At 49.8% G+C, this 65622-nt stretch overlaps 1 protein-coding gene across 2 annotated transcripts; it reads left to right on the forward strand.

The window, feature by feature from the left end:
* The first annotated feature begins 24176 nt into the window (after positions 1–24176).
* Positions 24177–58686, forward strand: LOC144094905 (uncharacterized). Of its 2 annotated transcripts, none has more exons than XM_077628773.1 (4): positions 24177–24559; positions 38684–38900; positions 56993–57051; positions 57644–58686. In XM_077628773.1, exons 2-4 carry the CDS (start codon positions 38714–38716, stop codon positions 58307–58309), a joined length of 912 nt encoding a protein of 303 aa, XP_077484899.1. In that variant the 5' UTR covers positions 24177–24559; positions 38684–38713; the 3' UTR covers positions 58310–58686. The 2 variants fall into 2 exon arrangements, with proteins under 2 accessions (XP_077484899.1, XP_077484898.1); XM_077628772.1 differs by having other exon boundaries at positions 38707–38900; positions 57644–58685.
* The last annotated feature ends 6936 nt before the right edge of the window (positions 58687–65622 follow it).

Below are 65622 nucleotides of genomic sequence, written 5' to 3' on the forward strand. Positions count from 1 at the left end.
ACAAAAGATTATAGGTAGCACACCAGTCTTCTCCATTCAGCTTTACCTAATGCACGCCAGACATGTTCCTACATCACAGAGGCGCTGCTTCCCTCTGTGATAGCAGAGCTCATTGTCATTCGTGACGGCTTGTCCACTTTAAAGGACCTGCTCTGTATTCCACCAACGAAGTGTCTTCTCCCATATACCGACTCAACACAAGCAGTAGGGGCTCTACGGCGCGTAGCCTGTCCCCAAGGCATTGTTGCCGAGGTGTGCACCATCGTAAAATCGTATATATCCATGCCTTGTTTCGTTTCGTTTCATTACCTTCAAGACCCCTTTCGGTGTATTACATAAGGGGTGGGTTACATATAATGGGTGAGATTACAATTTTTGAATGTGAGGAAGAACACTCGTCGCGAACGTCGATGGGCAGGTGATGACAGTAATGACGTGGGGAAGGCCGTTCCAGGTGATAGTTGTTCGGGGAAAAATGAGCCAGCCAACATAGCGGTTCTAGTGAGAGGTCGAGCAACATAAAATGGATGCATAGTGCGGTGGGATATACGTGCTGGTGGTGCTAGGTACAAGGGATGGTTAAGCGAACTGTGAAATATCTTATGGAACAGGCAAAGGCTAGCTACATGACGACGAGTGCTTAGGTTCAAAAGTTCCAGCTGAAGTTTTAATGTTGTTACGCTGGTATTAAAAGAGTAGTCGGAGTGAATGAATCTTGCAGCACTATTTTGCAAAGCTTCAAGGGCGTTAAATAGATAAGTTTGATTCGGATGCCAGATAGGAGATGCATATTCTAGCCTAGACGGGATGAGCGACTTTGTGTGGGCCCGACGCAATACGCACCATATTCGCGAAGCGGTCAGTGCGTACCATTCACTGCAAGTGCCATACCCGCTTCAAAGGAAGCGGGTACGGCACTTAGGGAAATTATCATCAGGAGGCGTCTTATATACCGCCTAAAAAGAAATTTCTGCGCCGCTCCACTCGTGCCTTAATTCCGCTGTCTGTATACAACCTTCCCGGTGATTTAACTCGCCATGAGGAGGTGGTGTTGAGGAGAATCCGTGTGGATACTGCACTGACGCCTGTGGTCAGGGCCTCCTGGACATCACAGAACCCGCTTCGGAACTGCCCCTTCTGTCCCACTTCTGCTACAGAGGCGACGTTGCCTCACTTTATGCTAACTTGCCCCGGACTTCGGGAGGCACGCAAGCGACATCTCGGCATTGAAGGTTACCACCCCAGCCGACCACCGGACACTCGATTCTGGACCCATATGGGCCCTAATACCGGGCCTTGTCGGCATTTATAGCGGACACCGGCCTGCACATGCACCTGTAACCCCCTTATGCCGGGGGGAATATATTGTTGTGACTGTTGTGAAGCTCACACAGCCCCTCTATTGTCTAGTGCAAACAAGAAGCATTGGACTCCATGAAACGAGGTTCAGACCCTAGTCCAAACGGGCTACCGATGAAGTTTTACTTCGAAATTTGGCAAAGTGTAGATTCATTGTTTAAGGAAGTCTTAAAATCTCGTTTTGAACAGCATCTTTTTCCGGAATTTTTCAGAAGTGGCCGAATTGTCTTGATCCCCCTAAAGATATCTCATCGACTGACCCTGCATGTTCAAATGATAAAATATTGGCAGAATTATTAGTAAGACGTTTGGGGTCACTTTTACCCTCTCTCGTCTCCGGTTGTCAGGTTTGCTCCGAACCTGCTAGAGAAACTCGCAATCTACCTTCGGTTAGTCAAGATTAAATAGAGTACAGCATTCGATGGCATGCCTAGTGGTTGCTCGTCTCTCTCACCAGGAAAAGGCGTTTGACTTCCTGGAGCACATATACAAATATGGCTGTCTGGAAGTGTTCAGGTTCCCGTTTTCTTCTGTCTGCATTGTAAAAGAAATGTATCGAATAATTCATAGCCCATTGTCTCTAGATGACCGAAAAAGTGCCCCTTTTATTAATGTTTCTCGCGGCAGCCGTAGAAGGTGTCCCCTTCTATCTGCTCTATTATTGTTAGTCTTAAAACGTTTCCTCTTGGCTGTCCATCCCCATCCTCGTATTAGAGTTTATCGGTTTATGTGGGTTTAACGTCCCAAAGCGACTGAGGCCATGAGAGACGCCGCAGTGGAGGGCTCCGGAAATTTAGACCAACTTGGGTTCTTTAAACTGCATTTACAATGAAGTGAAGTAGCAGTCACTGACCATAGTCGAAAAAAGAAAGACGTTTCGAAACCCGTACGGGTTTCTTGTTCACAGTGAGCAGGACAAGAGCGGTGGCGAATTTATATCCGGAGAATGTGACGTAAAGATCGGGCGTAGATGCCTGGCATGGGGCCAGCGTTCTTGTTTAATGTTGCTTGTGATGTTTGGATGAATAGCGATTCCAGCAGAAGGCGCGTCGTCAGGTTTCTTTCCTTAGATAAGATGGAGGCATTGCCCCAGTCAATCTGGTGGCCAGTGTCGTGTGCATGACCCGCCAGCGCATTTGTGGCATGCTTTTTGTTTTTCACATCACGTTGGTGGTCCTTTATGCGTCTTGAGAACTTCCCTGTCTCACCGATGTAGGCATGATTGCAGTGCAGGCATGGTATTTTGTAGACGACTCCTGGAAACTGCTCATTTGGTAGTCGGTCTTTCACATTCATTAGCTGATTCCGCAGCTTGCTGACAGGCATGTGGGCCACGCGTAGGTCGTATTTTGAGAACACACCAGACAACGCTTCGCTGATACCAGGCATGTATGGAATGCCTGCTCGTGTTCGATACGTCCTACAATCAGTGGTAGCTGGATGTGCAGCTCGTTCTTGTATCTTTGATATGAAGCGGCTCGGATAACCGTTGGCTGACAGTTCTTCGTGCACTCTTTTTAACTCCTTTTCATGATCTTCTCGGCTTTTGCAGGCTCGTGTCGCACGTTTGGTCAGTGATGTGACGACGGAGGCTTTGTGCGCAACTGGATGATTTGAATGAAAATTTAAGTACTGGGCTGTGTGCGTAGGCTTTCTGTACACAGACAACGAAAGGCGATTGTCCCTCCGCTCGACCAGGACATCCAAGAAGGGAAGGCGGTTTTCTTGCTCAAACTCGGCCGTGAACTTCAAGCTTGGTACGACACTGTTTAGTTCATGTAGAAACCGCGACGCGTCCTCTTTCTTTAATATACAAAAACAGTCGTCGACATACCGGTAGAAGACCTTGGGTGCTGGAGTGAAAGCATTCAATACCTTGTCCTCTAGTGCTTCCATGACGAGGTTTGCTGTGGTGACCGATATGAAAGCGCCCATCGCAGTGTCTTGGGGCTGTCTGTAGAACTTTGAATTAAAGGAAAAATACGTATTGCTTAGGCAGAACCGTAGCAGTGTGCTCAGCTCTGGAACGTCGAAGGGCGTACGACTTGCCAGATTGCGGTCCTTCTCCAACGCTTCCTCGCACGTGGAAACGGCTAGGTCAACCGGGACACTGGTGAAGAGTGCCGTGACGTCGAAGGAGACTATTACGTCCTCTGCGTCCAATTCCAAGTCATGCAGTTTCTGAACAAAATTTGAAGAGTTCCCGATGTACGTCCTAGTCTTTCCGGATAAAGGGCTGAACACTTCGTGGAGGTACCCCGAAAGTCGATACAGTGGCGACCTTGTGAAGTCCACTATCGGGCGTAGGGGGACTCCAGGCTTGTGGATCTTCGGTAGACCGTATATAGCAGGAGCCGAACCATTTGTGCATAGGAGGCGGTAGTAAAGTTTCTTGTTATACGGGGGCACGAGCTTAGATAGGCCCGCCAGCAGTTCTTGCAATTTTGTTTGCAATCTGGCCGTAGGATCGCGTGGTACAGACAAGTAGGTGCCGTCGTTCAGTAAACCAATTATCTTGTCATTGTATTCACTGCGGTTGAGCAGGACGGTAGCATTCCCTTTGTCTGCCGGTAAGATGGCAATCTCCGGGTTCCTTCTGAGGTCGCGTATGGCTCGTTTCTCAGCCACAGAGAAGAGGGGCTTATGCCGCCACTTCGAGAGAACGCCAATGGCGCGAGTGCGGGCTTCATCTCGGACGTTCATAGATAGCAGGCTTACCGCACGCTCAACCGCACAGATTACCTTTTTCTTTTCTGGTGGGCGATCTGTATTAAAGCTCAAACCGCGGCAGAGGACAGAGGTTTCTGCTGCGCTTGGCTTGTAGGAGGAGAGGTTCACCACAACCTGTCTTTTGTTCTCTTTCCTTGGAATCCGAAGAGCATCAATCTTCTTCTCATGCGATGCCTTGCAATGCCGTTCTCTTACTGCTGCCGTGTAGTTGGCGTGCAGTTGTACGTCCGGAAAGCGCTCTTGGACAATGTATTCGAGCTGTCTCCGCGCGAAAAACGAGTCGGTCTCGAGGCGCTTTATCATCTGCCGGCATTCCTGAACACGTGCAAGTACCAGTTTTCTTTCGGCGTGTTGAATGATCTGGTGGCCCCAGACGGAGTGGACGGGAGTTTTGAGACGGAGAGACTTGGGTACCAGGTTCTCCCACCTGCATGTCAGGTTGAAGTCTAGATGGGTCTTGAAGGCTGCGACTCTTGAAGTTAGTGAAACAAAGCGACGAATCTTGGTGACCACGTCTTGTCCGTAAATGCTCCGAAAGTTCATGTAGTCAAGAGTTCGACGGAAATCCGTCTGGTCAGGCATGGTGATGCAATGAAGTGAAGTAGCAGTCAATGACCATAGTCGAAAAAACAAAGACGTTTCGAAACCCGTACGGGTTTCTTGTTCACAGTGAGCAGGACAAGAGCGGTGGCGAATTTATATCCGGAGAATGTGACGTAAAGATCGGGCGTAGATGCCTGGCATGGGGTCAGCGTTCTTTTTTAATGTTGCTTGTGATGTTTGGATGAATAGCGATTCCAGCAGAAGGCGCGTCGTCAGGTTTCTTTCTTTAGATAAGATGGAGGCATTGCCCCAGTCAATCTGGTGGCCAGTGTCGTGTGCATGACCCGCCAGCGCATTTGTGGCATGCTTTTTGTTTTTCACATCACGTTGGTGGTCCTTTATGCGTCTTGAGAACTTCCCTGTCTCACCGATGTAGGCATGATTGCAGTTCAGGCATGGTATTTTGTAGACGACTCCTGGAGACTGCTCATTTGGTAGTCGGTCTTTCACATTCATTAGCTGATTCCGCAGCTTGCTGACAGGCATGTGGGCCACGCGTAGGTCGTATTTTGAGAACATACGAGACAACGCTTCGCTGATACCAGGCATGTATGGAATGCCTGCTCGTGTTCGATACGTCCTACAATCAGTGGTAGCTGGATGTGCAGCTCGTTCTTGTATCTTTGATATGAAGCGGCTCGGATAACCGTTGGCTGACAGTTCTTCGTGCACTCTTTTTAACTCCTTTTCTTGATCTTCTCGGCTTTTGCAGACACGTGTCGCACGTTTGGTCAGTGATGTGACGACGGAGGCTTTGTGCGCAACTGGATGATTTGAATGAAAATTTAAGTAGTGGGCTGTGTGCGTAGGCTTTCTGTACACAGAGAACGAAAGGCGATTGTCCCTCCGCTCGACCAGGACATCCAAGAAGGGAAGGCGGTTTTCTTGCTCAAACTCGGCCGTGAACTTCAAGCTTGGTTCGACACTGTTTAGTTCATGTAGAAACCGCGACGCGTCCTCTTTCCTTAATATGCAAAAACAGTCGTCGACATACCGGTAGAAGACCTTGGGTGCTGGAGTTAAAGCATTCAATACCTTGTCCTCTAGTGCTTCCATGACGAGGTTTGCTGTGGTGACCGATATGGAAGCGCCCATCGCAGTGCCTTGGGTCTGTCTGTAGAACTTTTAATTAAAGGAAAAATACGTATTGCTTAGGCAGAACCGTAGCAGTGTGCTCAGCTCTGGAACGTCGAAGGGCGTACGACTTGCCAGATTGCGGTCCTTTTCCAACGCTTCCTCGCACGTGGAAACGGCTAGGTGAACCGGGACACTGGTGAAGAGTGCCGTGACGTCGAAGGAGACCATTACGTCCTCTGCGTCCAATTGCAAGTCATGCAGTTTCTGAACAAAATTTGAAGAGTTCCCGATGTACGTCCTAGTCTTTCCGGATAAAGGGCTGAACACTTCGTGGAGGTACCCCGAAAGTCGATACAGTGGCGACCTTGTGAAGTCCACTATCGGGCGTAGGGGGACTCCAGGCTTGTGGATCTTCGGTAGACCGTATATAGCAGGAGCCGAACCATTTGTACATAGGAGGCGGTAGTAAAGTTTCTTGTTATCCGGGGGCACGAGCTTAAATAGGCCCGCCAGCAGTTCTTGCAATTTTGTTTGCAATCTGGCCGTAGGATCGCGTGGTACAGACAAGTAGGTGCCGTCGTTCAGTAAACCGATCATCTTGTCATTGTATTCACTGCGGTTGAGCAGGACGGTAGCATTCCCTTTGTCTGCCGGTAAGATGGCAATCTCCGGGTTCCTTCTGAGGCCGCGTATGGCTCGTTTCTCAGCCACAGAGAAGAGGGGCTTATGCCGCCACTTCGAGAGAACGCCAATGGCGCGAGTGCGGGCTTCATCTCGGACGTTCATAGGTAGCAGGCTTACCGCACGCTCAACCGCACAGATTACCATTTTCTTTTCTGGTGGGCGATCTGTTTTAAAGCTCAAACCGCGGCAGAGGACAGAGGTTTCTGCTGCGCTTGGCTTGTAGGAGGAGAGGTTCACCACAACCTGTCTTTTGTTCTCTTTCCTTGGAATCCGAAGAGCATCAATCTTCTTCTCATGCGATGCCTTGCAATGCCGTTCTCTTACTGCTGCCGTGTAGTTCGCGTGCAGTTGTACGTCCGGAAAGCGCTCTTGGACAATGTATTCGAGCTGTCTCCGCGCGAAAAACGAGTCGGTCTCGAGGCGCTTTATCTTCTGCCGGCATTCCTGAACACGTGCAAGTACCAGTTTTTTTTTCGGCGTGTTGAATGATCTGGTGGCCCCAGACGGAGTGGACGGGAGTTTTGAGACGGAGAGACTTGGGTACCATGTTCTCCCACCTGCATGTCAGGTTGAAGTCCAGATGGGTCTTGAAGGCTGCGACTCTTGAAGTTAGTGAAACAAAGCGACGAATCTTGGTGACCACGTCTTGTCCGTAAATGCTCCGAAAGTTCATGTAGTTCTGATTGTAGGACGTATCGAACACGAGCAGGCATTCCATACATGCCTGGTATCAGCGAAGCGTTGTCTCATGTGTTCTCAAAATACGACCTACGCGTGGCCCACAAGCCTGTCAGCAAGCTGCGGAATCAGCTAATGAATGTGAAAGACCGACTACCAAATGAGCAGTTTCCAGGAGTCGTCTACAAAATACCATGCCTGAACTGCAATCATGCCTACATCAGTGAGACAGGGAAGTTCTCAAGACGCATAAAGGACCACCAACGTGATGTGAAAAACAAAAAGCATGCCACAAATGCGCTGGCGGGTCATGCACACGGCACTGGCCACCAGATTGACTGGGGCAATGCCTCCATCTTATCTAAGGAAAGAAACCTGACGACGCGCCTTCTGCTGGAATCGCTATTCATCCAAACATCACAAGCAACATTAAACAAGAACGCTGGCCCCATGCCAGGCATCTACGCCCGATCTTTACGTCACATTCTCCGGATATAAATTCGCCACCGCTCTTGTCCTGCTCACTGTGAACAAGAAACCCGTACGGGTTTCGAAACGCCTTTCTTTTTTCGACTATGGTCAGTGACTGCTACTTCACTTCATTGCATCACCATGCCTGACCAGACGGATTTCCGTCGAACTCTTGACTACATGAACTTTCGGAGCATTTACGGACAAGACGTGGTCACCAAGATTCGTCGCTTTGTTTCACTAACTTCAAGAGTCGCAGCCTTCAAGACCCATCTAGACTTCAACCTGACATGCAGGTGGGAGAACCTGGTACCCAAGTCTCTCCGTCTCAAAACTCCCGTCCACTCCGTCTGGGGCCACCAGATCATTCAACACGCCGAAAGAAAAAAAAAACTGGTACTTGCACGTGTTCAGGAATGCCGGCAGAAATAAAGCGCCTCGAGAGCGACTCGTTTTTCGCGCGGAGACAGCTCGAATACATTGTCCAAGAGCGCTTTCCGGACGTACAACTGCACGCCAACTACACGGCAGCAGTAAGAGAACGGCATTGCAAGGCATCGCATGAGAAGAAGATTGATGCTCTTCGGATTCCAAGGAAAGAGAACAAAAGACAGGTTGTGGTGAACCTCTCCTCCTACAAGCCAAGCGCAGCAGAAACCTCTGTCCTCTGCCGCGGTTTGAGCTTTAATACAGATCACCCACCAGAAAAGAAAAAGGTAATCTGTGCGGTTGAGCGTGCGGTAAGCCTGCTACCTATGAACGTCCGAGATGAAGCCCGCACTCGCGCCATTGGCGTTCTCTCGAAGTGGCGGCATAAGCCCCTCTTCTCTGTGGCTGAGAAACGAGCCATACGCGACCTCAGAAGGAACCCGGAGATTGCCATCTTACCGGCAGACAAAGGGAATGCTACCGTCCTGCTCAACCGCAGTGAATACAATGACAAGATGATCGGTTTACTGAACGACGGCGCCTACTTGTCTGTACCACGCGATCCTACGGCCAGATTGCAAACAAAATTGCAAGAACTGCTGGCGGGCCTATTTAAGCTCGTGCCACCGGATAACAAGAAACTTTACTACCGCCTCCTATGCACAAATGGTTCGGCTCCTGCTATATACGGTCTACCGAAGATCCACAAGCCTGGAGTCCCCCTACGCCCGATAGTGGACTTCACAAGGTCGCCACTGTATCGACTTTCGGGGTACCTCCACGAAGTGTTCAGCCCTTTATCCGGAAAAACTAGGACGTACATCGGGAACTCTTCAAATTTTGTTCAGAAACTGCATGACTTGGAATTGGACGCAGAGGACGTAATGGTCTCCTTCGACGTCACGGCACTCTTCACCAGTGTCCCGGTTGACCTAGCCGTTTCCACGTGCGAGGAAGCGTTGGAGAAGGACCGCAATCTGGCAAGTCGTACGCCCTTCGACGTTCCAGAGCTGAGCACACTGCTACGGTTCTGCCTAAGCAATACGTATTTTTCCTTTAATTCAAAGTTCTACAGACAGACCCAAGGCACTGCGATGGGCGCTTCCATATCGGTCACCACAGCAAACCTCGTCATGGAAGCACTAGAGGACAAGGTATTAAATGCTTTCACTCCAGCACCCAAGGTCTTCTACCGGTATGTCGACGACTGTTTTTGCATATTAAGGAAAGAGGGCGCGTCGCGGTTTCTACATGAACTAAACATTGTCGAACCAAGCTTGAAGTTCACGGCCGAGTTTGAGCAAGAAAACCGCCTTCCCTTCTTGGATGTCCTGGTCGAGCGGAGGGACAATCGCCTTTCGTTCTGTGTACAGAAAGCCTACGCACACAGCCCACTACTTAAATTTTCATTCAAATCATCCAGTTGCGCACAAAGCCTCCGTCGTCACATCACTGATCAAACGTGCGACACGTGTCTGCAAAGCCGAGAAGATCAAGAAAAGGAGTTAAAAAGAGTGCACGAAGAACTGTCAGCCAACGGTTATCCGAGCCGCTTCATATCAAAGATACAAGAACGAGCTGCACATCCAGCTACCACTGATTGTAGGACGTATCGAACACGAGCAGGCATTCCATACATGCCTGGTATCAGCGAAGCGTTGTCTCGTGTGTTCTCAAAATACGACCTACGCGTGGCCCACATGCCTGTCAGCAAGCTGCGGAATCAGCTAATGAATGTGAAAGACCGACTACCAAATGAGCAGTTTCCAGGAGTCGTCTACAAAATACCATGCCTGAACTGCAATCATGCCTACATCGGTGAGACAGGGAAGTTCTCAAGACGCATAAAGGACCACCAACGTGATGTGAAAAACAAAAAGCATGCCACAAATGCGCTGGCGGGTCATGCACACGACACTGGCCACCAGATTGACTGGGGCAATGCCTCCATATTATCTAAGGAAAGAAACCTGACGACGCGCCTTCTGCTGGAATCGCTATTCATCCAAACATCACAAGCAACATTAAACAAGAACGCTGGCCCCATGCCAGGCATCTACGCCCGATCTTTACGTCACATTCTCCGGATATAAATTCGCCACCGCTCTTGTCCTGCTCACTGTGAACAAGAATCCCGTACGGGTTTCGAAACGTCTTTCTTTTTTTTTCGACTATGGTCAGTGACTGCTACTTCACTTCATTGCATCACCATGGCTGACCACACGGATTTTTGTCGAACTCTTGACTACATAAACTGCATTTCCTGAGTACGCCTCATTGTCTGGGGCTGCTCTTAACTACAAGAGCAACTAGCTTATCATAGGGTCACCCCAAGCGCGCCTCTGCACTGATCCCTTTACAGTGGTGTGAACGGCTGCGCATTCTAGGCGTAATCTGACTTCTGCAGTGTGGGACGGCATATGGTCTTCGGTCATGGACGCTGTTAGGACCACGCGAGCGCAGAGTGCAGGTGTTTGATCTGCCTATGCTGGAGCACTGCCATCTGGTACAAACTGTGATGCTAGGTGCTATCTGATATCTTTGCCACATCACTAAGCATCCCTACCCCCTCCCATTTGCGTGATAAGGACAACTCAATCTGTCATCCACCGGATTTTCTGGTGCGGGGTACTGAACTTGTGGCACGAGCTGTTCCTGGGCAGCCGTGTGAGCTACGTGGCTTTGCTTTCCTGGATTTGTCTATAGCCTCCACTGTGTTGGCCCCGGGGGGCCCAATGCGAATCTTGCTAGCGGGAACGTCTCCAGCGCGAACCCTGGCAAAATATTTCTTAGGCACCTCTTTGCGCATTTTTGAAAGCACGGCCCCCAGTATGAGTGGTCATCCGATCATTACATTACAAAACTCTGGTTGTGTTTTTACAGGCATGGTTTATCCGTTTGTCTTGACGTAAACAAGTCTTCAGAGCGTGTTGTAGACGTGATGAGTTCACCGCTCTTACCCGCGTTGTGCCGGCAAACCGCCGTTTACCAATGCGACGCGTTCAATGTTCGCACAATGTCGACGCCGCTCACGCGACACCTCCGTGACTGTCTGGCGTCTCGTTTGGGCGGTTCTGCCCAATCGGGACCGACTAGAACGGCGGTGGGGCGTTGTGTGTTCACTCGTGTCCGAACTGCCCTCTCCCGGAATCCAACCTCCACGCAACTGCTAAATGCTTTGTTGCGCGTGTCTTCTGGCGCGCTGTTATACGACGGCGGCAACGTTCCGCCCCCCCCCCCCCCCCTCAAAATCCCTGCCGAAAGCTGTTCAATGAAGTCTCCCCGGACAGAGAAGTTACGCACCAAAATAAAGCAGACAGCAGTTGTCGGTTATCGGAAGGAACAACAGCGCTGCTGATTGACACCACGGGACAAGCTCACTCAGTCACAAGAGTTGTTAAACAAAATTATTGCAGATGCAGCGTACACCCCGCGCATACTGCACAACTGAAGTTTATTGATATGAAACAATGCGAATATCAAAGAAGTGAAGACAAATTGTCATACAACCAAACATAACGCATGTTTTGCTATACGTGGTATCAAGGAACATGACTTCCCTATCATGTAGGCAGATATAAGGCTTGCTGACGCACTATCATGGTTTTTTCGTCAAGTGGTCTCTTGCCAGACATGAAACGCCTATGCTCATCAGATGCACCCACTGCCAATAACACTGTAGAGCAGATCTATATCATCTTATATGGACTTGCGCGGCCATTTTTCTCGCGAGGGAGACACAAAATTCAGCACATACCACATGACACAACACAGGTGCCTTCCATCACCATGTCATACGAGTTCCCAGTGTGCTAGTTCTGACTGGAACGTAGTATGTGAGAACGTCTGTGTCGAACCCCGTTCCCAGCTGCCTGCACTTTGCTGGTAAACGTTCAAACTTTGACTGCAGAGGTACACAGCGGGTTCGCAGGCACTGCGGCTGCACAAGCCACTTAGGGCTCAGCGTACAACGCCGCTCGGTGATCGCTGTGGCGGCCATAGCGATCCTGGTAATGGCTGTGCACTTCCTTGCCGGGTTTGGGGAAAGAAAATGATTGGTAAGCAGGAAATAAAGGTCGCCGTAACATCTCACTTCTTGGTGGACACCTCAACCGAACCGGGAGGGAAGGGAGGAAGGTGGCAGTGAAAGAATAAAATTCAGAGGGCACTTAAGGCTGCATACATGCTGTGAAGGCGAAAGCATTGATGTGTCATCGTTAGCGTTCGACCTCGATGCAGGTTGCGCAGTGAGAAATTAAACGAAGACGCGCCTCCGATCGCTGATTCCACAAACGCTGAATCCACAGTGGTCCGAGTGAAACACTCTGACACTCGGTTCGAATGCCTGTAGCGAGCGATCCTCCAACTTGACTGAAAGCCGTATGATATACGAAACGAGAAACCGCATTACACCACCCGCAACGGTACGTTTGCTCATAGTTTTTGTGCGAATGTAGTCGGGAATACTGGCACCACATTGGGGTAAAACTGCGGGGGCTATATATGATGAATCAAATTATATAACTGTCTGAAATTGCGCCACTCGGCTGGCTGTGTGCGTGCTGCGGCTGCTTGATGACGTCGCCCTATTTTTTCTTGCCATCACTGGGATTTTCTGTACCATCTGCGAGTACACACACTAACACACTAATAAACTAACACAAAAAGACACTAGCACATGCCGCCGGCTTTTTTCGTAATGGGGCTAGTAAGGCTTTCACCTTAAAAGAGAGAAAAAGGTGCCGTATAGTGGAGGGCTCTGGAATAATTTCGACCGCCTGGGGATCTTTAACGTGACTACTTCATAATCTGGAATAATTTCGACCGCCTGGGGATCTTTAACGTGACTACTTCGTCACCTGGAATAATTTCGACCGCCTGGGAAAATTTAACGTGACTACTTCGTAAGAGAGTGAATATAAAGAAGCACAACACACTCCGGAAAGCCTGCTCGATGCAAACGTCCTTGTAAGAAAAAAGCTTGCGAATATATCTTAATGCTGCCGAAATTATTATATATTCACGGTGAACAAATCAGGCTATCTGCGCATACCCTGACGCGTACCCTGATGTTCCTTGCGATGGCGATTTTAACGACGATAGAAACATGCTTACCTTGAGGAAACGAGGGAGGGAATAAAGTGAATGGATGAATGAAAAGCGAGAGAAAATTATGTTCACTGAAGGCAGCATTGTGTGTACACTGGAAATTTTCAACGGCGTCACGGGCGCAGAAAAAAAGTAAACAAGTGCCAATCAGTCCTCAAGGCGAAAGAAAGGTGGAACGGCATGAAAAGAGGTGAAATGGCACTAGCCTGCAATTTGACCCGCCATTACGACGACAGAAGAACTCTGCAATTCCCGTTGGCAGCGGCAGTAATAAATGTAGGCAACGGGCGCTTAGCTTTTACTTTTGCGGCATTCAGTGTTTTGAGCGTTGAAAGGGGTTATTTTTCACTCAAACGGACATCTCCTGCACAATGAACGAGAAGAAAAGCCTGACACTGAATGGTCGCGCATGCTCATGCGACGTGTACCCTTAATCACCGTAACCAACGCCGCCGCCTTAATAGCACCGTTGAGCGACCCGTCGGTGAGTCACCCGGTCACATTATAGGAAGCCCTCGAGCGCTTGAATCACGGCTTCAAGAAAAGACCGAAGGGAGTAAACGGCAGTAAGTGCCTTCTTGTCGATTTCACGCAAATATCAGTGTGCATTTTTCAGAGGCCAACACCAATGCCATTACCAACAAATGACATTTACAGCATATGCTATTTTTGTGGTGCTACTCAAGCCAGCAGCACCGTATTCTCTACGCCATTCACCTGGCGCCTTTATGGGCGCCTCGTGTAAGCAAGAGCATTAAGTAACAATCATTGGATTTTAATGCAAAAATGCCTTAAACGTCTACATTCTCTCTTTGCCATGTGTGTCACATTTGTCCGCGCGTCTGCTGACACCACTACGAAACTCCCGAAAACAAAATGCACCCAAATTGACTTTAGGTCCCACTGCGGTTCGAACCTAAGTCTATTGTGTGAACATGTGGAAATGTGTGTCAAATCATCATCAAATCATTGCCAAATTGATCAGTGAACCCCCTCCCAGCCCCTCCTCCAAAGCTGTTGCAGACGACCGGTAGAGCTTTTTATGGCGCAGCTTGGCTAGCGGGAAGACAAAGTCATTGCTGTAAACGGGTTAATTGTCTAGGAAGTGACCGTACGGCTAGCTAGGACAGGGTGAGGAGAGCTTACTGCTATCGTTGCAACGCACCTCTGCTTGTGTAGAAGCGTATCCACTTGAGAAACTCACTTGCCTGCAGTGAGCGCACGTGAGCGAAGGATTCATGGCGGAAAAGTAGGACGCAGAAACCAGACACGGAACTAACAGCACTGAAAGCAAAAATTTGCGTTGCATAAAAAAAGGAAAAAAGAAGTTTGCCGCATCAATTACGGAGAAAGTGGCTTGCGCGGTAAATTCGGCTCATCGGCTCACATCAAATATATCACCGTGAGGTCTTTCTGCAGAACATCAAAGGCAAGAAGTGCATCGCGAGGAAATTGGATGCACCGTTAGCCTCTTGCGAGGATTTTAACCTGAACGCCAAGCAAACGCTGTGCTGAAGTTCATCGATGAACTTTTCGGCGTCACAATAGGGGGCAGTCCATTCCAATCCGGCTGCGAGAAGCGGCAGCTGCATTGACTACATCTCCGAACGACACATAGATGTGGGTAGCACGAGCACGTGCCTTTCTTATATATGACTCGAGGATCTATCGGATTAACGGTGAGCAGCGACTCAAGACCGGGACGCACAGAGGAAGGTCCCATCAGCTAGCAGGAAATCACCTAAAGCTTTAAGTTAGACAGACGCTACCTCCACCTCAATAAAGTCTCACCAAAGCACAAGAGGTTAGATGGAGCCAACTCCAAACCAATACTCTCCCAAACCCGGTAGAATGCACCACATTAAGCCAGACGAACTCAAACCCGATTGCTCAAAATGTGGACAGAGAGCCACGGTGGAACACATCTTTTGGGACTGCCCCGCAGACCGACCGCCCGAAGAGCTCCAGAAGCTTGTAGGCTCGCAAAAATGGGAGGCCTTGCTTGCCAGCTCCGACCCGGAGGTACAAGTCCGGCTCACAGCTCGAGCCCAAGACGTGGTCTTCAGCACCGACTGAGGGCTATCTGGTGGGGTCGACAGAACCCATCACTCCCAGCACCGGTATGGCAGACAGACAGACAGACAGACAGACAGACAGACAGACAGACAGACAGACAGACAGACAGACAGACAGACAGACAGACAGACAGACAGACAGACAGACAGACAGACAGACAGACAGACAGACTGACTGACTGACTGACTGACTGACTGACTGACTGACTGACTGACTGACTGACTGACAGACAGACAGACAGACAGACAGACAGACAGACAGACAGACAGACAGACAGACAGACAGACAGACAGACAGACAGACAGACTGACTGACTGACTGACTGACTGACTGACTGACTGACTGACTGACTGACTGACTGACTGACTGACTGACTGACTGACTGACTATGCCTTTGCTCGCTGTCCTCGGCGACGACACGAAATACAAGCGCAGCGAATATAGTTCATACACCCCACCCCACTACCTCCTCTTGAGAATCTGCTCTATCCAGATTTCGCCTGAGCGATCAGCAACGGATTGGTCGCGCGGGCCCGCGGGAAAGTAGAAGCTGTGGGAGTCCTGGACTGAAAACCCCGCCCACGAAGCCAGGTCTTACGGTCATCAGTCCTAAACATAAATGTTTCTTTTTTTTACGACCACATTCACCCCTTAAAGGTGTGGTTGCAGAAGCTCGGTGTGCACGCATGACAGCAAAACGCGGCGCACACCTAAAGGTAAAACGTTACCTAAAGGTAAAACTTTTGAAGGCGTTAAGAACCACATCATATATGACGGAGAAAAATCAGAAAGACAGTTGTACTTTCGGCTGTAAAATAATTTGCTTAAATTGATGGAAATACCCAGGCTTTAAAACTATGTTCTGATTTGCAGTGCCAAATTGCACTTTTGTTAGATCTGAAGGGACTAGGCCAAGTGGCGGATAAAAAAATTGGAGAGGACTGCAGTCTGCTGCATTGAAGAAATGCGAAAGCATTGGAGTTTGAAGTCAACAATTTTTTTTGCAATTCATCTTTGTCATGGGACAGTTATCACGGGACCCTTAGATGACGTAAGCAACTATTTTTGCAAGTCATCGTTGTAGAACATCAGTACACATCCCTAACACACTTTGCCATCGCACAAACCACAACAGGTTCACTTCGTGCCCCTCTAACACGCTTGAAACAACGACCCTTCGTGGCGCATGCTGCATATACTTCCATGCAATAAAGAAGACTCTTCGTGATGCATGCATTGCGTGTCCACAGAGGGTACACAGAGGGTCTCGGTTCGAACCACAGTGCTGGCGAATTTCTTCTTCTGAATAGTCATTTTCATTTAGACACGCTCCGATGACAGGTCCTGTACGTGCCACTCATGGGACAAGAAACGCTTTCGCAGAAATAAATGAAAACGCCTCAGAAATGGAGAGTTTAGCGAACACAAACTCTTGGCTGCACTATGGTGCAGCTGTGTAAACACCTCAAACCTGTTGCACTGTTGCGATCAACGATTTCGCTTTCTGCACGGAAGCGTGAAGCACGGTGATGAGTTCCGCCACGCAAGGCGCGCTCATTTCTTTGGGATTTTCCCTCATTAGGATACACGAGGAAGCAAAATAAGGCCTGATAAGGCTAAGCTACTTGTGCAATGGAGAACTCCTGGTCTCTTAGGGGCGTCCCGCCTGCCGCAGTTAGGACCCGGGTCATTAGTGCACCCTTTTCTCACGAGGGGCCGCAAGTGACCTAGAGGATACATTTTTTTTCTCCAAATTATTAGTACAGCTGTATCGGGACCTTCCCCGGAATAAACAGCACCACCATTGTCATCGCCGTAGACTGTCGTAACTGGAAACTTTCGCGCCCAGCTACTGACGCATGAGAACGTTGTCCAGGCGTGCCGTTTATAATTGCAGAGTTCCTCAAAATTAGCTGTAGAGAAAAGGTTTTGAAAGGGCCCTTTATATATTGTGGGAATGACGTGCAGTGGACACTTCGTGATTCCGCGGATTCCACTGAGAAATCATGGCTGCGCATTGGTGCTGTTGTTTGTGCACAGATTATGTTTTTTAATGACTGTTTACCTCGTTACAGCGGTGGATGTAGGATCGCATCACCCCTTTTCCCTCCAAGCTAATGCTGAGAAACTCCGTAAGGCGATTGTGTGCCCTGCATGTCACGCCGCCCAGCAGGTTCACATCCCGTGTTTTTTTTTCGGGTGTAATTGAATTGCCATCTGTCATTGTCGACAATTTGCTCATAAACTGGTGGGCAGGTTGTTATGACGTCAGTAGGCCCGGACGGGGCCTATGTGGCGCACCTGTCACCTAAGGGGGCCACCTAAGGAACCCACCAAGGTTGCTTCAAGGTCAAGAAGGCTTCAGATTAATATCGGTGGAATCGCCGATTGCGGGCTTAAGTGAACGCACTAGAAAGAAATACAGGTGTCGCCATAGGCGGCCGATTTCGCAAGTAAAATGCATGCGTCGACACCGATTTTCCGGTGCGGATCCCAGAGGCTACACTACACAGTCAATAACTTGAAAACGCTGGCAACGCGTCCTTTTCGGTAAGGATGTCACCAGCTTGAATTGATTGGTAGGAAGATTTTTAAATAAAATTTTGTCGCCGATAAATGCATACAGATTTTGCTGCCGGGAGCAGCCCAGGAAGAGCCAGTGAATCAGTTTTTACTGAGACCAGTAACTGAATGTAGTTATCCTCAGCGACCCTTTAACACATGAGCAGATCTCCGATGGCGTTTGGTAGTGCTACCAAAAAACAAATAAGTTACTGATTTTGGTTCCTGACTTGGTGATACTTGTGCTCGATTTTCCTTAGAATCGAAGACCGCTATTTCTGACGCTTCTTAACACGAGAGAGAGGGGGGGAAGGAAAATCAGCCTGAATTTCGTTTTAGTGCGTTCACTTAAGCCCGCACTCGGCGATTCCGTCGATCTTAATCTGAAGCCTTCTCGGCCTTGAAGCAACCTTGGTGAGCCCCTTAGGTGGTCCCCATAGGTGACAGGTACGCCACATAGGCCCCGTCCGGGCCTACTGACGTCATCACAACCTGCCCACCAGTTTGTGAGCAAACTGTCCACAATGACAGATGGCAGTTCAGTTAAAGATTGGTCACGAGAAATTACGCCGCAAGAACAACCTGAGTCTCACAAGCCCCACCGACGGCCGCACCTGCCATCGCTGGGAAGTGGCGGATCGCTTAACCGTTGCACCACTGCGCCAGGAGTGGAGTGGGGACTCCCGGAGATCCACGAATGTAAAGTATAGAATGATGCATGTAAAGTATAGAATGGCTGCGAATAAGGCAGTACTTCATGAGTCTCTATAGAAAACTCTTAGCGTTGTCGCTTCTCAGAGACTGCTAATGCATCTTGGCCGCCTAGGAGAGACGGCAGCTGGGCGATCCCTTCTCTAGCGGCTTTGCAAGAGATATGAGTCGAAGGCTTACTTGGCACTCAACACTCAACACTTTAATGTCCGAACGCAAAGGAAACGGTTGAAACCTCCCTGGTATTTTCCGACCCTCGACTGTAAGGTCACAATTCCCCATGTGAGCGCAAAGCGCAGCTCTCCTTTGGCAGCAACGCGTTCGCTTGTACTTGAACATTTGGAAACAGAGTATGCCCGCCATCTTCAAACTTTCACGGATGGTTCTGTGGACAAGGTCTAACAAGCTAGCGCAGCGGCTTTTTACATTTCTTCTTTGGACTGTAAGTGGTCCGTACGCTTTACTGCTGTCGTATCCTCCATAACGGCTGAAAGTGTTGCTATTGAGGCGGCTTTACGGAAGTTAGGGTCTTGTCCGGCTCAACCTTTTGTCATCCTAACTGATCCAAAATCTGCCCTTCAGAGGTTAGAGCACGGATTCCCTACTGATGCCTCGTGTATAAGCTCTCTGCGCTTGGTGCAGAATCTGCACAGCAAAGGCTTTACTCTATATTTCCAATGGGCGCCCTCTCACATAGGAGTCAACAGTAATGAGGAGGCAGACAATCTCGCCCATAAAGCTCTCTCAAGGAGTCCATCAAAAAAAGTGTCTCAAGATGGGAAAAGTCTCTACAGGAAAACGGTGCTCGATGATTTCACTACCCTGTGGAGTGCGCCCCACAAGCCATGTGCGACCAAGGGACTGAGGAGCTCCCAGGTGACTCTACTACATCGAATTCGCGCGGCCTCTGCTCGCACTCCTGCCTGGATGCATGAGACGGGCATAGCATCGTCTCCGCTCTGTTCTTTATGTGGTGTGCGCGGGGATATCGAACATTATATTATGTACTGTCCAGAGTACAACGCGGAAAGGTATGTGATGTTCGCTTCCTTCAAGAAGACAGGAACCCGTCACAGTACAGTTCAGGACATTGTCTACCCGAGTGGAAACCAGACATGCAGAAGGGAGGCTGCACGCCTTCTTTTAGCTGCACGCCTTCTTTTAACATTTCTGCAGGACACGGGATCTTGTTTCGAAATCGGGTGACAACAGGAACGGACTTTGGCCTACTGTGATTGAATGTGTGCGTAGATAGTGTCTTCCGGAGTGGACGACGTACGTTATACTGTGAGGGAATGTGTGTATGGTTTGTGGCACTGCAATGGCCTATGTTCTACTGTAACTGAATATGTGCATAGATGGTGACTTCTGGAGTGGACTGTGATGTGGACTGTGTGGATTGATTGTGTGCATAGATGGCGACTGCGTGAGAGAATGCGTGCTATTATAAGAGACTGTGCGCATAGCGGGGTAGATGCGACAGCCTTTAGGACATTATTAATATAGAAGGGACGCTACGGTGGAGCAATTGCCGGCAGATAAAGCATGGCTAACCCCACCTGTAGCATTCAACACCTCAACTCGACTCATCTCAACGAGGGAATCGCTACAGGAATACATATATTCGCTGGATAAATTGCCAGATATTGTTGCACTGCAGGACGTGAATACGGAGGCCAAGGTCAGACCTTACAGCACACATCACACCAGCTCATCCACTTGCATTCTGGTGCATAAGGATTGTACGGCTGTCACAATCGATCTGCAGTTAGCCGCTAAGGTCGAGCACGTCTTTATTAAGCTATTATCGAACGTACTTATTAACAGAGGTGCGTATGTGTTGAACATGTATAGTCGACCGAAGGACAGGGGTGTGTCTTTTGATGGGATTTTCATAAAGCGGCGCCATTAGCGAAAGCATGGTTTTGGATTTATGGGATTTAACGTCCTAAAACGACTCAAGCTATGAGGGACGCAGTAGAAGGCTCCGGAAATTTCGGCTACCTGGAGTTCTTTAATGTGCATCCCCTCTCATTACAGTGGGGGATTTTAACGCGTATAGCCTCTTGTGGTGTTATAGCAAGGAGGATATTAAAGGCAGGAAACTCGCTGCGGCCATCTCGGACGTAACACTGAAGATTCGTACTGACCTGCAGCATCCCACGAGGATTGGCAACCGTGCCTGGAGAGATACGTGTCCAGTTCTCACGTTGATTAAGAAGCGAGTAAACTATAAATGGCAAAACACGCAGGAGACCTTGGGGAGTGACCACTGGATTCTCAAGATCTGCCTCGCAATAAGCATCGCAAGCCCAGAGAGCAGGCCAGGCTCACCGACTGGTCGTTTTTCCGAAAGGCGGAAGACCCTACACTTAGTGCACCCATTAAAAGAGACAAAGTCGAGGAGAGGTTGTCACTGATCCGCCGCGGTGGCTCAGTGGTTAAGTGCTCTCTACAGATCCGGAGTACCCGGGGTCGAACCCGACTACGGCTGCCGCGTTTCGATGGAGGCGAAACTGAAAAGGCGCCCGTGTGCTGTGCGATGTCAGTGCACGTTAAAGATCCCCAGGTGGTCGAATTTATTCCGGAGACACCCACTACGGCACCTATTTCTTCCTTCTTTCACTCCCTCCTTTATCTTAGAGAGGGCTGAGAGGTGATCTTCTCCAGCTGTTTGGACCTGGAGTCTTAGAGGGCTATGGTTCAAAGAGCGCGGGCAGCGGCTACCGCCAATGGTGTCCCGAAATGAGGACTACCACGCAACCATAAGGAGAGGTGAAACACTCCACTATCCTCTGAAACCCGCCCCGGTGCATCCAATAAAGTTTTACCCCACCACCTTCCCTTACGGCGTGGTTGGGGTGTCCACCGAGGTATATGAGAAATTCAGATACTGCGGCAGTTCCTCTCCTCAAAACCAATCCTCAATTTTCTGAGTCACTGCTGGAAGTCAGGGATCGCTTTACGCGTAGGCTTCAGACCTCAAAAGAAGTTCCGGCTGTTGACAACCACCTACTACATCTATGGGAGGCCAGAAGAGGTCTCAACGGCGGTGGAAGAAGCAGAAACATAACCGCAAGCTCAATATCAAGATCGTGAAAGTAACTTTGCCAGCCGAAGAGTATGCATGGACCATAGCCAAGAACAATCGGTTGGCCAAATGCGACTCCATGAACGGCAGCGTTAGCATCAATGCGGCGTGGAGCTTTCTTAGATGTTTAATAGAGCCGTCCAAGTCGCGCAGGGATCAGCAACGAATCTCAAGATAGCCCTGCATGACTTCGTGGGCACGGACGAGCAGCTGGTTGCATCCCTCACCAGTAAGTACATCTGTACAGTGAAGGACAACGAGCCAATACGGGAGTATGAATGTACGGAGAATCCGGACCTGGATCGAGAGTTCGAGGTCGATGAAATACAGGAGGCGCTAAGGCCACGAGGCGTGGCACGGCACCACGGAACGACAGAGTGACGGTGGGTTAATTTGCTTGTCGATCTCAGTTGGCAGAAGCTTGAACGTCTCACGCAATACATCAACGAGGGTAGGAGAAGTGGAGAGTTACCCAGGGCGTGGAAGACGGCTGATGTTAGCTTTATTCCTAAGCCTGAAAAGGAGGTGAACATCAATAACTTGAGGCAGTGCACGTCGTGCACATGGAAGTTTATGGAGAAGGCGAAAAAAATGCGGCTTTCGGCGTATAAGATACTATATATTTTCTATATATTATTAAACCCCACACGATGTTCAGGTTTAGGGCACACTTGTCAACCCAGGACGTGTTACTGCAGCTAAAGATGGAGGTTATCGATCCCCCGTGCAAGCGCAACAGTAAGATAATTCTGGAGCTGGATCTTAAGGGAGCTTTCGACAATGTGAAACACTTCAAGGTTCTGGAAAATCTGCAGGGCATTCAATGCGCAAAGCGCACCTTTAATTCCATGAAGGCTTTCTGCAAGATAGGCAAGCAAACATTAATATTGTCACACGAGGTCCGAGCCGATACCCATGGGCACCAGGCGTAAGCCCCAGGGCGCTGTTCTTTCTCCATTTCTCTTCAGTGCTGCCGTCATGTAACTGCCAGAACTGGTGACGTACTCGCAACGCCCTTTACGGGGATGGGCAACGGAAGGCAGCTTGGGACAGATAAAGGAGGCCCTCCAGGAGGCTGCCACTACAGCTCAAAGTATGCAGAAGAATACGGACTGCGCTGTTCACCGGACAAGGCGGAGCTCCTAGTCTTGCGCAGGAAGGGGGATACAATTGATACTATTTGAGATGGAAACGTTGAATTCATGTGAAAACTATCTTCCTGGAAGTGGTTTTGGTTTTTGGTTTGGGGGGAAAAGAAATAGCGCAGTGTCTGTCTCACATATCGGCGGACGCCTGAACCGCGCCGTAAGGGAATAGATAAAGGAGGGACTGATAGAAGAAAGGAAGAGGTGCCGTAGTGGAGGGCTCCGGAATAATTTCGACAACCTGGTGATTCTTAACGTGCGCTGGAACCCTGGAAATGAGGCTGCCGATAAATTGGCCCGAGGTTTGATTTGCCGGGCTCAGGACAGTCTCGATCCAGGATTCTCGAGGGAGCAGGCGCACACCTTTGAGGAGCTCACGCAAATACCCCGTTTGGACCGTCGGACTTACCCTCCTCCCCACCCCTCTCTTACGCACTCCCAACAGATCCTCTTCAGATGCCTCCAGACCCGTTCTCTGACATCCCCTCAGCTTTTATCCCACTATTGCGGCACATCCCCTGCATGCTCCCTATGCGGTGACCTCCACGCCACACTCTCCCATATCCTTTTCGGCTGCCCTGCTGACCCTCCCCCGCGGGGACAGCACGCCATCTCGAGCTGGGAGGACTGGGAGGTCCTGCTCATGTCTGCAAACCCGACATCGCAGCTTGCTGCGGTGACTCGGGCTGCCGACGTCATGTCCCGGCATGACCTACTTGATGCAGTGCGGGACCGCGCAGTGGCCCAGGGACCCAGCTGGGTCTAAAACTCACTTGCTCAATAAAGTTTTTCTGTCTGTCTGTCTGACGTCGCACAGCACACGGGCGCCTTTTGCCTTTCGCCTCGATCGAAACGCAGCCGCCGCGATCGGGTTCGAACCCGGGAACTCCGGATCAGTAGCCGAGCGTCCTAACCATTGAGCCACCGCGGCGGGTCTTCCTAGAACTGAGGATAGTTTTTCGCGGTGTTAACGTTAATACAAGACATGAGGAACATGTTCTTTCCTTCCTTGCTCAGCACAGAGGACCGGCCAACGTGAAAAAAAAAGAGAAAGAAACCGAAGCAAGCGCTATTTTTTTTCCCTGTCGCGTGCGTGCGCCCATTGTCCAGGCGAAAATGAGGCGGCAAGGTGACGTCATAAACAGCGGTGAGAAAGGAGTGGGGGGCGTACAACTCCGGGGAAATCACGGTCGTGCAGTGACGCAAGGCGAAAGCGCAAAGCTGCAGTGGTCGCCCAGACGGCCGGTGAAAATGCGGCGCCGTTCGGTCCCGGTCCTCGCTGTTAGGAAAGAAAGAGATGGAAGAGAGAAAGTGAAAGAGTAGAAGCACTGCCGACCTGAGTGGAATGCTTAAAGCGGCGCGAGAGAGGAGGTTCAGGTGCGAAGGAAAAGTCCTTGACGAGGAGGTTGGGGTAAGGGGGGGGGGGGGGAGGAAGCGCTCTGCGGTTGATTCAGCCGCGCTCGCCTACCGAGTGGTCTGCGTCGGCGGTGGTGCAGAACAAAAGGGTACCAACGCACACACACGCGAGTGAGCGTACAAGTGATTGCGCGGCCGCTCTTTTGTCGGTTACGTGCGCGGGGCGATTCGGCGACCACGCGAGACGGCGCTCGTAGAGGCGGCGCGGAACGAAGCGTAAGCGAGTTTACGCTTGCTGGCCGTAGTCAAGCGCTGCGCTGTCGAGAGATCGCCGCTTCGCAGTTGCGGTGCCGTGGTGCGACTGCCGTGAAACCTGTCACGCACGCCTTCGGTGCCCGGCCAGCCCTCTCCTGCTCCACCCCGGCGACTGGGGAGGGTAGAACGAGACAAGTAGGAGCCATTTGACCGTGAATTTGAGGTAAGTGGCCTGTTTTATTTCTCACGCCTCATTGGTTACGACGGATTGGTACTTTTCCGGATTTATCCTGTTTCATCTTGAAGGTTTGCATAATTGGCAGGAACCTCGTCTTGCTTTGTTCTAGCTTTCTGGAAGTATTTTAGCCCCATAGTGCTAGAGGCAGTGTTGCGCGGAGCGGCGAATTGCATTAGGTGACGACATGATGGTAACTATGATTCCTCGAAACCTACTTGAGTATGCCCACCGGACTTACCCCAGTTTAGGTGACTCTGCTCACCGAGAGTTTACCGGAGCTTCGCAGAGAGTGAAACACCTTATCGCGGCTGCTCCATTCATGTTTGTTGCATGCAAAAGGGAATCCCTAATAATCGACTATTCTTGTTGCTTAGCGACCAGTTTTGTTGGTTAGCGACCATTGAGAGACTGCTACGTGGTTTGCGAGTGAATTCATGTAGTAAAGCAAGGTCCTGTATTCAGATGAAGGGCAAATTTGTAGGCGGGTATTAATATCAAACATGCGAAATTAAAGCTAAGCTTTAACGGAGACAGTTTATGGCTTAGCTCCTGCGCAGGTTCTACGCGGAAAACAGAATTACCGAACGTCGCCATTGCATGGCTTAACATTGTTGTTTATGTCCTCGTTTGACTGAGGCAGCTTTTAAGCTGACTAGCTTTGTTCTGCCACACATTTTTGCCATTTAAAGCTACGTTTATTTGCAGCTGTATTGTAGATGTCGGTAGGATAACTATGCTCCACTCATTATTACTGTTGGAGGGTAGGTAACTGAACAACGCTCGAAACTAAAAAACGGATAGTACCGAATGCTGGTTCTGATGAAAGACGAATTGCTACGAGAACGTTTTTCTTAGCTTCCCTGCACATCTAGCTTTGCTTTCGTAAGTGCTAACCAGTATGATCAGAAATTTTAATCAACTGCAATTCCGGCTAGCGACTTAACTTATTTAGCAATGCAAAGCCTCTCAAATATACGAATTGATAACTGTATGTCTAGATCTCCGATTAGCTGTTATACTAGAGGGTTAGTTTTGTTCCCCTCTGTATTAATTACTATAAAAATAGAAATATACTGTAAATTAAGTAACTACTATAATCTGGAACGAAAACAGCGCAAAAAAGGTAACCACAGAAGAGAAGACGACACGGCACATAGAAATGCTTCACAGAAGAGAAGACACAACTCAAAGAACGCTCTTTGTTCAGTTATTGATCAATTCACTCTCGCCCCACCATAAGCTTGCCGTGCCGGTTGGCTCAGTTGGCTGAGTGGTGGTCTCGGGTTCGAACCCCGAACCAGGACGAATTTTTCTTTAATTACGAAGTTGCTGAGAAATTTGTACAACTTTCCTTTGCCGCCGTATTGCTGCGCTCGTGTGGATGCCCATGAGTAATTTCTCCCTTATTATAAAGAACGCTCTTCTGTGGTTGCTTTTTTTTTTGCGCAGTCTTCGTTGAATCACCAAGTAGCACAGCACCATGTTTTATTGAACTAACATAAAATTTACTATAAAACACAAATAGCTGCGTTTCACCAAAGGCAATGGCAAATACAATTAAGGCCGCTTACGAAACTAAATATGGCGACGGTAAAGATTTCAGTAGAAAGAGAGGTTTGGCTTAGATCAGACTTGGCTGTGGAGGTCTCAAATAAAGGTATAAGACGGTTTGCCAAACCAAACGTAGCAACGAAACCGAAGAAAAATAATAATTCAGAGTTTTAAAATTTTCCGCAGATAGTCTTGTAGGCACAATGGAAGACATTTCGTAAACTAATAGCTGTTCCCAACAATGAAAGAAATTGCTGATGGTCTAGCTCTGTTAGGCCAGGATATACGTAGCGGAAGAGCAGCGACTTCTGCATCGGAAGAGTGCATTCACTAGATGCGCCTTTATTCATAGCTAAAGCTTGAGCCGTCGTGGCGGAGTGGCGGAGTGGTAGCGTCTCCGCTTCAAACGCCAGAGGCCCTGCTTCGATTCCGAGCTTCGGCACTGGTTGTTTTTTTTTTTATTCAGTGAGTGTGCGGGGGGTTTCCGTGGCTCCCATAGATGCCGCCACCGAATACGCTGGTTAGCGGTTAAGCGCAGGCTGTGTTCAGGCGCGTTTATACTCCGGCGTGACGCGCGCACGCGCTCTGCACGGCGACGTGACGTAGGCCCAAGCGAGACAATCTATATTCCAACTGCGCTTGACCGCCGAAGCGTTCGGCGGCTTCGGCGCACTTTGACCGCACTGACGGAGTTTTGGAGCATGTCTCTATTTCGCGCGAAGTGCGCAAGCCGCCGCCGGCCCGGCCAGACCGGTTCGGCTCCACGGCGAGGCGTGCGTTGTGACGTCATGTGCCTCCTCGGAGCACCGACACGGCGAAATCGAAAGTTCGCGGCCAGTAAAGTAAAGCTTTCGGTTTAAAATGAAGAATTGGTTGAAGAAAATGACGCAGTAACTGTCTCAAATATCTCGGTGGACCCCCGAACCGCGCCGTAAGGGAAGGGATAAAGGAAGGAGTAAAAAAAGAAAAGAAGAAAGGAAGAAAGAGGTGCCGTAGTGGAGGACTCCGGGATAATTTCGACCACCTGGGGATCTTTAACGCGCAATGACATCGCACACACACAAAGGCGCATTTTGCGTTTCGCCTCCATCGAAACGCGGCCGCCGCGGTCGATCGGGTTCGAACCCGGGTACTACGACACAGTAGACGAGTGCCTTAGTCACTGAGCCACCGCGGCGGGTCCAGTAATGTACCCTGCTCAGAATTAGGACGTAAATTACAATTCAGATATAGTTCATTGAACCTGTGTTGTGCATTCTACAGCTGCAATCTCTTCCTCGCGGAATTTGCTATGCATACCTTTGCTCAATTAAATTGTGCTAACTAGTACAGCCTCCATCATATCTTGTTGAGGGCAGATTGGAGATAACGAGAGCCTGATTCCCGGGTTGGCGGGCTTGCTTCCATACGCTAGCGCAGGTGGTTCAGAATGCTGCAGGCCTGAGATTCTTGCAGTCGCACGGAAGCACTGTAGTATAGTGACGGTTCAAAACTGGGTGCACAGTTCTGGAAGCGGGCAGCATCAATTCATCTCAGTCAGGCTGCGTTGTAATCAGAAGCCCCATTCAAGAAAAACAAAAAAGAATATCAGAGGACGGTTACGAGTCCGTATAACGCGAATGTTAAGTGTTAGCTGGCACGGGGGGAGGGTGCAATTTTATAAAGCGGTGTTTGGCTTGGGGAGAAGTACAAGTAGCGGAGAAGTTAGAGCGGTAACACTTGAACAGAGTGGTAGTTCTTCTTTTAGCCCAACAAAGGCGGCCTTGTGAGCAATGAAGTCAGGTTAAGTGTTTCCGGACGTTGTGACGCTTCCTGTGGAAAGGGGTAATCTGTACTATCACACCGAACGGCAAAGGCTCCGTCGTATACATTTCATATGAATTCCAAAAAAAATATTCATACGTGAAAAAGAAAACAGTTACTTTCATATATATTGCTATCGTATTTCTTTCAGCAGTTTTATGAAAGTACAAGATATGGAAAGTTTCGATTACTACCGAAGCGAAACGCAGCCGTAACGATTTCCGCTAGTGCTTAAAGAATCTCGTTGTTGGGCTGGCAACAGTGTTTTTAGCCAAGCTCGCAGTTCTTTGTCCAGTCTTCTGGAACTTGGGCCAACGTAGCAGAAGACTTCCTTCTTTCACTCCCTCCTTTATCCCTTCTCTTACGGCGCGGTTCAGGTGTCCGCCGATATATGAAACAGATACCGCGCCATTTCCTTTCCCCAAAAACCAATTATTATTTTACTAGGAGAAGGAGGAATGGGAGGTGTAGGCGCAGAGGCAACTTCTAGTCGTTCGTCTTCATAGCCTTCAGAGCTGCGCATCGTAAGTCCGTCGACTTCTCTTGCAGTACTCGAAGTAGGCTGAAAACAAAGAAGCTGGGCTTTTTCTGTGCAAAATGAACCTTAATTTAAATTACGGCAAGCAGCGTTGAGGGTTCCCGTAGCTCGTATGCCATTACTTCTTACTCAGAACACCGCCTTGCAGACCATTACGTGGGGTGGAAGCAGTGTGGGGTGCGCAAGATGGCGCTGGCATTTGGCAAAATATGACCTGTTACGAACCTCGAGTGGCAATAATTAAGTGTCAGCTGAGCTTCAGGAATAGGGTCATTCTCTTTGGGGTAAAGTTTGATTTTAGCCTCTTTTTTTTTTTGTCACGAACAAATTCATAAAAGTCAGGTTAAAACCAATTTCTAAACGAAAAGGCGGCTTGAAGGAAATGAGGCTCGCCAGTGCAGAAAGGTGAATGCACCCATTGGAAAATAGTGGTTGTCATGAATATTGAAGCTTGAAGTTTGAATCTCTTGGCAGAACTACATTATGGTTGCTAACAGTGTGCGCTGACAACACTTGCTAAGCCCAGCGATCTCTCGAACTGCAAAACTTCGCCTTTTTCAGCACAATAGCCAAACGGGCGAGTTGGTGGTACATATTGGTGGAAAACAGCGCAACGACGCGGACAGAGTGGAAGAAAATACAGGACAAGCGCTGACTCACAACTGAAATTTATTTAAGGAAAGCAGTACATTTTATAGACAAAGTGGCCAACTTATCAGCTAGTACATAGACAAAACCCAAGTTTCTACGTGGCATCGAGGTATGCAACCTCACTGTCATATAATGAAATAGATGGCTTACTGACACATAACCTTGTTTTTTTCTTCATGTGATATGCTTCCATAATCTCACGTGTTAATCGGGACGGGTGTTTGTAGAGGATATCACGGTAAGGCAATGAAGGAAAACAAAATTGGCAGTCTCGAACATTGCCTTCATTGCCTTACTGTGATATCCTCTACAAACACCCGTCCCGATTAACACGTGAGATTATGGAAGCATATCACATGAAGAAAAAAACAAGGTTATGTGTCAGTAAGCCATCTATTTCATTATATGACAGTGAGGTTGCATTCCTCGATGCCACGTAGAAAACTTGGGTTTTGTCTAGGTACTAGCTGATAAGTTGGCCACTTTGTCTATAAAATGTACTGCTTTCCTTAAATAAATTTCTGTTGTGAGTAAGCGCTTGTTCTGTATTTTCTTCCACTCTGTCCGCGTCGTTGCGCTGTTTTCCACCAATTCGCCTTTTTGTCAAATGTCATTTGCTGATGCCCGCTTCCTTTTTTTAAAATTGAAGTCAAGGCAGTCACCGCCACAAGGAACATCTCTCTCTCTCTCTCTATATATATATATATATATATATATATATATATATATATATATATATATATATATATATATATATATATATATACATACACACTCGTCGGTACTGTCAGCAGTTGAGGGCGGCCACTGAAAGCAGTGTTAATAGGCGGAGAGATTTCAGGGATGTGCACTTTACAGGCAGCCTGCGCTTACCACGCAGGTTGCCTGTAAAGTGCGATCGAACTAGTAAACGCAACGCGGCAACCTGTTGCACCTGAAGCTTCGTCTGGGCTAGTTTGTGCGTACTGACGCTTAAGAGCAATGCGAAAACGCACACAGATGGAGACACACTTGCGGGTAGGACCAGCGCTTACGGTCTCCTTCGCTTCGTCCGTGCTCTTTCGCACGTGCTTTCTAGTCGTGAGTGCGCACCACCAAGGAAGGGCAAGCATTTGCTGCAGCACATTTCATCTACCTCGGGCTCTTTCCTCTCCACACGCGGTCAACCTCACCATAACGTGTCTTAACCTCATAGTATCAGACAGACACATATTAAGTACTCTTGTACTACCTCAGAAAGTGGCCTTGTCCCTTGGGAGGTTTGGCCTTTGTTTGGAGCCGCGCCATTGTACACTGTGGGCATATAACAACGCCCGTCCTGTCCACAACCGCCCATCCGCGGTGGTTTAATGGCTTTGGCACGCGTCTGCTGAGCTCAAGGTCACGAGATCGAATCTCGGCTGCGGAGGCTGCACTCCTATGGACACGGAATGTAAAAACACCCGTAAGCTGTGTGGTCTCAGTGCACGTTAAGATAAAACCAGCGTGGTCGGAATTCGTCGGTCTGTGCACGCCTGTGGCAGCTTGTTGCCCGCATATAAAGAGCATCCTGTTTCACTCAACGCTGACGTAATCAATAATACAGCAGGGGCACATTCGGCGTTTATGTTTTTTTTTTTTAGCCCAAAGAAAAAGATCCGCTGGAACCCACTCCGAGCTCCAAGTCGACTCCTAAAGTGAAGCGGACAGGACTGTGTGGGGTCCAAGGCGACTCGCACACGTGCCGATCGTTGGGGCAGGCGTGTCCCGGACACCGCGGCCCGAGGAGAGCGCGTGCGAATCGCGTGTTGTCGGGTCGACGATCGTGTTGCCCTGGTGATCGCCGAGGCTCACGCCTGCACTCCGCTCCGCGACCCGAGCAGCAGACCGAGTTTGCTTGTCTCCCGCGTGGTCTCGATCAATGGCGAATGCCCTAACGGCACCGGATCGCCGACACTAGCGCAGTGCGTCCGTATAACGCGACAGAAAAAAAAACATAAAAAGAGGGCAGTGCCTGACAACACGAAGGAAACAACTCAAGACCGGTGAAGCTTCAGGAGGCAGAAGGAGATCTCGACTTCAGATTTTCGTTTGCTCGGACCTGCGAAGGCTCAGAGGTAAAACACATTTGCATATATCATTTCTCTACTACGTAACAAGCAAATGTCTACGGCGGGCGCCCTTGGTGGTTTTGATTGTGCTCATCTCTATAGGGTTCCTGCTGCGCCTGTTGCCGTGGCGAAGCAGTGGCTTTGCGAAAGCCTTCCCCGCCGATTTCTCCCACGACCCTTGCACGGTTCTCGCTCTGAACCGACTGCCGCGTATCTTAGCCAGCAATAATTGAGTGAGGCTACCGTCTCGTCCCCGTGAATCCGCGGGGGCATCATCCTGGGCTCTGCAGGCGCCCACCCCGGGCGCGTGAGAAAAAGGACAGCGCGGGCCGTAAGGCGCGTTCACGGACCTGCCCACGCGGCTATGAGCGGGCGCGCGCCGATCGGGAGCGGTCCGTGAGAGACAAACCGGTCCGCAGCCTCGTCGTCATCCTCGTGCGCATTGTTCTTTCTGCTTTGTGCTCCGGCGCCGTCTCTTTTTCTCCGCGTGCGCGGCCTTGTTCGCCGCAGCCCGCGTCCGGTTAATCTATGCGATTGGTTATTTGCGAAGGGCCATTTGAGCCGCCGCGAGGGAACGGCGGCCCTGTTCCACAGCTGTTCGGCACGACTGCGGCCAAGGTAAAAAGCCGCTTCCACATTAGCGTAAGTAAAGAGTGTTGCCACGCTCTTCCGACGCTGGCCGTCTATTATATACCTCCGTGTATATCACCTTGTCCTGGGTCTTTTACCCATCTTCTTTCTCTTTGCCCCTATGATTTTGTGCGTCCTTTCGCTTTTTTTTTTGTAGCGTGCTCGAGGAGCGTTGCCACTGCGTCTACGAAGTGCTACAGCGCAGGCTCGATCGTTCCAGCTTCGGAGGCGTTTGGCCGCTGTTTACTCTTTTCGTGTTACGGGCGAGCTCCATTTCAGAGTAGACGCGATCCTGCATGCGCCGGCGAGACGCTGCAGAGAACTCGTCACTTACACAGCAGTAGAAACAGAGCTTTTCAGGAGTGCGTCAGCGTGCCGGCAGCCGTCGATACCAGAAGGCACGCAATGGCGGCATGATCGCGTGACCAAACATGGCGGCGCCCATGTATTCGTGCGCTCTAAACGGTGTGTGGTGAACCAACCGCGCGGTAGCCTAAGCGCTCACAGTTCTACACTTGTGTGCGTATACGGATGCGTCGTACGCATGCCACTATAAAAAATTTAATAGACAGCTCATATAATCTGCCTATACACAGTCTAAGGACTGTCTCTTGGAATTTTCGCCAGGGGTGGGCGTGCTATCAGTGAAGCTGAAGCAATTGATTATTTTAATTTGTAACTAATGAACGATGAACGTTCAGACTTATAAGGGCTGTCCGTTTAACCCAAATGGGGGAGCAGAGGTTAGGGGATAGACTAAATTTATTGAACATAAATGAGCAAAGGTATATCTATAGGCATGAGTAAATTGTTCAGTAATAGTTCAGCCTCCATACTGAAAATATAACGGGAGTGCTCAACGCCAAGAAAATCAACACGAAGTTGCTTTCAAAATGATTTAATGACAGGTTAAGAAAAAATAAAATGCCCGGTTCGTGCAAGTGAGATAGAAGTTTCAGATGTCAGATGATTGAGAACTAGCTTTGGCACATTCAAACATTTCTGTGGAAAAAAATAATTAAGAGCACTCGTAGCCTTGGTTTACTTCTCACCCATATCACTGGTCGCGCGCACTTCGCAGCGCTCTTAATAAGAACTGGCACCAGTGGTTTGACGGTACTCTGCCCTCCAAAATGAAGGCTATGAGCTCTGAAACAGGGCGTATATACTGAATGGCATCGGGTTGATTATGACCGCCTCTATCGTGCGTGTAAGTCCCACTAGAGGGGAGCTTTTGCCTTTCGTCAACATCGAAATGCGGCCGGTACAGAACCCTCAAACACGGGCTTAAGAGGCAAACGCCGTAGGAGTTTTTTCTTTACTCTGTGACAAACACAAAAAATCTCATTACAACCACGTCCGATTGCGAGTTAAGGCCTTCAGAACTTACAAACGAGACCTCTGTACCGTGAGTACTCTGGCGGAGAGCAGACGCCTCTCAATGCCAGTGTTGCACACACAGGAGCTGCTTCGTGTGGTTCGTGACTCGTGAAATTGGTCGTCCGCTAGCAGGATGTTGCGCATCCGAAGTGTTCGACTTCCTCCCGTCGCACTGCCAGCGAGCTGCAACGTTTTCATTACACCATGCAAATTTTAACCTTGAATTATTCTTACTGTATACGATTACTACACAGCCTGGCGCTTGCAATGCACCCTGCCCTGTGGTGTGATCCGAACAGTCAGTACAGTTCCCTTCAAAACATTTACCCAACCTGTGATTTACGCAACCCACGCAACCTAGATAGGCGCAACCGCTGTCGCCTCCACAGGATTCGCCTGGATGTAGCGTACACTAAATACGTCATTACAAAATGGGATTCAACAAAAATTATTGTGCTCGCTATGTTGTGTGCGCGAAAAACTCGATCATTTAATGAGCAGGGGCAGGGAATTAAAAAATGCAGCACATTGAGAGCTGCATTATTTCTCCGACAGGTCTGTAGCCTCATTCTATGGAATCATACTTGGACCATAGTGTGAGGCAGCATCCGTGTTACGTGTTACGAAAACCCTACTGTAAGGTCATGGGTCTTATACGCATCGTATGATAATCGCGCGAGGCGCTTGAGTGTGTGTGCGTGTGCGTGCGTGCGTGCGTGTGTGTGTGTGTGTGTGTGTGTGTGTGTGTGTGTGTGTGTGTGTGTGTGTGTGTGTGTGTGTGTGTGTGTGTGTGTGTGTGTGTGTGTGTGTGTGTGTGTGTGTGTGTGTGTGTGTGTGTGTGTGTGTGTGTGTGTGTGTGCGTGTGCGTGCGTGTGTGCGTGTGTGCGCGCGTGTGTGCGTGCGTGTGTGTGTGTGTGTGTGTGTGTGTGTGTGTGTGTGTGTGTGTGTGTGTGTGTGTGTGTGTGTGTGTGTGTGTGTGTGTGTGTGTGTGTGTGTGTGTGTGTGTGTGTGTGTGTGTGTGTGTGTGTGTGTGTGTGTGTGTGTGTGTGTGTGTGTGTGTGTGTGTGTGTGTGTGTGTGTGTGTGTGTGTGTGTGTGTGTGTGTGTGTGTGTGTGTGTGTGTGTGTGTGTGTGTGTGTGTGTGTGTGTGTGTGTGTGTGTGTGTGTGTGTGTGTGTGTGTGTGTGTGTGTGTCTCTTCATCACCAGAACACCAGGCTAACCTTTCCAGTTTTTATTAAAGAGTGGCTCCTCCTCTACGTATGAAGCGCATATAACATATCTACCTATTAATTTATTTCCATCACTAGGGGGAAGGCGAGGCAAAAAGCTGGAGCAGCAGCTAGGACATAGCACTCTAAAGAAGTAAAATACATACAGCTTGTACAATCCAAATTAAATACGCAGGAAAATATTCGCAAGAGGTGAGGTTATATAGGCTGAACGCAGGGGCTCGCATGCGAAACAGAAACAAAAATTAATGTGTCAGTGTCCAAAGAAAAAAAAGCTAGTTCGGTAATATTTCCGCAAAGAAACACGTTATACAAACACAACAAAATTACGAAAGGAAAACGGAGACACAAAGGCAATACAGAGAAGGCAGGCGACGTTGGTACGTGGTGCTGATTGATCAAAGCATTCATGAAAGTGGGAACAACCGCATGCATCTTGAAGTCTTTCCGTCACTGAGCTGAGAGCACAAAATGATGGAGTGAAACACAGTACAGTAGAGAAAAATCAATTTCAGTTCACTGTTGTTTTGGTCGGTGTTCAGTAGATTTGGAATAAGATATTTTATTCATGATATGCATAATTATAAAGAGATGCGCTTTCCAAAACTTGGGGTCGCATGTGGTGGAACGAATTGGCTCCTTAAGAGCTTATTCAGCTATCCGTGTTGAAATATTGGATTTGACTTTCTTTTAATTAAGCAACTCAAGGCAAACATGCTAACTGTACATGTTTTCAACACGTATCGCAGCAAGTTTTCGCATTTTAAGTGAAAGTTACGATCGTAATGCGAGTGTTTAATAGCTCTGATAATCCTCCGTCCTAATATGCTCAGCATATTGATATTATTTGCGGTACGTACCGAACCCGGATTGGCACTGTGAATGAGATACGAACAGCGAGTTATAAAACACTGAAAACTTTCTTAGGAAGAAAATTCTTATGTCTGTACAAAATACCATTAGTTGAAGCAAGCTTAATTGAAATAGTATATTCAGTGTGTTTGCCTGATGATATGATAAAACCCCTCCTAATGTTTTAAATTTGCTCACAATTTCTATCTTCTCATTACTTAAACTAAGTGTTAAGTCTGGTATAACCTGTCGGGCTCTGGTGCGGAAAACAATAGCTGCAATTGGTTTTAGGATATGCTGTGCCCCAACACCTATCTTATTCAGTATCATGTTTGGTATTTTAAACTTTTGGATACATGCAGTTAAATTTATAATTTGGCTTGCTCATCAGCCCTAACGATAACATTCAGGTACAGAAAAATAAAAAAGGCCAAAGATACTCGCCTGAGTTACTCCAGAAAGTTCTTGTTTTCAATGTGAAGAGTGACCTTTGATATTAACAAACCCCAAAAATGTACATGTGATCAGCGACTGAACTGTGGTGGTCGAACGGCTCCGATGATCGACCCAAAAAAGGGGGTGGATGGTTTCCTTACGGATCTCACACCGTTAAGGCAGTCCTCGTTGACCTCGTTCAGGACAGGGAAGAGGTACTGGGATCCCAGTTTGATTGCTCAAACTGGACTTTCTGCTGTGAACGGGGTGTGGCTGCAGCTCTACACACATTCAGGGCACCCCTGCCCCTCCCCCTTTTTCATTTTTTTTTGCTTCCAATGAGTATGTTTTCACGCTTGCCGCAGCGCCGCCCTTCGGTCTAATTGCATTCTGCTCAGAGTGGTGATTGCCTCTAACGTATGGGCCACTCTTCACTGTTGTGTCCAAACTTTATTTTCTGGGGCAATAGTGTTTGGCGGACAGCCCTCGGGGTAACCGGTATTTCCGTCCACTGTAGCCGCGAACTCCCGTGTTCACCGGCTGCTCGGGCAGGACGTGGTAAGGTAGATGTGATTCGGATCGGCTTGGGCCACAAAGCCAACGTGGGCTGCGCAGCGAAAAGTCTCCACCAAGCGCAATCTAATGCGTTGGTGGTGGCCTGCGCCATCTGTCCGTCGAGGTACGGGAGCATCCTTTGCTCCAAATCGCTGTTGTGGTCAGATCTTGGCCGTTCTCCGCGAACTCAGTTTCTGTTTCTGGTAGTGAACATGGAATATATCAGCTTCATCACATGCATTATATTTGCGGATGCACAGATTGAAGCTGCTTAACTGACCAATCAGCCGAGTAAATGCGGGCGTTACTCCCTGAGCTCACCTTGTAACCCTGCTCTCCCACTCCGTATTGCTTCTTTTCGAATGGCTCACCTTGGTCACCTAATAAAAAGATATGGCAAGGTTTTAACGTAGTTGAACAGAGTATACGTGCGAAAGCATGTGTTTAGCCTGGTTGGCTCATGGCTTTGCTTTGCTGGATCGTCGGAGCGTCTGGCGACGAGATTAGACTCAGGTTAAAGGGGCTCTGAAACACCTTCCTGGGAGAGGACATCAACTTGCTCAATCACTGCATTGTGTTGTCATGAACGCCTGAGCCAAATAATACACTTCTACAAGCCGCAGAGAACCCACAATCGCAAGCGAAAATTGGCGAGCCCTTCCCGGCGACTATTTTCATGCTCGCACCCTCCGTCGCTCGCATCTACGTATACATGTTGAGATGTGGCTACTGGTTAGATGCTTTCAGACGTCAGGCAGCTACCAAGGCCGCGGCCAATAAGACGCGTAGCTCCGGCGGGTCTGGAAGCTCTCACAGGGAGGTGGGGCCGGCGGAGGAGCGCCGACCTTCCAATGTGCAAAAAGTGATGCGAGGAGAGGGGAAAGGCACGAAGATGCTGAAATTCAAATTTTGACTACAGATAACTCTGTTTTTGCAAAGCGGATTAAAAAATTCTTCCTGGACAATATTCGTGAAACAGCGTGCTTTAACATCCCAGGCATACCGCAACTTTATTAGAGGCCCTTTTAGAACCCATTTAAGCTCTGATCGAGGTTAAGCTGATTGATCTGTTGAACTCGTGAACGAACAGTTTAGTGGGGTCGTGCGGGGACCCAGGGACATACGTGTCCCAAATCCTTTGGTCAATAAAGCTATTACTGTCTCTCTCTCTCTGATCTGTTCGCGCCGCAGATGGAAGTTGATGAAGACGACGACATGCAACGCACAGCGCGAGAGTGTGTTGCAGTTTAACATGAGGCCTGTGGGTATGTGCCATGTCACGGAGGCAACAACAACAACAACATGAGGCCACGTCCCGACTACGCCCCACGTCCCGACATGATCACGTCCCAATATGATCGTTACCAAATGCACCATTACCTGAACCATGAGCCCATCCTTGGTACAGCGGATTTCGAATATTTAAAATTGCCATGGAACATATGTTCTTGCGCATCAAGACAATATGAGGTTTCCATGACGCTGTTGCGCTGAAGGATTCCTCGCCTTAATCTTTATTTATGCCGTTGTGGGTTCCCGCCGTCGAATCTATGTGCGTCATGCGGGCACGTTGCAACGATATATCATTTCATCTTCTACTGCCGGCGGTTTGCACGGCAGAGATATCAGTTCTTCAAAAATCCTCTCGCTCAATTAGGTCTGCCGTTTACTGTTCCCGTCCTCCTCTCTTTAGGTGCAACCGTCAAAGGGCATGCCATTTGGCAGGTTTGTGAGCTTCTTCACAGGTATGTCATCGAAACCAGGAGAATTTGGGGTTACCTTTTCGTTGCTTTTACTTTTCTCTCCAAAGTGATTTATTTATGGTTAAATATTCCTTTAAATTTATTTACGATTTCTTTCCCCGGTTTCATTCCAACTTCCTCATGCAAGATCTCTCAAAATTCGTTATTTGTATTCACAGATTCCTCTATTTGTATTTATCAGCCGCTTGAGATAACCTGGATGAATTTTTTCCTGTTTGGATCTGCACCAAACCCTGGCCAATCCCCCACCGTAGGTATGTGCCATCGTTTTTGAGGCAACAACAACAACAGCGCTTGTCCTGTATTTTCTTCCGCTCTGTCCGCGTCCTTGCGCTGTTTGCCACCAATATGTACCACCAACTCGCCCGTTTGGCTATTGTGCTGAACAACAACAACATGAGGCGTGATCGGATGCAGCGATAGCATAGTGCTTTCGTGCAGTTGCCAGCGAAGCTGATCTGCCTGCGCCGCCGCGGGTTATTTATTTACCTATTTATTAATTTATTTCAAGCATAAGCCAAGATTCTTTCTCGGGGTTGGTACGTCCGGGTATATATTAGTCCTAAGCGTCGTCCTAAGCCGTGTGGCTCTCCCCTTGTGACAGCCGGGCACGCGGCGTATCTGACATGCAGGACTTTCCCTCCCGTTGGCGCAGGGACACAATGGCCTGGCGCGCAGTCCTGCTGCTGGCGTTGATGGCATCCGCGGCCTCCCTGGTGGCGTGCGCCGCACAGGACGGTGGCGAAGCGGCTCCGCACAGCGTGACCAAGAGAGGCCTGCTGGACAGCATCGCCAGCGGGGCCAGGAGTCTGCGCGATGGGGCCGCCGAGTTCTTCGACCGCTCCTGGTGTGAGTGGCATCGCGCTGCCTCGACAGAGCGAAAGAGTGGCATGGTGCCAGCGACTTAACAGTGCTGGCGTCCGCGGGTGTCCTTGTAGAGCCTCTTAACGATCGGTTCGATGATAGAATTTACATGCGTCAGCAATTTCTGACTTTGAAGACAGGCAAGGAAAGCGGTCCAGCGTTGCCAAGAGTTAAGCGGATGTTGAGTGTGGTTTATGGTTTGGTTTATGTGGCTTAAACTCCCAAAGCGCCTCAGGCGATGAGGACGCCACAGTGGAGGCTCCGGATAATTTCGATTACTTGAGGTTCTTTACCGTGCACTAACATCGCACAGTATATGGGTCTCAAGCATTTTGCTTACATCAAAATGCCATCGCCGCAGCCGGGATCGAACTCACGTCTTTCGGATCAGCACCCGAGCACCATATCACGTAGTGAGCGCGGTGGTTTGGGTTTGAGCGTACAATGTGGGATGTGTGGTCGTATCGAGACGACTGATCGGCCCTTCTCCTGACAGTGTCGTCCCAGACCCGCTGCCCAACTATACAATGACCCGGGACGTGTTCACGGTGTGGTCTTGGTGCGTTAGCTCTCCTGCATGGGAACTATTGTACCATACAGAACCAGGCACTATAACATCGGCCACGCGCTACCATAAGCCTGCGAAAGCCCGTGTATATTGGCGTTATTCAGGGGTAGAGCAAGAAAATTAAATTGATTTGGGCCGCTTTTTTTTACCAAGTAAAGATAGCGCACGGCCTTAAAAACCCTGGTACGCGACGTATTCTTCACCAACACACCCAGCATAACTTAATGTCACAACTTCGAAGTTCCAATTTCGGCTTTGAATTCCGAGCGTCGAGGTACCGGTAACATGCCACAGCGGGCGCAGCACAACAATGGCGTCTTTTAAGTGCACATGCCTTGGCACGTGCTCCAGAACGCTGTCAGCAACCGAATTTTTACCCCCCACTCCACTCTTATACGTGCGCAGGTTTGTGGAGGCATGTTTCTGAAGCCACTTTCATGCGTCATGCTGGTTAACTTAATCAAGCTCAATTCTGCTCACTACTAAATGAAATCGGTTTTATTAGCGAGCGCCTTTAACACCTACCTGCACTTACACGCAGTAGGCCTCCGGCAACCTTATGTGCCCTTAAATTTTTCAGTCTCTACTCCTGGTAAGGAAAGTAGAGAGTTGGACGAAAACCCGTCTGGTCCAGGACAATCGTAATAAACGCGAAAAAGCTGGCGCCGGCCATAAAGTAAAGAAAAACAAAAACATTGCGTTGCGGCTCCTGGACGGGAGCATTGATGGGACCACACGGCAGGAACCGGTCCCGGGTTTGTCGCGCCCTTGAGTGGCAGTAAGCAGTAAGCCACCATGTGAGAAATGAAGAGAGCACTGTACGGGCCTGCCGAATGGAACCAACGGGGCTGCTATCGATGCCGCGCATATGTAGGAGAGGGAAGGCAGATAGCAAAAGGGAGCGAACTGGACGATTAAACTCCGATCACAGCCACTGTGCGCGCCGAATGCGACAGTAACTGCGAGCAAGGCTCCTAACACTCTAAACACGAATTACCCTGTATCGGAATAAATAGGGAGTAAGATCTCGTTCAGCGCGCTCTCTTTTAGGGACAGGGTATACGTATATGCTGCGTAAGCTTGGAAGTAAATCACCATCACAAAAAATACGCGATACTTAGGGTTGGCAACGGAAACAGATTCCTTCTTCAGAACATGCGAAGCTCTAGCAGTTACGAAGATTTTAACCGAGGTTTCAGCCTCTTCTCTTTGCTAACCGCAGGACCTCCAGCACTTCGTTTAAAAGCCTCCTTCCATTGTTAACTTAATCAAGTTTCTAGGCTCTGCTGTGAGAACATGCCTTTGTTGCCGACAATAAGCATTCCGTACGTTTCGTAAACGAAATTTACTCACTGCCCCTAAACGGGAGTGCACGAGAGGACAACTTACTCCGTTTTTACTCGTATATAGGTTAATTCGTGTTTAGAGTATATATCCAACTCTCTCCCCCATCTCGTTCGCTCTTTCTCATCCCTTACTTCTGCCCACTCTCCTTCACACATCCTCTACACATTTCATGTCATTTCACGTGGCCGGTGCCGACTAAATCGAGCCGAGACAGTGTCATTAATTCGAATGCTAAAGGGGCACTGGGGACAAATGGAAGTTTATATCGATAGATTACTAAGAGGCCAATTTCACTGAAAATGTAGCTTTTGTAAGGCAAAAGACACCACAAAAACTACAAAGGCTTACCCGCCGCGGTGGCTCAGTGGTTAGGGCGCTCGGCTACTGATACGCAGTACCCGGGTTCGAACCCGACCGCGGCGGCTGCGTTTCGATGGAGGCGATACGCTAAAGCGCCCGTGCGCTGTGTGATGTCAGTGCACGTTAAAGATTTCCCGGTGGTGGAAATCATTCCGGAGCCCTCCACTACGGCACCTTTTTCTTCATTTCTTCTCTCACTCCCTCCTTTAGCTCTTCCCTTACGGCGCGGTTCAGGTGTCCGCCGATACGTGAGACAGATACTGCGCAATTTCCTTTCTCCAAAAACCGATTTTCAGTTTTTATTGCGAAAGCAGTACTGCTCGAGGTTTCCGCTCATGGCCGTCGTTCCGGAGAATCCATCACTGACCTTTAGCGTGACCTATGTGTGACGTCATACCAGCTGTGGAAAAGCGGGGCCCCAACTCGGCTCGTCGCGATCGTCCCAATGAATCCTCCATGCTGCAGCTGCGCTCCGCTGCCGCGAGGGGCGCTCGCTGTACGTGACGTCATGCCAGCTGTGGAAAAGCGCCCCCCCCCCCAACTCGGCTCGTCGCGATCGTCCCAGCGAATCCTCCACGCGCCGCTGCCGTGGGGGAGGCGCTCGCTCTACGTGACGTCATGCCAGCTGTGGAAAAGCGGCCCCCCCCAACTCGGCTCGTCGCGATCGTCCCAGCGAATCCTCCACGCGCCGCTGCCGTGGTGGAAGCGCTCGCTCTACGTGACGTCATGCCAGCTGTGGAAAAGCGGCCCCCCAACTCGGCTCGTCGCGATCGTCTCAGCGAATCTTCCACGCGCCGCTGCCGTGGTGGAGGCGCTCGTTCTACGTGACGTCATGCCAGTTGTGGAAAAGCGGCCCCCCCCAACTCGGCTCGTCGCGATCGTCCCAGCGAATCCTCCACGCGCCGCTGCCGTGGGGGAGGCGCTCGCTGTACGTGACGTTATGCCAGCTGTGGAAAAGCGCCCCCCCCCCCAACTCGGCTCGTCGCGATCGTCCCAGCGAATCCTCCACGCGCCGCTGCCGTGGGGGAGGCGCTCGTTCTACGTGACGTCATGCCAGTTGTGGAAAAGCGGCCCCCCCAACTCGGCTCGTCGCGATCGTCCCAGCGAATCCTCCACGCGCCGCTGCCGTGGGGGAGGCGCTCGCTGTACGTGACGTCATGCCAGCTGTGGAAAAGCGCCCCCCCCCCCAACTCGGCTCGTCGCGATCGTCCCAGCGAATCCTCCACGCGCCGCTGCCGTGGGGGGAGGCGCTCGCTGTACGTGACGTTATGCCAGCTGTGGAAAAGCGCCCCCCCCCCCCCAACTCGGCTCGTCGCGATCGTCCCCAGCGAATCCTCCACGCGCCGCTGCCGTGGGGGAGGCGCTCGCTGTACGTGACGTTATGCCAGCTGTGGAAAAGCGCCCCCCCCCCAACTCGGCTCGTCGCGATCGTCCCAGCGAATCCTCCACGCGCCGCTGCCGTGGGGGAGGCGCTCGCTCTACGTGACGTCATGCCAGCTGTGGAAAAGCGGCCCCCCCCAACTCGGCTCGTCGCGATCGTCCCAGCGAATCCTCCACGCGCCGCTGCCGTGGTGGAAGCGCTCGCTCTACGTGACGTCATGCCAGCTGTGGAAAAGCGGTCCCCCAACTCGGCTCGTCGCGATCGTCCCAGCGAATCTTCCACGCGCCGCTGCCGTGGTGGAGGCGCTCGTTCTACGTGACGTCATGCCAGTTGTGGAAAAGCGGCCCCCCCCAACTCGGCTCGTCGCGATCGTCCCAGCGAATCCTCCACGCGCCGCTGCCGTGGGGGAGGCGCTCGCTGTACGTGACGTTATGCCAGCTGTGGAAAAGCGCCCCCCCCCCAACTCGGCTCGTCGCGATCGTCCCAGCGAATCCTCCACGCGCCGCTGCCGTGGTGGAGGCGCTCGTTCTACGTGACGTCATGCCAGTTGTGGAAAAGCGGCCCCCCCCAACTCGGCTCGTCGCGATCGTCCCAGCGAATCCTCCACGCGCCGCTGCCGTGGTGGAAGCGCTCGCTCTACGTGACGTCATGCCAGCTGTGGAAAAGCGGCCCCCCCAACTCGGCTCGTCGCGATCGTCCCAGCGAATCTTCCACGCGCCGCTGCCGTGGTGGAGGCGCTCGTTCTACGTGACGTCATGCCAGTTGTGGAAAAGCGGCCCCCCCCAACTCGGCTCGTCGCGATCGTCCCAGCGAATCCTCCACGCGCCGCTGCCGTGGGGGAGGCGCTCGCTGTACGTGACGTTATGCCAGCTGTGGAAAAGCGCCCCCCCCCCCCAACTCGGCTCGTCGCGATCGTCCCCAGCGAATCCTCCACGCGCCGCTGCCGTGGTGGAGGCGCTCGTTCTACGTGACGTCATGCCAGTTGTGGAAAAGCGGCCCCCCCAACTCGGCTCGTCGCGATCGTCCCAGCGAATCCTCCACGCGCCGCTGCCGTGGGGGAGGCGCTCGCTGTACGTGACGTCATGTCAGCTGTGGAAAAGCGCCCCCCCCCCCAACTCGGCTCGTCGCGATCGTCCCAGCGAATCCTCCACGCGCCGCTGCCGTGGGGGAGGCTCTCGCTTTACGTGACGTCATGCCAGCTGAGGAAAAGCGGCCCCCCCCAACTCGGCTCGTCGCGATCGTCCCAGCGAATCCTCCACGCGCCGCTGCCGTGGTGGAAGCGCTCGCTCTACGTGACGTCATGCCAGCTGTGGAAAAGCGGCCCCCCAACTCGGCTCGTCGCGATCGTCCCAGCGAATCTTCCACGCGCCGCTGCCGTGGTGGAGGCGCTCGTTCTACGTGACGTCATGCCAGTTGTGGAAAAGCGGCCCCCCCAACTCGGCTCGTCGCGATCGTCCCAGCGAATCCTCCACGCGCCGCTGCCGTGGGGGAGGCGCTCGCTGTACGTGACGTTATGCCAGCTGTGGAAAAGCGGCCCCCCCAACTCGGCTCGTCGCGATCGTCCCAGCGAATGTTCCACGCGCCGCTGCCGTGGGGGAGGCGCTCGCTCTACGTGACGTCATGCCAGCTGTGGAAAAGCGGCCCCCCAACTCGGCTCGTCGCAGTCGTCCCAGCGAATCCTCCACGGTATGTCGGATGATGTGTATAAGGTGAAGCTGCAACGATGTGCTGCAGCTAAGAAGCGGCAGCGTGCGGAAGAAACGGATGAAGCGTGGGAACAACGTTTAGCTAAACGGCGTGCATATTTTGCAGCCAGGCGAATGCGTTCAACATCTCTTGATCTGGGTGCATCTACAAATATCATGCATGCTCTCAATGCTGACGCGACTTTGGCGACACCTGATCTGGAACGACAGAACAAAGCGAGGAAGAGACAACGCGCTCAAGAGACGCCAGAAGAACGCTTCGCACGACTCGAGAAACGTTGTAACAAAGATGCGGCTAGAAGTCGTGCCACGTCCCGGAATGACTCCAACTGCGGAAGAGACCGCTTTGAGTTTAGGAGAGCGTCAGAATGAGACGAAACGAAGCTATCGCAATTCAACTTGGGTTAACCAGAGCTAAACCACATCCAATTTTTTTAATTTTCAAAGCGGCTTGACATGAACAGCTCAGCGAAAAGCTTCTCGCTTCTGACGAAGGTGTTCCCGCTGCTGTTCGACTTTGCGAGCATATTTTCAGCCGTTGGCACATGTTTAGCGGGCGACGGCTCCGTAAACGGCCCGTGGGCACGGCCAAGGGGTGCAGTGTTAAGTTTGCGACGATGTTCACTTTTACCGCGAAGTCTATACCGGGTTCGCGTTCCGCCTTGAGTATACGGCTGGATTTTGCCGTTGCCGACACTTCTCACGTACAGAAGCTCACCGAATCCCTGCAGCTACCTGCGGCTGATGCGATGGTCACACGTGTGGCATGGCGAAACCCATTTTATGCTGACGCAGGAGCAACGTCATAGCTGAGCATGTATACGTGTAGTCTCCTCCAATGACTTCAACACCGGCAACGGCTGTTGTGAGTGAGTTGGGGTCTCAGGCTGTACCCCTGAATATCGTCGCTTCGTTGTTGGCCGTGCCAGAGGTAGGAAACTCCGGTAAATTTCGATTTTAACTACTTCAGTGCAGCTGGCGATTGTCGGTGAACTGATGTAAAAATTGAATTATTCCTGCCCACGCACGAAGTGCGATAAGGCTGCAGCCGTGGCTGAATTGTCTGAGTGACCGCGATATGAAGCTGCTGTTTATTCGACGGTGGCGGTTCTAATCCAGCGCAGGAATAAAGTTTTTTTCTGCTTGATGTCGTTGTCATGATAGCGATACGACGCACTAGTTGTTTTCTCCCGGCCGCTATCGGAGCAATTGACACTGACATCGGTATTTGCTGGACTTTCGTGCATATGGAAGTTTCCCACCTTTGGCCTTGTTTCGAGCGCGCTCTGCTTAGCAGGTCGGAATCTTCTGCGCTTCTTTTGCACCATAAAGGCTTCAAGCTCCGCTGTGTATCATCTTTCTTCAAGGGAATTGGATCGAGGTCATCCGGCTTAATCTCCGCACACACGAGGAGTTGCCGGCCCGCCTTGGTCAGCATGTCAGCATGCAGCGGCGCTATTGCTCTCCTTCCGTTCGATCACGATAACTTCGAGCTGTAGTGAGTTACGAGTATACAGCTACGACTAATTGGTTTGAACGTGACGCGGTAGAGCCGCGACAACTTGGAGACTTTTGCTGAGTAGGCCTTTCCGTTTTAAGGTCTGCGCCTTGCTCAGGTCGAGGCGGGTTGCGCATCGTATAGCATGCAGGCGCGCGATGTGAGTGTGCCCGTGACCATGGTACGAGCGATCTCGGTGCCGACGGATTCCTGGGAGAGGGAGAGAGAAAGAAAAAGATAGAAAGAAATACGAATGGAAAGGCAGGGGGGTTAACTAAGCGATGCCCAGTATGATACCCTGCACGTGGGAGGGGGAGCGGAAGGAGATTTTTCTGGCTAAGTTTGACCATGTGCTTCCACGTCTGTTTGGGGAGCTTGAGACGGAGATACTAAAGGAGCCTTGAAGGCTTCCACATCGTTAAGTTACTTACTTACTGATAGTTTCAGTCGATAAAAACAGCAAAATTAAGAACACTGAACTGGTTACACAAGAAAAAAAGAGAGGTGTTCTCATAGCCTCACCAGTAGTGATAACTCAACAGGTTGACAAATGTCTTGCAGTGCCTAATGGCGACTTCGCTTCTTGCAGATTGGCGCAGGCGTATTCCCACATTAGGGAAGAGCCACAGCGCAGGCCCCTCCTCAGAGCTGGCTCATTTTAAGGCGAAAGACTTCAATCGCTCATACTCGCGGTGTCTGTCCGTCCGTCCGTGACACTCTTCAACTCGATAAGAAAAAAGATCTTTTTGCATGATGGGATTCAAACCACCATCTTTCCGTTCCACAGCTGAGCGTGCTAACGACTACGCTACTTCCTGCAAACACATATGGAGTTCTCCTTGTCTAGGACGCTGGAGAGTGCTTGCAGAAAGGCGTCGAATGAGATGGATGCCTCCCAAATGTCCTCCAGTGTCTCAAGCATTTAATATTCACGAACGCTTGTGTATTTAATAACATCTTAACCACAAATTAGTGACACAAGCGGCAACACCGCGCTAAAGGCTTTCGCCTCACCGCACTCTAGGTCAATAAAGTGCCCCTGAATTTTTTAATGCACATGCCATGCACAAATTTTTTGAGCATATAAGCACTGCTTGAATTTTGAATACCTTCGCTGCACCTCAAGGAGAAAGCTAGGATTTAGGGATTGTTAAAAAGACAACCTTGATTTCGACCCTCTGTAAATATGCACTTCAACAAAGAGTTTGGCAAAACTAGGATAAATTCAGTATATCGGTGTATCTTTCTAACGCATAGCGTTAAAGGCCCCGTTACGCAGAAAATCCGACATCAGCGTTGTCGGCGTTGTGAGCGATAAATAGGGTGTCGTAGGGTGGCCCAGGTAGCCGCCCCCGGAAAACCAACCTAGGTGGGCAACCTGGGTCACATCACCTTGTGGGGTCATCACAACCTACCCACCAAATTGTGAGGAAACTAACCACTCTGGCAGGTGGCAGTTAAATTAATAGTTGATAGTTTGCTCAGGAAGGGCAACTTGGGTCGCACAACACCCACCGGCGGCATCACCTGCAATCGCAGGGCAGTGGCGCATCCCTTAACCGCTGCACCATTTCGCAAGGGGTGGTATGAGGACTCCCAGGGACATAAGCAATGTAAAGTTGAGAATGGCCAATTCCGCATATGTGGGCATTAACTCATCAACTCTATCGCGTCATATCCTTAAAGCGGAGCTTAAGTATCCCCTCCAGTTGTTTTTACCCTCAGGCTCTTTAGTTTCAACCAAAATCTCAATGCACGAGTGTTTTCCATCCGGCCTCCTCGAAATTCAGCCATCGCATTTAGGATCGAGCCAGAAATAAATTACTGGGAAGCCAAGTGAGATAGCCATCCAGTTGTCGCGGCGGATGGGACAATAAAGAGGCGTTGCCTCGCAAAACATGGTTCTAGTTCATGACTATTTGGAGCAATAAAGAAACTACCTGGAGCACTTAAGTCTGCTTACGTGCTATGAATGCGAAAACATTGTGCACAACTGCTGTTTCCGTTGGTGTGTTTGTGGTTTATGTAGCCTAGCTCGCGTTGGCCACCAGACCGCACACCATTCGGAGCTCTGTGGATCAGGGCCAATATATGCAGAATTGGTCGTTCTCTAGTTAACATTCAATAATGGTGGTGGGTCCTCATACCACTACCAGCGCAGTGGCGCAGCGGTTAAGCGATGTGCCACTGCAATGGCAGGTGGCTGTTCCTATCACAGCCACCCGTAGGGATTGTGGTACCCATGTTGCGCTTACCGAGCAACTCGCGCAGGTGGCGCGACGCTCCTCCGAACTTACCCGAGCTTCCTCTTATTGTCTGCAGCTTACGCGGCGCCCCTCCTAATTTACGCAGCTTAGCCGAGTTAGTACCCGAGCTTACCCGACCTTCCTCCTATTGGCTGGCGCTTGCGCGGCTATCCTCCGAACTTACCCGAGCTTACCCGAGTTACTATCAACTCGGGTAGGCTCGGGTAAGTGTCCACACTTTCTGGTAACATTTTCTGTGCACACTTTCTCTGGACGAACGCATGAGGCAGGTAGTGCTTACGCATTAAAAATTCTTCCGCTAGTTCTCGCCGGAGCTTCCTTGCTGCAAAAGCTGCAAAAGGACGGCAGCTCCCGTTTTACAGCCACACGTGCGATGCAGCTGTGGAATAGGGAAGTCAGCGCCAGCCCTCCGCCGGGCGTCGGATGACCGAGGATAACTGCCGGTACCCCCAACGTTCCTTCGGGTCAAACGACCACTGGGCCGATTGCCCAAGGCATTCGGCACACGACTGAGGTCCGTCCGCAAGGCGGTCCCAACCAGGAACCGTGGCTGAGATGGCTCTGCCTCCACCCGTGCACATTCCGCGAGAGGCGCCCAGACCAGCTGGGCCACCGCGCGTCCTCCCGGCGGCGATGGGTTCCCGTCCTCAGAGCGTAACCTCCCATTGAAACAGGATTCCCACCAGGAAGACATCCCTAGCCGCCTCCCATCTCCCTGGTAACCGGAGCATCGCTGCTCTCGTCCACGGATATGGTGATGACATTTCGGCTTCAGGTAGAATATATACAAGACACGTTTCGGGAATCTAGAAGCAAAGGTAAAGACCTCTCATGTTTTCCCCCTCCCATGAGATCTCCCCGCACTGAGTGCACTTCACCCTCTCTCTCCGTGAATGTACCCTCCCCCAGGCCAACCTGGAGTGCATCACGACACAGGGTGTTTTCTCGGGAACGTCCACTTGCAGGCGCCCCTGGGTGATTGATTGAAAACTATTGGATGCATGGAAATTCCTGGAGTCTTGGGTTGTCCACCTATTGCTGCAGCCCAGTGGCTTGAACCGCAATTTGGGCTCTGTGAACCAGTCCTCCTTGCTTGTCGGGGTCCTCGCTGTGCAGAATAGCCTCCCACTGCTTAGATTGGGATTAGGAAGTCGATACTGGGATTGAATTCCCACACCATGTGGAAAGCTTTAGTTACTTTTCCACAGTTTGGGCACTGATTTTAGAATGTGGGGTACCATTGGTGGAGCTTAAGTCGGGTAACGATAGTGTTTTTTTGCTGTCGGTGGAGGGCGTGTTCTTCCGCCTTGCATAGGGTTTCGGGAGGTGTGTGGTATGTTTGTCTGGCCTCTCTGTAGGCCTGTAGGTGCTCGGCAAAAAGGATTGTGAGCTGTGTAACGTGTTCCTCTGCCTTGTCCACTGTCGCGGAAACCTGGTGTGAGAGAGCTCAGGCGTGCCGGTGGGCGGTATCACTCCCTCCAGTTGGTTCCGTGTGTCCCGGGTACCATACGACTGAGACTTGACTAGAGGAGTGTTTTGCGAACAGTGTGTGTTATTGATGGATTAGTCCGTTGTTAATATATCGGCATGCGTTCTGGGAATCTGTCAGTACATTAGCGTTTGGGTTGGCGGCTAGCGCTAGAACGATGGCTGCCTCCTCTGCGTGCTCGGGATTCATTATGGCGGTGGCCATTCGTGCTTGGATTGGACCGGCTGTATACACGTAGATCGTATCTGGCCGACCATCCCATTTCTTGAGCAGGGTTCTGGCTCTGGCACTTATTCGTTTCGTGTTGCATTTTGGATGCACACTTCTGCGTATATGGCGTATACAGACGTTCTTGCGGATCGATAGTGGGCGCTCCGTCCTTTTGTCGACCGGGTAGGGTACTTTGATGTGTATCTTGCTCAGGAGGGTCCGGCCTGTTCGAGTGATGGCCAGGCGGTTGAGCTGCGAAAGTCTTTGCGCCTCCCAGATTTTTTGGGCGTGTTGTGGATGCCGAGGGACATGAGGCGCGATGTTGATGCTGTCTTTGGGAGACCCAGTGATATCTTGCAGGCCGCCCTTATAAGTGATTTTAGCTTTGCAACTGCTGACTGGTGAGGTGGAGGTAAGCAGTCATGTATTTTACTCGCGAGACGGTGAACGCGTGCACCAGATGAATTGCGCTCTTTTCTTTAACGCCGTGGTGCTTGGTGCGGATGCGGCTGAGCATCCTGGCTATTTGCTTTGTTGTTTAGAGTTTTTTGACGGTCGTGGTGTTTTGCCGGATTTGTGGTATATACTGGCCCAGGATTTTAATTTCGGATCACTTGGGGATTCGTGTCCATCGATCTTGATTGAAATGTTTTGGGCTACAGGTTGTCTCGGGTTCTTGAGTATGAGCAGTTCCGACTTCTTCGATGCGCATTGTAGGCCTCTGATCTTTGCGTACTGGTGGACCAAGTCGGCTGCGGCCTGGAGAGGTTGTTCCAACCCTGCGTCGTTCCCGGTGTGGCACCAGGTCGTGATGTCATCTGCGTACATGGCGTGTTGTACGCCTTCGATTTTGTGACGCTGGGAGGGTAGGTCTTTCATCGCCAGGTTGAATAGCATGGGTGACAAGACCGCCTGTGGGGTTCCTCGTGAGTCAAGTAGAATATACTCAGACTTGAGGGATCCCAGGTTGAGAACGGCCTATCTCGATGTTAGGAAGTCTTTTATATAGTTGTAGTTCTTGGGACTGCATCTGACGTCTGCTAGACGGCTCAGGATGCCGGCGTGAAAGACGTCGTCGAATGGTCCTTTCGAATTAATGCTAAAATAGTCTTGGTTTGGGTTTTGGGGTTTCTCGAGGAGGTATTTATATATCTATAGGAGGTTGTCTTGCGTTTGCAGGTACGGCCGGAATCTGAACTGCGTCGAAGGCAGAAGGTTTGTTTTCCCCGAAGTCAGGCGGTGACGACTCTTTCGAAGAGTTTGCTCAAGCAAGACGTTAGTGAAACTGAATGAAGATTGTCTAAGAGCAGGGGTTCGTTGGGTTTTGATATGAATCGTACGTCAGCCAGCCTCCAGGACGATGGCAGTTGACCCGTATTCCAATGCTTTTCATTGAAAAATCGGTCTAAGGATGTAAGGTGGTGGTCGGGGAGATTTTATAGGAGCCGGGCCGTCACCTTGTCTCGACCTGGGGCGGTGTTTTCATCATGGCTGCGAATTCCGCGCTGACTTTTCCAGCCGTGATCGGTGCATCAATGGCCTCGTTGGGCAGACCAGCATACTCGAGACGGGGTATGTGTGGGCTTATACGCATAAGTACCTGTCTTGCAACTGCTTTAGTATTAACTCGTTGCCGCCCGGGGTTGAGTGAACGATCTTGCTCAGCCGATCATAGGTTTCGGATTTGCGCTTGCTGGTGTCGATTAGTGATCTTAATAAGCGGCACTGTTTAGGCACTCCGAGAGTGCTTTGAAGACTGTCGCAGAGCGAACTTCAGTTCCCTCTGGCAAGGGTACATGCATACTCTTCAGCCTGAGCGTTGATGAGCTCAATACGCAGCTGCAGCTTGCGATTGTGTCGCTGTTCTCTCCACCTCTTGGTAAGAGAGCGCCGAGCATTCCACATATGTAGGAGATGAGGGCCCGCCACGGGGCTGTCCTCGGTATTTTGGACCTCATTTGTGAATTGGGGTATGCTGTTCCTGATGTCCAGAGTTCAGTCGTCATGCTTCTTAGGTAAACTAGGGCTTAAAAGAACCATTCAACGAAAAGCTATCCCCAGAGCCGTACCCGCTGTTGGTGGTGAAAGCGTCTTTATTGGACAGCACTCCTACATTGGTGGAGCAAGGACAATAGCGCTGTCCTCAGCACCAGTGACGTCAGGGGTAGGCAGGAAGGCAGTAAGAAGAGGGGAGCCTATACGGCCTGTAACGGCCATTGAAGTTGCAAAGCGATTTAGATAGCGAACAGCAACGGACCGAATCACTGTTTGCATAATGTTGCTGGATGTAGCGAGTGGTGGTTGTCCTACATCTTTAATGGAGAGAGGGGTGCATATAGCTGGGAGCGGGAGGGGTGATTTGAATTTGGGTGTGTTACAGCCTATGGAGGCTCTCTAATGCCCGGGTATCCATTGGAAGATGAAGGCCGAGCTGGGTGAGAATGACTCTCCCGGCTGGAATAAGAGCAACACGTTCTCTTTTCTTGGTCAAGTTCACTTCCGTCAGCCCCTGAAAGCCTCCCCCATACCCCCATAGCCAGCAATCTTTGCGTGGGCGTATGCTGTGGCAGACCGAAGGCTCGCTTATAGGCTCTTCGGAGAAGGTGGTTCATTTATTCCTTTGTCTCTTGGATGAGGGAAGATAGGGGGCCCCATAATTAAGTGAAGCCGTATGTGGATTAGGGCCTGGGTCAAACGAATTATATCACCTTCGGTGCGCCTGTGTCCCTGCAGCTGAACCGGGCGTTCATGCGTATGACATGGTTGGACGTGTCCAGGAGCTGCTTCACAGTATGGGAGGGATGGTCGTTCGTTCTAAAGGCGAGTCCCAGCACGCGGAGCAAGGATACTCACGGAATGGTTCCCCATCCAAAGAGAAGCTGGTGTTAGGAGGAGGCGATGTTTTCGGTCCGGCAGTGGGGTGCAGCACGAGTAGTTGAGACATGGTGGCTGAGCGCCGAAGGTTTCTCCGCGTTAGAGAGCGTTGGTCGGCACCAACGGCCGCTTGCAGAGCGTCTTGTCTGTCACCCAGGGATCCAGAGACTGTCAATATTGTGAGGTCATCGGCGTACAGAGCGTGCCAGATAGTCGGGATGGCTGAGAGGCGAGGAGGAAGTTTGCAGAGGGGAAGATTGAAGAGCGTCGAAGACAACATCGAGTCCTGCGGAGTGCCTCTGTTTGGAAGACTGCTGTTCAATTTTACTAGCCCGCTGTTCATCCATTAGCACACGTTTAGGAGGAGGCGGCTCCGTCGACCTTCCGGCCACGGCCAAGGGGACAGCTGCTCCGGATGCTTCCCCCTTGCGCTTGCGGCAGTACCGAACAAATGCGGCGTTCATTTGGCAACAATGTTCAGTTTGACCTCGACAGCTGGTTTGCGTTCCGTCTCAGGCACGGCTGGACTTTGCCGCTGCCGCGCTAAATCTCACGCTGACGAGCATACTGAATATTGGCTTCTTACTGCTGGTGATCTGACATCTACCATGGCAAAGGAGCTTCACACAGCCGTCTCACACGGTCATTATGAAGCGCCGTGACGTCACGCTAGCGCAGAGCCATCTAATATAATCTAACCTCTTTATTTCCCTGATATTGGCGGTTGAAATTGGCTCTCACCGCCTGCTGACCCGTGATTACCTTTCTTGGCTGTGACGTCACTCCAGCTGTGCCTGTGACAGCTGAAGAAATGATCTGTACCATTGGACATTTTCGTAGTGAACTCCGGGGACGTTAAAGGCCAACTATAGATGTTATAGAATTAGACGAACTCAAAGGGGTCGACTCTTTGAAACTTCCTGGTAAAGCACGCGAAGTAAGTTTGGGGTAGCTTTTGAAATGACGACGTAATCACGTATAAAAATCCCAACGCCCTTCAAGCTACGGTACTGGTGCACTTCTAACGCATAAACGCTTGATTTGAAGGAAGAAAACGCCATAAATGCACAGCCCGTCGAGTGTTGTTTGCCAACGTCGAATGACGAACGGCAGGGAGGGGTTGAAGGCAGCGGAAATTCGAAATCTTAACGTCCGTGACATCACACCCAGCTTCTCCGCCCTCCTTTGGTGCTGCGAGGGGAAGCCTGAAATATAATCATCCATTACGTGACCATTTTAAATGCTAACGCAAAAAAAAAAACTTCGCGAGATTTTCCTACAGCCTATACAGATTTTAATCCTTGAATATCGCGGAATTTTCAAACAGTGGTGCAGTCGCCATTTAAGACAGTTCTTACCGCGCGGATTCATGAAGCCATGCTACAACGCCATCCTCTTCCGTACGGTGATCACGGAGTAATTCTCGTTCTCGACGTCGATAGTTTTATAATTTAGTGGCAGGGAAAATTTTTTCATTCTAAATTCAGCTTTCTCCGAAGCAAATTATTTTTTTGCCGCCATACAAATTCAACACATCTGCAAGGAACCGTACAGTCGATATTTAATAAGATAAATTTTATGGAGGTGTTATTAGTGTCCCTTCAAGCCGTATAGAGTCTTATACCCATGTCACACGCGCACAAGAAATGGCAGTGAATGCTTATCGCCTTAAGTTTGTTAATGTCATTATTTTCGCAGTTTGTGCTACACGTCCAGATTTAATGTCAATATACGAAAGTCACGATGACAATAACTCCTGCAAGGCAGTAAAAAAAATTAGAGGCGACATTTAAGCTCCACATTAAGGGTGTGGCGCTATAGCTTTAATGGGTTAATGCCCGTTGATGCAGAATTAGTCATTCTCTTATTAGTATTCACAAATTAATGGGAGTCCTCATAATACTGCTGGCGCAGTGGTGCAGCAGTTAAGGGATGCGCCCCTGCCCTGCGATGGCTGGTGCTGCCACCGGTGGGGCTTGTGGGGACTCAGATTGCTCTTCCCGAGCAAATGCTCGCGACCAATCGTTAAATTAACTGCCACCTGCCATGGTGCGCAGTTTATTCACAATCAGGTGGGCAGGTTCTGATGACGTACGCCACAAACTTACGTGGCCTAGGTGGCCCACATGTCTCGTAGGCTGCTTTTCCGGTGATTTCTCCTGGATTTTTCCCTCACGACCAACGACGCCGACGGCGACGGCGGATTTTCTAGGACACGGGCTCCGTAACGCTACCTTGTTAAAAAGTTTACCTCAATCTAAACAGTGAAAATGATCCATTGTGTTTGACCGTCCTTTAGACACACGGACAGGGGACAGAGACAGAAAAGACGACGGTACAAGCTCTGAACTTCAACTTTATTCCAGAACCGGCGCAACACTGCATATATACCCAAAACAAAGGCGCCAACAGGCGGCGGTTTTGTGCACTCGTGGTAGCTAGACGTGAAATGACAAGTAGGGGTAAAACAGCAAAAACTAGAAACAAAAAAAAACCGAAGGATAGAGCAGGGAAGGATAAGGTGAAAGAAAAAATTTTGCAAATCATTTCTATTTTTATGTGTCTATTTCAAGTCGATTTTCTGTTTGTGTCCCCTGTTCATGTGTCTAAGCGCTGTCAACCACAATGGGTCAGCACCAACTAGCCCGACAGCTTGTCCTATTCAAATCAAATGGGCGCATTATCCCGGGAATGTTGTTCAAATGTGATGTAAAAATTTTTCTGCGGAAAACAACACTGTTTCTTGAGAAGTAGGAATTCTAGCCATTAGCTCGCACGCAAGTGCACAGGCCGAGAGTATCTGTTAGAAGTGCCAGTAAAAATGGTGCCCTTCGCACCGAAAATGCAGTAGAGGTGCCTCATATCTTAGTGAAAGTTATGAAATAATCATTTGCTTCTTATTAGCAAGTTGGTGCTAACAAAGTAGCATGCTTTTCTTCGTGCGGGACGGGGACGAGAGTACGCATTGCTCGGGCGAAAGAGTTGTTGCGAACTCAGTAGGTCGCGAATGGCGGTAAGGCTAATGCAATTAAATTTAGCCGTGTGCCACGAATGACATCAAAACTTATAAGACAGTAAGCGCTTAATGTTGCAGGGGTATTAGATACTCTCCATTATGGTTGGTTTTAATTTGTTGTTTCGAGCTTTGGTGGTATAAACATGACAAATCATCCTAGGTATTTCAATACCTAGGAATCATAAAAACAAATACTGTTTTTATGATTCCATTGAATAATGCAGCATCGACCATGGCACGACAACATTTTGAGTACTGCTTTATGTACCGGGGGCACCAAATTATTCTTACAAACGTTTTTTAATAGCCCTCAAATGTACTTCGGTGCGGTGTATGCATGTGGATTGTAAGGCAATTGGCTTAGATCCCTTACGTAACAGTTAGCAATTAAGAAACGAATAGTAACTAAAATTAACTCATCAGCCTCTTAACTCTGGCCGTTTGATCGCAAAATATATTGCGAGAGTGAAGGCTGTCACCATCAAAAACAAGTCCATTTTTCAAAGTTTCCGCACCGCCGTCTTGGTTCGAAATATCGAGTGTGAAATATGTGCCTTTGAACACTTTTAAGTTGGCTTTCCCACTTTGTGCATTGTTAACGCGGTGTCACTGGGAGTGGTGTCAGCACGGAAGCAATGAGATCTTCTACGTCATAAAACACAAGACTATTAAAGTAATTCTCGCATTAATAGTCCAACAGACGCCATTTGACCAATGTGCAAAGCGGAAAAGCCAACTGAACGAGTTTTCAGTCAAAAACCGCCTTTTACGTTCTACACTTCGAAGTATTATGCCGATTCTGAAATTTAAAAAGCTTCGCTCACCTTCGATTTCTAAGTATAATCGCTCCCTAGAACCAAAACTCAAACACTTTATTCGGCAGCTTTAGTTAACAAATTGCCTTTTAATTGCATTCTATCACGCAGATAATGTCCGCCTTGCCATAAAGTCCACCTGCATATACCGTGAAGGTTGTATCTCTTGGCTTTTCAAAGAAACATCTGTAATGAATTATTTGAAACACACGGCCCATGAACCCTAGCTGGCGCAGTGTCTCGCCGCGTTGCCAACTCATCCTCTGAAACAGTCATGTAGCGACCTTGTCCTGACCAATTTACATCTGGCCATACTAACCTGCTTTCTGAGCAAGATTCCATATCCCGCTCACGATCTGTCGCATGATCTGTTCCCCGGACTAGGGCGAATTTTCTTTCTACTGCGAGGCTTTTAATAAAGCTCTATAACTTTCCTCTGTAACCGTATGTCTGCTCACGGTTGGATGCTATTGATCAATTACTTCCTAACTGATCGATTTATTTCAACGGTTTGATCGAAATGTTTCTTTCTCTCACTTCTCGCAGCCAGCGTCAAATCGGCGTTCGTGGACTTCATGAATTGGCTGCGTGGAGTGCCTTCGCCGGTGAGTGGGCGCGGTTTCTTATTTGCAGCTCGTGCGAAGGAAAGACTCAAGTGTCGAATATTTAACATTAGAAATCCTCGTTCCTGTTTTAAAATCACAGCTACTCGTGTTACCAAGCGCACGTGGTCAGCAAGTTAAATTTTCATCCGGTGTTGGTGAACGCGACTCATTTCCAGGCTTCCTCAGAGATCACAGACGAGAACAAATAGAACTGAAGCCTGAGAAACCGGACAGGGTATAAAGCACATGTCTTTGTCGCCGAGCTTCGCTGTCATACAAAAAAAAAATATGCGGCCCGCGTGACAAAGATAGCAAACGTACTGGAGCGGAAACTTTAATTGTTCAAGCTTGTATTTACAATTTTCCTACACTACCTAAAGTGATAGTACGTGCATGAAGTCTTAGCATATTCGTTTCTTCCTTTATCATCTGACTCCAGGTTGGCTCAATCAATTAATTCAATATTGAATAATGAAACATTTTAAGGCGTCGAAAAAGTAGACAACTTATGGCCAGAGAGGTGCGCGCGGAAGGTAAAATTTTAGCGACACCTGGGGACATCAGGTGAGATTTACGCCTCTCTTTCGTACAGGGTGAGGGCCACGAGTCCCGGGTCGCAACTCCTCCGACGCCAAGAAAGCCAGACCACTCCTACGCCGGGGAACCAGAATCTGGGTTCGGCTTCGAACACCGCCACCGAGAGCACGAGGAGAAGCCGTGTCGGGACTCCACGGCACACCCCACCGCCGAGCCGACCGCGCAAGGTAGCACGGACAGCGAAAACACGCTGTCCAGGTCGACAGGGCTCGCAAGCACCACCGCCGAAGCGCCCAACCAGCCCACCTCTGAAACGAGAGTCGCGGAGCCGTCCTCAGTACCGCCCGCTTCGGTGGTGACCACAACCAGGGCGCCCAGCATGGATTCAACCGATGTTCCGGAAACCGCGCCACCATCGACCATCGGCGACCAAGACGTGCCGCAGAACACCGAGACGGCTCAGGACAGCACGCGAGTGCCGTCGCCGCCGGAGACAACGACCGAGCAGACAGTGAGTGTGTCGGCCACCCGCGACGTGGCAGAGGCGACGTCGACGGTCGAGACGCTGGCGCCGTCCATCGATGCGACCAGCAGCCCGACGTTGCCCCCGGAGGATCCGTCGGAAAACGACATCGACGCAGAAGAGCCCAAGGCGCCGCCGCCCACTCCCGCACGACGCAGGGGGAGTGGACCGGGCTTCGTCATCTCCGACGCGCACTGACTGGCGCCTCAGAACGACGCATGGTGGCGCTCACGCTCATGCCCGCACTATCAACCTCATTACGGCCGTTTTTACGAGCCACGATGGCTGACCCTTCAGTGGCTCTGAGACCGACTTCCTGTCCGAGCGGATCTTTTCCAAGCGCCGGTATTGCCGATTTGCCATGACTGCGGAGAGACTGTGCCTCGTTATCATGGTCAAGCCGTGAGCTCTTGCAGACTCCTCAAACTCTAGTAGCGTTATCGTGTTGTCGGTGCTTCTGCGTGTCATGACCACATCCAGTCGCGCCAGCATCACGCCTAGACCTCCCGACGGAGAACAGTATAGTCTTATGTGCGCAAATAAAGTTTTTTGCTGCACGAGGGTCGCGGTCGTGTCGGCTGTCGCCTGGCTTCACTGGCTTTCCTCATCGAGTCAGCCATGTGGCACAGTCGTGACGTCGAATCGTTCCATTATACTACATGGTCTCGCTGCACATGACAAACAACGCTTCAGCAGGATATAGGGCAAAGGCTGACACATTTGCTTTGTTATACTTTATTCGTTGCCCTGTTTCAGAGCTATTTGTCCGCGTCGGCTCCCTGGATCTCACAAACGTCATATATATTTCGTAAACGCAGCATCGCTCTTTGCCGTACTGCAACAACGCCCAGTCTCCTCTCCCAGTGCTTGTACAGCAAGCAATAAAGTCCACCCCCCCCCCCCCCCAGACACCTGTCTACAGCGCTCTGACGGCGCGCTCTCTCTTGCATTTATGACAATCACCGCAGAGCCCAAAGCACCTTTTAAAGACATGAGTTATACACGACCCACGGAAATGTACGTGCCCCATATAGACAGGTTTCCAGCCCTAGATCACTGGCAAATGACACAAGTGCTCTAGTCAGGTGTCAAGCGCTCTAGTCAGTGTGCGGTAAATTGAAAATTGAAAAATTGGTTTTTAGGAAAGGAAACGACGCAGTAACTGCCTCACATATATCGGCGGACATCCGAACCGCGCGGTAAGAGAAGATATGAAGGAGGGAGAGAAAGAATGAAGGGCAAAAAGAGGTGCCGTAGTGGAGGCCTCCAGAATAATTCCGACCACCTGGTTATCTTAGCGTGCACTAACATCGTACAGCACACGGGCGCCTTTTTGCGTTTCGCCTCCATCGAAACACGGCCGCCGCGGTCTTGTTCGAACCCGGGTACTCCGGATCAGTTGCCGAGCGCCTTAACGACTGAGCCACTGCGGCGGGTCAAGTGTGTGGACGACTGTACACAATTTTGGCGGGCCTAGGCGCAGAGACAGGTTGGGCACATGGCGACAAGGTCCTATAGCTTGACATATGAATGCAGTAGTGTTGAAATCTGGGTCAGTTGGTACATGTTCAGGAGTAAACCCAGTCAAAAGACGGAACACAGCGAAGAGGCGAGGCACACACACGACGACTGGACTAGCAACTGCGCTTTATAGAAGAAAACAGTCTCCCAGGAAAAGTGGCAAAGTTTGAGCAGCTCAGTTAACAACAGTCTACATTTAAAGATAAGCTGTGATCTAACGCCGTTGCGAAAGGAAGCTAAGTTCCTTCTGCATGAGGTAGATAGAAGGACTGCTGGTGCAATCATCTCCTTGAATACTAATGAGGAACGCTTCGAGGATTTCGCGCTCAACTTTTGCCTTGCCTCTGCCGACAATACTAACATTGGAAAATAGCGGGTAGCAACCGCATTCCCGGCAATGTCGAGGCAAATTTAGCGCCGTCAGTAGGGGACCGAGAGTTGTGGTGTTCTCTTAGTCTGTCATTAATACATCGGCCTGTTTGCCCAATGTACACATTTTCGCTGGTCAACGGAATTTTGTAAACCACACCTGTGGCACAGTTAAATTGGTTTTGGGGGAAAGGAAATGGCGCAGTATCTGTCTCATATATTTTTGGACACCTGAACCGCGCCTTAAGGGAAGGGATAAAGGAGGGAGTGAAAGAAGAAAGGAAGAATAGGTGCCGTAGTGGAGGGCTCCGGAATAATTTCGAGCACCTGGGGATCTTTAACGTGCACTGACATCGCACACCACACGGGGGCCTTAGCGTTTTTCCTCCATAAAAACGCAGCCGCCGCGGTCGGGTTCGAACCCGGGAACTCCGGATCAGTAGTCGAGCGCCCTAACCACTGAGCCACCGCGGCGGGGCTATGGCACAGTTAATAATAATAATTGGTTTTTTGGGGAAAGGAAATAGCGCAGTATCTGTCTCATATATCGTTGGACACCTGAACCGCGCCGTATGGGAAGGGATAAGGGAGGGAGTGAAAGAAGAAAGGAAGAAATAGGTGCCGTAGTGGAGGGCTCCGGACTAATTTCGACCACGTAGCGGTTTTCATGCTGCGTCGAACAAACCGGTCGATAAGTCCTGCCACGTGCAACACGTGAGCACAGGCGTGAAAGCTTGCAGGGAGATGAAAACACAACATTGACTCCCTGCTTTCCGGCGACCTCTTTGATGGTGTGGGCGACGTTATTACTCGATTAGATATTTAGAACTTCAATTGACATTTCGTGACGATGGCCATGTTTGCTGGTGCTTCATGCCTAGAACTAAGAAGTCCTTATTGCCGTACTCGTCAGCTCATTCCAAGATTGTCAAGAGGGGGATTGGTACTAACTGCTTCCGTAAAGTACTGCAAAAGAGTTGCCACCACAGCATGAAGACTAGCTTCGATATCCAGTATGAACGTTTGGAGGCGGCCAGTTTTCCAAAAGAACTTCTGAGGGCAGTGGCCGAAACGCTCTTGCAAAAGATAAAGGTTCGAGACGTCAAAAGGGTTGACCCAAAGACAGTGGAAAAGAGAAATTTTGAGGTCATGCCTTATGTGCATAAAGTCGCCCACACCATCAAAAATGTCGCCGGTAAGCAGGGCGTCAATGTTGTGTTTTCAGCTCCCTGCAAGCTTTCACGCCTGTGCTCACGTGTTGCACGTGGCAGGGCTTATCGGCCGGTTTGTTCGACGCAGCATGAAAACCGCTACGTCAACTGTGCCACAGGTGTGGTTTACAAAATTCCGTTCACCTGCGAAAAAGTGTACATTGGGCAAACAGGCCGATGTACTAATGACAGACTAAGAGAACACCACAACTCTCTGTCCCCTACTGACGGCGCTAACTTGCCTCGACATTGCCGGGAATGCGGTTGCTACCCGCTATTTTCCAATGTTAGTATTGTCGGCAGAGGCAAGGGAAAAGTTGAGCGCGAAATCCTCAAGGCGTTCCTCATTAGTATTCAAGGAGATGATTGTATCAGCAGTCCTTCTATCTGCCTCATGCAGAAGGAACTTAGCTTCCTTTCGCAACGGCGTTAGATCACAGCTTATCTTTAGATGTAGATTGTTGTTAACTGAGCTGCGCAAACTTTGCCACTTTTCCTGGGAGACTGTTTTTCTTTTATAAAGCACAGTTGCTAGTCCAGTCGTCGTGTGTGTGCCTCGTCTCTTCGCTGTGTTCCGTCTTTTAACTGGTTTTACTCCTGAATATGAATGCAGTAGTAGTATTTGGTGAAAAGCGAACGTTTCTGGAAGGCACGAAGAGCTTAGAACTAACCAGTACGTGAGCGAAAGTGACCAATAGCTACGCAATCATGCAACCAACGAAGCAGCATTATCTGACATTGTAAAAGTATACAGTCTGCGTCACCCTTATGTACAGCGCTCGAGCGGTGTCATCGCCAGCATTACAGTCGACAGATTGTCGGAGCGTCTGCCTTTTAAAGGCTACGCTTGCAGGGATGTAGAGCCACATAACCTGCAAGTAAGGTTGGACACAATCGATTTTCCCGCAAACCATGGACTTCTTTCTAATTTCACTTTTGAATGCGTGGAGCAAACTGCATGAGCGCTATGCAAGTGTGACTCAGCGTACAAGGTCATAAATTAAACGACTAGAGCATATAACTAGGACACAGACATAGAAGAAGACAGGACGTGAGCTAAACATCAACTGAGGTTTTACAGCGACCGAAAGGTACATAAATGCACTTCGGTAGTGCATGCGCACACTGCATGGATTGCAACTATACATGCACAATCTAATCAAAATGTGGCGAACTGTTCCTCAGGTAATTTTTTTCTTTTTTTTTTGACAGGGCAAGTTAAGTCGTGCTTACACAGTTACCAACTTCCATGTAAATGTGATAGGCCTCAGAAATCTCACGACCTAACCTTGTGCCTCCCCTACCGATTACCGAGCACACACGTGGCATCAAACGCCGGCACGCACCCGCACCGCTTACCATGCTTGATCAAATGGCCGCCCCCCGCCAATGAATCTACAGCACGCTGGTATATATATATATATATATATATATATATATATATATATATATATATATATATATATATATATATATATATATATATATATATATATATATATTAAGGAAGCCAACAGTCACCGAAACCAAGGGGCATAAGGGAATGTTTTTAATATATTTTTAATTTCTTATTTGTATTGCCAATCAATCGGTTTAAAGAAAATTACTTATAAAGCAGCAGAAAAAACAACCATCCCACCGGCGGCATGGTTGTTTTTTCTGCTGCTTTATAAGTAATTTTCTTTAAACCAATTGATTGGCAATACAAATAAGAAATTAAAAATATATTAAAAACATTCCCTTATGCCCCTTGGTTTCGGTGACTGTTGGCTTCCTTAATATGTCAAACGAGCCCCTCATTTCTTTTACCTTGTCTGCTATATATATATATATATGTGTGTGTGTGTGTGTGTGTGTGTGTGTGTGTGTGTGTGTGTGTGTGTGTGTGTGTGTGTGTGTGTGTGTGTGTGTGTGTGTGTGTGTGTGTGTGTGTGTGTGTGTGTGTGTGTGTGTGTGTGTGTGTGTGTGTGTGTGTGTGTGTGTGTGTGTGTGTGTGTGTGTGTGTGTGTATATGCGCTTCGCCTAAGTGTATTGTAGTCGTTATGGAGAGCGCGAAAGAGATGCAACAACGACAGCAGAATGAATGAAGCGAGCAAGAGAGAACGCGCTCAAGAGACGGCAGAAGAATGCGCCGCACGACTCGAGAAGCGTCGTAACGAAGATGCGGCTTGAAGTCGTGCCACGCTCCGGGGTGAATCTTCATCTGCGGAAGAGACCGGTTTGAGTTCTCGAGAGCGTCGGAATGAGACGCTGCGTAGACGATGTGACTAAAAAACGAAGCTTTCGCAATTCAACTAAGGTTAACCATAGCTAAACCACAACCATTTTTTGTGACGGTCCGCGGTCGGATGGAGCAGCAGGATTTCGGAGTTGGTCGGCGAGCATGCGAGGCCTATACAGGCCGCGCACTCGGCTACCGCATCCGCTCCCGCTTGGAGGGTTTCCTCCATTTCGCCGACATTTCCCGCGGTCGTCCACAGGGTGATGTCATCTGCGTAGAAGGAATGGGATAGATGTGTGACGCTCTAATTTTCGGGACATCGGTATGAGGGTAATGTTGAAAAGTAGTGGAGGTAAAACTGAGCCTTGGGGTGTGCCCCTGCTTCCTAGGGGGAATGGAAAGGATTCCGCGGACCCAAACCTTATCTCCGCCGTCCTGTTATTCAGAAAGGCGGTTATATAAGCCTGTATTGTAGTTCCTACGCCTAAGTCAAATAGCACGTTTAGTATGGCTTCGTCCCAACAAACACAAAACGTCCTCAAAATATCCCAGAAATATCCCATCAGGACATTTACAATGTCCCCAGGAGGTCCTCATTTTTCCCGTAGACATCCAAAAAACGTCCCCACATCTAGCCGTATCCAAAAAGTTGTGCGTCCCAGGGACGGCCCAAAAGGTTAATGCTAGATTTCTCGGCTCTGGCTCAATAAAATTATTTCTACTTTTTCATGCAGACTTCAGGCATCTCAGCTCACATATGTGCCAAATTTCAGGCACATGCTTACGTTACAGGTGGTGTAATACATCGGTCCACTCGCGTGAATGCTTGCTGGCTAGGCCAGTCAAACTTACCTGTTTACATGAAATGTGCTTTAACACGGTGGAAATTTGGGCTGGTTGGTGCATGATCTTGTGACGGGAGCAGCGCAGCACGAAACAAAAAAGAGAGATGCGGGACACGACGCTGAATAATAACCATATTTTTAATCCACGTTCGTCGAATATATACATCTCGCTCGTGTAAGAAGGAAAAGAAAAAAGCATGAAAAACGCACAAGATGCACACGTGGTGAAATATTAAGACATCGCACGCAGATAATCAATTTCTCTGTCACGAAGCGCTATTGAAGGTATGCAGACACATACGTCGCTCTTTGGTCGGATGTTGAAGGCTTCTTCAATCTCCCTGGTCCGTTGATCAAAATATGACGGGATGACCATTGTGTTGATAAGCTGCGGAGCGCATTCATGCTCTTTGCAATGTTTTGCTAATTCACTGCTGATGGCGCCCTTTAGGGATCTTTTGTGCTCTCGAAGCCGTTTATTCAAACAGCGCCCTGTTTGACCATTGTAGGTGCGTCCGCATGACAGAGGTATTTCATAAACCTCGCTTTTCACACATTTCACATGTTTTTCCGGTGCTTTTTTCTTGCATTGATTTATTCCTTTGCTCGCTGTTGACTTTGACGCACATGTCTTCTTAATTTGTTGGGTACTGACATGAGCACTTTTACACCAGCTATTGCGCCTACCTTTTTGAGACTGAGGGGAACGCCATTAATGCAAGGAATGTCCGCGTACGGCTTCCTTTATTCTGATGAGGTTGTGACATATTTTCTGCCTCTAAGTGCTTGCAGAATCCCTTCTGCAACACTGGGTAGCTGTCTCGTCAGGCAACATGCTGCTTTCAGCCGACGGCTCTGCGTGTCAAAACTGCCTTGAACTTCATGATGACCGGATCTCATCAATGCGGCTCTCGTTGCTGTTTTTTTCTACCCCCACTTGATGATCTTGGAGTGCGCAGGTGTGTAGGGGAGCAGTCCCTTCTAGCTTCGTGGTCCGTACCGCCAGCATAGGTGAGCACCTAGAAAGGCTAGCGTCAAGTCAATAAATTGCATAACGTTGTTTTCTGGGAGTTCACTTGTTATTTCTAGTCCTAGTTCTTCTAGTCCTTAGCAAAAGTAGCAATGAGAGCCGCATTGACGAGATCCTCTCATCATGAAGTTCAAGGCAGTTTTGACGCCCAGAACAGTCGGCTGAAAGCAGCAGGTTACCCGACGAGACTGCTATCCAGTGTCGCAGAAGGGATTCTGCAAGCACTTAGAGGCAGAAAATATGTCACAACAACATCAGAAGAAAGGAAGCCGTACGCGGTCATTCCTTACATTAATGACATTTCCCTCAGTCTC

The sequence above is a fragment of the Amblyomma americanum genome, chromosome 6, assembly GCF_052857255.1.
Source record: "Amblyomma americanum isolate KBUSLIRL-KWMA chromosome 6, ASM5285725v1, whole genome shotgun sequence".
In the NCBI taxonomy this organism is placed as follows: Eukaryota; Metazoa; Arthropoda; class Arachnida; order Ixodida; family Ixodidae; genus Amblyomma; species Amblyomma americanum.

Coding starts and splice junctions, on each gene's coding strand:
- LOC144094905 (XM_077628773.1), top strand. CDS start 38,714: ATGGCCTGGCGCGCAGTCCTGCTGCTGGCGTTGATGGCATCCGCGGCC. Junction 38,901..56,992: donor GTTCTTCGACCGCTCCTGGT/GTGAGTGGCATC, acceptor CACTTCTCGCAG/CCAGCGTCAAATCGGCGTTC. Junction 57,052..57,643: donor TGCGTGGAGTGCCTTCGCCG/GTGAGTGGGCGC, acceptor TCTTTCGTACAG/GGTGAGGGCCACGAGTCCCG.